The sequence below is a fragment of the Macrotis lagotis genome, chromosome 8 (genome assembly GCF_037893015.1).
Source record: "Macrotis lagotis isolate mMagLag1 chromosome 8, bilby.v1.9.chrom.fasta, whole genome shotgun sequence".
Taxonomy (NCBI): domain Eukaryota; kingdom Metazoa; phylum Chordata; class Mammalia; order Peramelemorphia; family Peramelidae; genus Macrotis; species Macrotis lagotis.
In genome coordinates, this window is record NC_133665.1 from 104,072,261 (window position 1) to 104,140,370 (window position 68,110).

Below are 68,110 nucleotides of genomic sequence, written 5' to 3' on the forward strand. Positions count from 1 at the left end.
CAACTTTGGTGATTTTTGGTGGCACCTCTCACCCAATTCCAAGAAACCATAGCATGTACAGCAGCCATACTTGGCAGATGGGTTCAACCAGGATGAGAGTAACCCATAGGTCTCAGATCTGGCAGAGGATGAGAAATTTGTTCCACTGGCTGTGAAGGCAATTGAAGCAGGTGTGATGGAGTGCTTAGAGCTTGGTCAAACATCAGCTATCCTAAGGTCATTCACTTTATTCCAGGCCATCAGAAGTCTTTTTGTCTTGTCACTGGACATAGAGGACTCTGGACAAGAGAGTAAGGCTGTTAGTTTTGTACAACTCTGCCTCACTTAAATCTAGTTAACCCTGTGATTGTCACTGGTTCTCTTTGAAAATGAGGGATGAACAACATGTAACTTTCTGAAGGGGAAAGGGGGGAGAAAGGCAAGGGAGAGAATGTGGACCTTTGTTTGAAAATATATATATATATATATATATATATAATTTATTTTTTCTTTTTAAAAAAGCCCTGGCACTTCTCCCAGTCCTCCCCTCTACCCTTAATCCCACATCCATCTCCACAAAAATTGCCCTCCTCAAGGATGTTCACCAACTAAACTCGTTCATCCACAGGAGCTTAATGTGTCTGTTATCTTGTGCCCCAATAGGCAACCTCTTAAAGCCTTTGTAGGGGTTTCAGTGACACCAAGCCCAGATAGGTCACATTTGGTGGTGGTAAAAAAACTAAATGATAAGCTTACTGAGTCATTATCACTCATCTTTGGGGAAAAGGAAAGCTGCCAGAACAGGAGATGAACAAATTTCCTGCTTTTCTTTCTTTCTTTTCTTTTTTTTTTCTACAATTTTTATCAATTAACAAACCTGCCTTTTTCCATCCCTCCCAACTCTTCTCTCACCTAAGGAAAAAAACCCTTGTAACAAATATGCATAGTCAAACAAAAAAAAAAATTCCCACATTTATCATGTTCTAAAATGTACTTTTTCTCATTTTTAGTCTATCATCTCTGTAAGGAGATAGGGAATAATTTTCATCATCTTTTCATCCTCTTAAAATTGTCATTCCAGCTACTTTAATCAGTGTGGTTTAGGCTTTCAAAATTGCTTCTTTACAATGTTGTTACTATCAGATAAATTAAGTTCTTATTCTGTTCCTTTCATTCTGCACCAGTTCATATATGTCTTCTCAGATTTCTCTGAATGATTCCTGTCATCATTTCTTATGGCACAGAAGCATTCTATTAAATTAATAGACTCTAATTTTTTCAGTTCCTCAATGGATAAGCATTCCCTTGGTTTCTAATACTTTGCCATTACAAAAAGTTGCTATTATTTTTTGTATACCAGTATCTTTTTTCTTTGATCTCTTTGTGGGAAAGGCCTAATGCAATGATTTTGGCAGGGGTTAAAGAGAATATACAGTGTAGTAAATTGGGGGGAGCATCATTTCCAAAATTACTTTCTCAAAATGGCTGAACCAATTCACAGGTCTATAAACACTAAATTAATATACTTAATTTCCTACAGTACCTCCAACATTTATCAGTCTCCTTTTTTTGTCATATTTGGTGATCTAATGGGTAGGAGTCACTGAGCTGTTTTAATTTGTATTTCTTTAATTATTATTTATTCAAAGCAATTTTTTAGATGTATGTTGACAGCTTGGATTTCTGAACTTAATGAAAACTATTCATATCCTTTGGGAAGTGGCAAATGTCCTGGTTTTCACACATGAAAAAGGGAAGGGGACACAATCCATAATATACATGTCAGTGAAGCTAATTTTGGTTCCTGGCAGCATTGTATAATATATTATGGAAATAGTAGTAAGTAGGCATCATCTAAATAAGGAAACAAATCATAAAGAGCAGCAACAAATGGATGAAGACTTACCAATCAGACATCCTCTCTGTCAGGGTTGATTAGAATGTTTTTGTTCATACTTTTGTCAAAGTCTCTGCCACTCCATCATGAGTTGGTCAAACCTGGGATATTTGTGTTCTTATGGCCAATATGGATGGGTCTTGGTGAGAGCTACTTTCAGGTTACATACAGGCTGAGTTCTCCACCCATAGGTGAAATGCCCCTTGATCTACTCAAGCAGGAAAAGACCCAGATTTCTCCAAGGAGCTCCACTCAGCACTTCACAAGTCAGAAGGATATCGATTATGCCCAGGTAAGAAAATGCTACCACATCTCAATCTCCCTCTAGACTCTGATATCTGTAGTCTCCAGAGGAAGACCCTATGAAGAATCCTATCTCATGAGTGACTTTCCCCAGATACTGTGGTCACCCCGGCCACCCAGCCAGGAATCTCTTGTATTTTAAGTTGGGCGGCTCAAGAATCCTGGTACATAGCAATCCAGAACATTACCCAGATAGATGTGGTGCTTCCTTCCACAATGAGGAAGGAAATCCTAGAGTTCAGAGGAAGGACCCCAACCCTCCTTGAGCCGTCTGACTCCTGCCATCTCCTCTTCCCTTCACAGATAAAACAAAACTCTGAGAACAAGAAGTCGGACTCTCACTTGCAGCTGGGAGTATCTTTCTGGAACCAGACCCCTCAAAGGCCCCCTGGGCCAGCCCAGGTTCACAGCATGCAGTGCTTACAGCCCTTGGAGGCAGGACTCAGTACAGAAACTGAAGAGAGTTCTGGCTGCTCCAGTGGTCAGCTCTTGCCAGACTTGGGGCCCAGAGAGATCCCAGGGCCAGGGGCCTACATCACTCCCAGTCAGATGATCAGACAGCCCCCAAACCAAAGATCATCGGGCTCCTACCCTCCCAAGCGTTCAGCCAAGCTCCATCCCAAGGCCAAGAGAAGACTCAACTTTAACCCTTGATCAACCCCATCCCTGGCCCCTGAGAGGTCTGGTCCAATACTGGCTACCTTTGCCTTCTGACCTTGTGACCTTGACTCAGTTGCTTCCCTTTCCTTAGCCTGAATTTTCTTCTCTCTAAAATGAGAGGCTTCTCCTAAATGATCCTTGAGGTCTCTAACTGTTCACAATGTGTAATCCTTTGTATTCCTACTTTTTAAAATTGGAAAATAAAGGGATGTCCCCACAGCAAATGAATGTTTTTGTTGAACTGAAAAGAGTCATTTGGCTCCCTCCTGAGACCATCTAGTTCTCTGTTTCTCAGTTCCCCTTAGCAGTTGGGGTCCCTCACCTCTTCTCCACATGGAGCAGCCCTCAGCAATCTATCCCTCAGAGTCCCAGGGTATCCTTGGGATCCTTATGGCCCTAATCATGTTACTTTGTGGAGGCAGTTCTGACAATTCCATCCCTTCTCAGTTTACTTGTCTGTAAAACGGGGGAATAATTCTCACCTACCACACTGGTTTCTTGTCACATTCTGTGAAGAATTGAGTTTTTCTGTCAGTGGGAGTCTGTTATCTTTCCAGCTCTCTTATGTATATAAAAAAAAAGTCAACACTTACCTTTAGAGGGTGTCCTTGAATGTCTGTGAGGGCTTCCCTTTCTCTTAGCTCAGACTAAAAAAAAACCTCAGAGAGCTGTGGAAAGTGCCTCCTGCTCCATTACCTCCAATATCCAGACTTAACTTGTTCAGTCCATCTCTCCAATCCATACCCTTCTCCTCAATCTCCTAATAATTCCTAAGCTTCAGGATCTTACTCCTGTTACAAAGACTCTTTCCTGAACTCCCTGCTTCCAGACTCTCCCCTTTGGAATCCAATCTGCACAATCCTTTCTGGACCTGCCCACCCCATGCCTTCCATTTGTTTGTTGAAAACCCCCCAAAGCTTCACTGTCCAACTCAAAGTCACTTCTGGAAAGCAACCCCTGCAGACCTGAGCCCCTCCAGCACCATGGGTGTACATCTTTTAAAACACCTGCTTCAAGTATAAGCCCCTCATTTCCCTACCAGAATGAAGGCGGCACTGGGATACTGACTTCAGGAAGCTCTCAGACTGGGAAGACAAAGGAGAGGCATCTTGAGTCCTAGTGGTTTTCTCTATTCCTTCCCTTTCAATCCTAGAGACCCCCCCCCACTCCTGGATGTTATCAAATATCCTGCCCCCTTCCCTAGTGGAGTCAAACATGTTGCCTTGTTTTACAATGGCCTTCCAAGAAAAGATCAACTCCCTTTGCTCTCCCTTTGTCCCAGCTGGGAGCTGGAGACTGCCAAGTGAGGACCAAATGCTGGAGAGATAAATATTCAGTGGTTCTTATTACCCATATCACCTAAGAGGGGAATCCAAGCTTGATCAGCTGAACTCAATGTCAGAGAGGTGTGTATTCAGAGATTGTCCTTCTGTGGGTTGACTTTATAAAGGATTAACATCTACTAAGTGGCCACTCAGATGGAGTTAGTGTCTATAGGGTAAGTGACAGCCCAGAGGCTGGGGTCCAGCAAAAGACTCTGAGGCTCTATCCCCTAACCCAGGATGTGAAGGACTACCACAGAATTGGTTTCCCAAAGCCAACAAGCCAAAGGTTATCCCAAGCATCTGACAGCTCAGATTGGAGCTCTGACACAGCACTCAGAGATTCCAGATGATCTGCATGCCACTGGGACTGTCTAATACCCACAGTTCATGGAAGTTTGCATAGATCTGAGTCACTGTTCACCACTTTTTGTCCCACTAGTAAACTAAAACTTCAGAACAATGACAATTATCCTTGATCTAGAGGGAAGAGGTTGAATTGAGGGATAAAGGCTATAGACTTGCATGGGGGAAAAAAACCAAACTGTTGACCAGAAATGAATCTAGGAATATGTAACAAACTTTTTACCCCTAGACCTCCAACCCAGGTTCATGCTAGGAGGAAGAGACAAAAACTGAGTATAATAGAAATAAACCTACATTTGGAATTTGAAGATCTCAAACTCCCTGTTTTGCCACTTACAACTACCTATATGACTTTGATCAAGTCACCCCACTTCTCTAAAATGAGAGGATCCCTATGGCCTCTACCAACTTTTAATCCTGAAAAATCTATGTCTCTCTCATTGTCAAATCTGGAGATTAAAAGGATAAGGCCTTTTCAGAAAAGCCTTCAATCCACTTACCTCTTTCTGTCTTCCTTCTCAGCTAAAATGGAATCCAAGGATAAACCCAGAAACTTTAAGTCTCAGAAAGAGCCAGTGATGGAACTCTTTTTCTATTCTAGAGCTGTATATCATTTTCAAACTTCAGGTAAGACAAATCAACTCATCTTCCAAGGGGCCCACCCTGAGCCCTACTTTCCTAACCTGAATATATCTACACCTCAAAGACCCATCCCAAGGGCTAGTCATAGAGTTTTCCTCATTTACACAGCATTAGCTTATTTGTCTACTCTTTTACTCCAAAACATTCAAAGTCTTTGTTGAGGACTTCAAAGATATTTTGCCTTAAAGTGATTAGATTGAAGTTGAGCTGTGTGTCTTAGGATAAACTCCTGATAAGGACTTGACTGTGAGATGAAGAGGAGTCAAATAGAAATATCAAGCTTGTATTAAGAGTCTATGTACAGGGGTGGCTAGGTGGTACAGTGAATAGAGCACCGGCCATGGAGTCAGGAGTACCTGAGTTCAAATCCGGCCTTAGACAATTAATAATTACCTAGCTGTGTGGTGTTGGGCAAGCCATTTAACCCCCATAGCCTTGCAAAAACCTAAAATAAAAAAAAAAGAGTCTATGTACAAGCCCAAGGAGGTGGCGCTGGAAATGGGGCCCTGAAAAACATACTGTATTCATCTAAGACAAAAACCCTGCCCTTATAATGAACATTCATAGAATTCAGCCTACTAACTTTGCCAGAATCCTTTCATATGCTGGATTGTTTTTTTTTTATTAGTTTCCTTTGTCCTCAGTCCATGCTCACACTGCTTGCTGATCTGATGCACAGGAATTGTATTCTTTTGTCTTCTCTAACTAGAAATGCCCACATTCTTCCAAGAAGCCCCTTCCTAGAACCCACTTCATAGCTCAGAAGTACTACTCTTATGTCTAGGTAAGTATATTCCACCCCTATTTACATCACAATCTCTACTCTCCCTGCTCTGACCCTCCCAGTCTCAACAAATTAAGTTCCTATAGGGAAGGAGAGAGGAGTGTGACCTTCTCCACATATTACCACACTACCCCAGAGTAATATATTGATTGGAATCTTTTGTGTCTTAACTTGGAAGGGGCATGGGAAGCAATCAATAACCCAAGGACACAGGGAGATGTCACTTTTCCAGGACAATATCACAATATTGGCATTAAGATGAAAGGCACTGGTTTTCCTCTGTCTGCCTCCTCTCCTTCCCAGGTGACCAAAAAATCTGAAGATAAGAAGCTGGACAACATATCAGAGATTCTGAGTGCCCATCCAGAACTATGTTCCTGCAGGGCTAGCCCAGCCTGACCTTGGGCAATGGTTTAGGTCCTGGGAGACAGGACCAAGGAGAGCAGCTAATGAAGAATTCAGCTGCACCAAGGGTCAGCTTCTGCTTCCTTTGGCAACCATACAGATCCAGAAGGCAAGAACCTATACCCTATCCAAACATACAGTCCAAATCAAAAGATCTGCCTCATCTCTCTTCTGAAGCCTTCAACCAGGACTCACCCCATGGTCAGGCAAAAACACACTTCTGAGTATCACCCACTTACCTGACCCTTCAGCTCTACTTCCAACCCTAATTCAGGGTCTAATCCCTTGCTGGCCTCTTGCCAGCTCTACTACTTTGGATAAATCACTACCACTTGGGGGGGGGGGGGGGTAGGGAGGGTCTCCATTGTCTTCTTTCAAATCAAGATCTTTTATGCAGTCCTCTATGTGGTCCCTTACCCCTTTCTATCTGAAGTTTGATAATAATTATTACTTTTCTAAAGTGATGTCTGGTGGATTTTTGGCAAAGCTGCTGATAAAATATCTCACATTATTCCTGTGGAGAAAATGGATATGGAATAGACGATCATTTTCAGAGCTGGTTGGATGACAAGATACAAAGCATACTTAGTAATGGTTCAGTATCAGCTTTGCAGGAAGTGTTCAGTCAGATGTCTCACTGATCTGTACTGGCCCTCTTTTTCTTTTTAATTTTATTTAGGGGTGGCTAGGTGGTGCAGTGAATAGAGCACCAGCCCTGAAGTCAGGAGGACCTGAGTTCAAATACAGCCTCAGACACTTAATAATTATCTAGCTGTAATGGCCTTGGGCAAGCCACTTAACCCCATTGCCTTGCAAAAACCTAAAAAAAAAAGAAACATTTATTTAAGGCAATGAGATTAAGTGACTTGCCCAAGGTCACACAGCTAGGCAATGATTAAATGTCTAAGGCTGAATTTGAACTCAAGTTCTCCTGACTCTAGGGCTGGAGCTCTATCCACTGTGCCACCTAGGTGCCCCAGCCCTCTTTTAATCAAAATTTTTTTCAAACAAAACCTGCTTTTTCTTCTTCTCACCTCACTTTTCATTGAGAAAGTAAGAAAAATTAATTATGAACATGTATAGAGAAGTGATCACATGTCAAACTCTAAGTCTGGACTGATCTAAACACAGTCTTCCTTCCCTATGTGCTACAGACTAGAGCTGGAGGAAATCATAAACCACTGTGAAGTGGCTATCTCTATGTCAATGGCTTGAGACTACACTCCAGTGAGTTCTACCCACTGTTTGCCCCCAGTGATCATTAACCCATTGACTAGGTTCCCTTCAAATTTGTTATCTAATCTAAATTGAACCCTAAGTGAAGCAGGACAATCATGCTACTTCTCAAAGGATTATCCCACTCTTGCCCCCTCCCCTTTAACTCCTTACCTTAAAATACAATAAATAAAAGAACTGTGACATCAACTGAAGAATAACTTGAACAAGTTGTGGTATATGCTTATAATGGAATATTATAGTGTTATAAGAAATGAAGAGAAGGATAATTTCAGAAAAATCTGGAAAGATTTACAGTTCATGAAGTGAGCAGAACCAGGAGAACATTGTATATAGTAACAGCAGTATTGTATAATGAATGTGAATTACTTAACTATTCTCAGTGATACAATGATCCAAGATAATCCCAAAGGATTCATGGTGAAAAAGGCTATCTACTTCCAAAAAAAAAAATAGCATCTCAATACAGACAGAAGTATATTATTTTTCACTTTATTTTTTTGAGTTTTCCTCCATGAAATATAGAAATATTTTACATGAATGCATATGTAGAATCCATATCACACTGTTTACTTCTTACCCTTTAAGGAAGGGGAAGGGATTAGGGGTTAAGATGGAAAGATAGAATTTGGAATTCAAGACTTAAAAAAAAAAGACAACAAATGCCAAAAATTGTCCTTACATGTAATTGAGGGGAAACAAAATATTATTTAAAAAAGTATATCTACTAGATAAAATGACCATTTCCATACATACAGTGTTAAATAGAGGGACAGTATGTAAAATTGAATTCTATGGATTTTCTTTCTTTTTAAGGATAAAAATAACTGTACTGCTTATCTCAGGATCCTTCTGGCCTTCCTTCTGATCTCTATTTTTGATTAGAAGAAAAGGGAGCTAGTCACAACATACATCTTTCTCTCCAAATCAGAAAAAAAAAAACCTTACTAACAAATGTGTGTGGTCTAGCAAATTTCCTGATTGGCCATACAAAAAAAAAATGTATGTTTTATCCTATAACTTCATTTCATCCCTCTCCATCAAATAGTGGCTTCCTAGTCCTTACCTCATCCACCCTAAAGCTCATGTTTCCTCAAATCTCCACAGCACCCAATGCTTTCAATCTCTCCTTCCCCTTCTTGATCTTTTGACAAATCAATACTATCTTTGACTTCTCTTGGACATCACCTCTTCCTAGATTGCTCCAGGGACACTCTTGGCTCATTCCCTCCCAGATAAACTGATTTTAAAAGATTTTAAAGATTCTCTGAGTATTGATGAGGAGTGGTGCGGTGACTTTCTCTTTAAATCTCTTTAAAGATTTTTAATAAGATTTTAAAGATTGTCAGTATTGTTGAGTGGTGTGGTGACTTTCTCTAAAGTCAGTGGTGTTGGCATCATTTCTGTGTCTTTGATTCAACTGTTAACTATTAATGATTAATGCCTCAGTTCCATTTAACCAATTCATGTCCATTAGATTTTATGAATGGATATTTACTGGGAATATAAAACGAGAAGTAAAGATATTTCTTCCCAATCTCTGGGGCTGAGGGATACTATCTCACAGGATGGGGAGACTGAATCGGTCCCATCCAGCGCTTCCAAAGGTCGGACAGCTGCAGGATGAGACATCAACTCCCGCCAGGCCGAGTCAGACAAGTTGTCCAGGGCTTTGCCGGTGAGAGGCAAGTTCACGGGGAGGAAAACCCGATCAGAGGCAACAGCAGGGCCAGGCAGTGCCGGGCCATCCGCCCTCCCTGGGGAGACGAGGCCGGGCTTGTCCATCTGAACCTACTGGCGGCTGGAACCGGGCCTCATCCTCCGGTTCCAGCCAATCAGCAGTCTCTTGTGGGCAGAGTGGAAGCGGAGCTCTGCGCATGCCCCTCCGCAGGCGCGAGCCCGGCCCTTCTATTAGCCATGACGGCGCTTCCCGGCCGCCCCCCTCCCGAGTGGGGATGACGTCACAGGGCGTTCTGCACACGCTCACCCGGCTCGGCCTCCCCAGCGCTCGCCACTAGGGGCGCTGGTGACCGCCGGCTCCCCCCGCGCCGGGCCAACGGCCCCGAACGTTCCCCGAAGGGCCCCCGGCAGCGCCCCGGGGCCGCCCCGCGTGGGGTCGCCTCCGCACACCGAGCCCCCCCCCCCCGCAGAGCCGCCCCCCGCCCCCGCCGCCCGGAGATGCTCGTGCCCGCCCTCGCGGCCCGGGGCCGGAGCCGGGGAGCCCGCGCGCCCGCGGCCGAGCTGGGGCCGGGGGCCCCGGGGGCCCCGGGGAGCGGCGGTTCGCGCCGCGCGGCGGCCTAGGGTGCGGAGGCCGCGAGCCCGCAGCCCCCCCCCGCGGCGCCCCCCAGCCCGGCCGCGGGCGCGCAGCGGCGGCGCGGCGCAGCCCCCTCCCCTCCCCCTCCCCTCCCCTCGCCTCTTCCTCCTCCCCCGCCCGCGGAGGAGCCGAGCGGAGCCGCGAGCCCGAGCGGCGGCGGCGGCGGCGGCGGCGGCGGCCTCCTCCTCCTCCTCCTCCTCCTCCTCCTCCTCCTCCTCCTCCTCCTTCTCCTCCTCCTCCTCCTCCTCCTCCTCCTCCTCCTCCCCTCCTCCTCCTCCTCCTCCTCCTCCCCTCCTCCTCCTCCTCCTCCTCCTCCTCCCCTCCCCCTCCTCCTCCTCCTCCTCCCCTCCTCCTCCCCTCCTCCCCGGCCGGCCGGCCCGGGCCCTCCGCGGACCGGGGCATGGACCGCCGCGGCCCCGGAGGGGAGCTCCCGGCGGCCCTCGGCGAGCGCGGCCCGGGGCCCGGCGAGGAGGCCCACGCCAAGGCGGCCCCGGGCGGCGGGGAGATGGGCGTGCCGGCCCCCGCGCAGGCCAAGGCCGGCGCCACCCGCTTCTTCCGCAGCAACACGCACAGCTCCGTGGTGCTGCGGGGCTTCGACCAGCTGCGCGGGGAGGGCCTGCTGTGCGACGTGAGCCTGCTGCCCGGCGACGGCGATGACGCGTTCCCCGTGCACCGGGCCATGATGGCCTCGGCCAGCGACTACTTCAAGGCCATGTTCACGGGGGGCATGAAGGAGCAGGAGCTGAAGCGCATCAAGCTGCACGGCGTCAACAAGGTGGGCCTCAAGAAGATCATCGACTTCATCTACACGGCCAAGCTGTCCCTGACCATGGACGACCTGCAGGACACGCTGGAGGCGGCCAGCTTCCTGCAGGTGCTGCCGGCCCTGGACTTCTGCAAGGTCTTCCTCATCTCGGGCGTGTCCCTGGACAACTGCGTGGAGGTGGGCCGCCTGGCCAACACCTACCACCTGACGGAGGTGGACAAGTACGTCAACAACTTCATCCTGCGCAACTTCCCCGCGCTGCTGCGCAGCGGCGAGTTCGAGAAGCTGCCCTTCGAGCGGCTGGCCGCGGCGCTGGCCTCCAACGGCCTGCGCCACTGCGGCGAGCTGGAGCTCTTCGAGGCCGCCTGCCGCTGGCTGCGCCACGAGGAGCCGCGCATGGAGCTGGCGCCCAAGCTCATGAAGAACATCCGCTTCCCGCTCATGTCCCCGCAGGACCTCATCAACTACGTGCAGACCGTGGACTTCATGCGCGCCGACAACACCTGCGTCAACCTGCTGCTGGAGGCCAGCAACTACCAGATGATGCCCTACATGCAGCCCGTCATGCAGTCGGAGCGCACGGCCATCCGCTCCGACAGCACGCACCTGGTCACCCTGGGCGGCGTCCTGCGCCAGCAGCTGGTGGTCAGCAAGGAGCTGCGCATGTACGACGAGAAGGCCCACGCCTGGAAGGCGCTGGCGCCCATGGACGCGCCCCGCTACCAGCACGGCATCGCCGTCATCGGCAACTTCCTCTACGTGGTGGGCGGCCAGAGCAACTACGACACCAAGGGCAAGACGGCCGTGGACACGGTCTTCCGCTTCGACCCGCGCTCCAACAGGTGGATGCTGGTGGCGCCCCTCAACGAGAAGCGCACCTTCTTCCACCTGAGCGCGCTGCGGGGCCACCTGTACGCCGTGGGCGGCCGCAACGCGGCCGGGGAGCTGGCCACCGTGGAGTGCTACAGCCCGCGCCTCAACGAGTGGAGCTACGTGGCCAAGATGAGCGAGCCCCACTACGGCCACGCCGGCACCGTCTACGGGGGGCTGATGTACATCTCGGGGGGCATCACCCACGACACCTTCCAGAAGGAGCTCATGTGCTTCGACCCGGACGCCGACCGCTGGGCGCAGAAGGCGCCCATGACCACGGTGCGCGGCCTGCACTGCATGTGCACCGTGGGGGACAAGCTCTACGTCATCGGCGGCAACCACTTCCGGGGCACCAGCGACTACGACGACGTGCTGAGCTGCGAGTACTACCTGCCGGCCCTGGACCAGTGGACGCCCATCGCCGCCATGCTGCGCGGCCAGAGCGACGTGGGGGTGGCCGTGTTCGAGGACAAGATCTACGTGGTGGGGGGCTACTCGTGGAACAACCGCTGCATGGTGGAGATCGTGCAGAAGTACGACCCCGACAAGGACGAGTGGCACAAGGTCTTCGACCTGCCCGAGTCTCTGGGGGGCATCCGGGCCTGCACCCTCACGGTCTTCCCGCCCGAGGAGAACGCGGGCTCCCCGTCCCGGGAGTCGCCCCTCTCCGCCCCCTGAGCCGCCCTTCCTTCCCGGGGGGGGGTCCCCGGAGGGGAGGGGGAGGGGAGGGGCCTCCCGGTCCGCCCCCGGTGCTTCGGAGCTTGGGGGGGGGCGGACGTGGCGTCGTCGTCGTCGTCGTGATGTTTGTGTGTCGTGGAATGCTCGTGTGTGCTTCCCAGCAGCCCCCCGCTCGCCCCCCGCAGCGCCTGGGGGGCATCTGTGCCCGCGTGGGGGGTGCCCTCTTGTGCGGTGACCGCTCCTCCTCGGCCCACCCAGGCAGCGGGGCATGAGCTGCTTCCTGCGTCCTCTGAGGCTCCTGACCTTGTCTCCCTCTCGGCCCACCTGCCCGGGTGAGTCAGACACATTCCAGGCAGAGGAACTGCCTTTGACAGAAAATGTCACTGCAGAAATAGTAATGCCAGAAAAAATGCATGGCTTCATCTCTGTGCCCAGTTTCTGGACTTTGATTATTGGTGTTTCTGCTTTTGATTGTTTTTTTTCATGTAGGCACATTCATAAAAAAACTGAATTTTTAAAATTCAGTACTTCAATGAATGGTACTTCAATGGAATAAGAAATTTTTTAAGCTTTTCCCAAGAAGCAATTTCTCATAGTAACAGTTATGGAATCTATGGAATTCAGTATAGCTCTACTGAATTTAGGGGAACAAGAACCTGAAGCATGTTCAATGTATCTAGATACCTGGTCCCATTTTTCTGTCCCCACAAATTAACCCTATTTTACTTGGCTGTTGAGATAACTTACACATTCCATGCCTTCTCCATAGTCAATGTTAATCAGGTTACATAGCACAAGATTCACTTTCAGCCTGAGAGCTGCTTTGCTCTGTGAATTCAGAAGTCCATGTTTTATTTTTTTGTTCAATAAAACTTTAAATGTTCAAAAAAAGCATGTATCATTGTGAATCCTGAATCTATTATCTCTTTTCCAGGAGTTGTGTAGTTTATTTCATTCTTGGTACTCTAGAATCATGACTGGTTATTACATTGAACAGAATTCATAAGTCTTTCAAAGTAGTTTGGTTTGCATGTTCTTGGATAAGTAGTTTTTCTTGTTTTGTTCATTTCAGTCTACATTATTTATACAAGTCTTTCCAGATTTTTTGAAACCATCCCTTTTATCATTCATGCTACATTATGCTAATATACCATTTTTCACTCTACCATTATTCATTTGATAAGTCCTGTTTCCCCCCCCCTTTAGATTCCAATTCTTTTCTTCTACAAAAAAGCTACTATAGACATTTTTATAAATGATTTTTGCCCAGTAGGTATATTGGGATGGGTCAGAGGATTTGCGTAATTTCAGTATTTTGAGGTCACAATTTTAGATTGCTTTCCAGAATGGTTGGACCAGTTCACCAATCCATCACCTGAGTATCAATATGCCTTTTCTACCCACAAACCTCTAACTTTTGTATTTTTTTCTGGGCAACTTTGGCAATTTAATACATATGAACTGGAACCTCAGAGATACTTTAATTTTCATTTCTTTTTATATATATATATATGTATATATATATATATATATATATATATATATGTATATACATATATATAGTGCTATTGCTATAGTTTAGACTTTGCCTCTTGAGATTAGCCTTCTAATATTCTTTGAGCATTTAGTAATGGAAGGGTGATTTATTCTAAATTGCAGTCCCTTCCATATATATATATATATATATATATATATATATATATATATATATGTATTTTTATATGTTTATATGTTATAATATGTGTTATATAATATATATTATGTTGATACATTATATATATTTACTTATATATTTTAAGTGAGTCTTATATAATAGAAGTTTGCTGCAAAGAATTTTTCCCCCAGTTAACTTTCTCTTTCTTAGCTCTTTCTTTTGTTTGTGCAATTAAAAAAACATAATTAAAAAATGTCCCTTTTCTGCAGTCCTCCAGTCCTTTGTTTACAGAGTCTCCCCTTGGCCATTTATCAAAAAGAGAAATTCTTCCTTGCTTCTCCAAGATGAATTGTATCCATTTGGAGGTAATCTTGGAATGCCATTTGAGATATTACTCTAAATCTAACTTCTGCCATATTGCTGTCCAGCAGCAATATGGCAGTTTTTCTGCCATCGCAGTCATTACTCTAATAGTTGTGGTCTTTGTGTTTATTGAATACTGTACTAATAGATAATGGACATCATTGATTTATCCTTGATCTTCATCCATTTCCCTCTATTTTTTTTTTTACAAGGCAGATGGGGTTAAGTGGCTTGCCCAAGGCCATACAGCTAGGTAATTATTAAGTGTCTGAGGCCAGATTTGAACTCAGGTACTCCTGACTCCAGGGCCAATGCTCTATCCACTGTGCCACCTAGCTCCCCCCTCTATTTTTTAATGGGCTTTTCATATATGTCAAATATCCATTTAGAGTGTTTTTTACCTAATGTGTTCCACTGATCGACCTTTCAGATTTTAAACAAGTATCATATAATTTGATATTTAGAATAGATGTACTTCTAGACCCCTTATCTTCCCACTTTTCCTCATTATTTCCTTTAAGAATTTTGGCTTTTTGTTCTGGATGAATTTCCTTTTTCCCCCTAGTGTTATAAAATAATCCTCTGGTAGTTTGATTTTTCTGGCACTGAATAACTTGATTCAAGTAGCACTGACATTTTATTCTATTTACTTGTTCTACATGTGAGAAATAAATATTTCTCCTTTTGGATCTGTTTTCATTTCCATAAAGAGTATTTTATAATTGTATTTACATAGTCTTGGCAGGGAGATGTCCCAAGTATTTTATACATTCAGTAGTTATTTTAAATACAATTTCTCTTCTCCTTCCTGTTGAGTTTTGTTGGTAAATGACAGAAATGCTAAGACTTTGAGACCATTTAGTTGATTGCTTTTCTTTGGCCTCTGTTTACCTTCTCTCTGCTAAATCACTTAATTTTTAAAATTTATTCTGTAGTTAAATTGTTTCAATTAAATTTTAGTTAACTTAGATTTTCAAAGTAAATTCTCATGGCACCCATACAAAATTATAACTTTTTTGTCTATGCTCATTCCCTCAATTTCTTTTTCTTTTTATAGTTAGCATTTCCAACAATATGTAAAATAATAGTAGATAATGGACATCCTTGATTTATTCTTGATCTTCATCCATTTCCCTCTAATTTTTTTTAATGGGCCTTTCATATATGTCAAATATCCATTTAGAACTCATTGTGGGTATATGGAATAAGATACTGATTGATATCCTTTCAATGTGAATCAGTTTAATGTGTGTTCTGTTTAGATCTTGTCATATCATGAGGTTTTTTTCAAAGTTGTTTACATTCTCAGGTTATGGGATTCCATTGTTTCCATTTCTTGCTAATGGAGGATTGGTGGAAGGTGGGTTATTTTTGAACTAAGGTGTGAGTACACCTAAAGGTGTTGAAAGAAAGGAGAGGAGTGTATGGTGTTTGCCCAACTGAGAGTTGCAGGGAGTGAAAAAGAAGATATGAAAGTTTCTGAGTATGATAATAGAATAAGAGGGCAAGAAGAGAAGTTTGAAGACTATGTTCCATAAATGTCATGGAAGATCCCACAGCCTTGATCTTCCCAATCTAATTCTCTGCCACATCACCTCAAGAGCATCTGTAAGGGAGAAGGAGGCAAGGTCAGATAGATTTCAAGTGAAGAGAGGCAAAGTGGAGTGAAGATAGGGAAACAAGGAAAATGCCCCCTATTGCTGCTGGACCTGTGCAGGGGGAGGGTAACCAGTTTTCTTTGATGGAGGCACCCAGTCCCTTTCAGAACATGATTCTCTCATAAGAAACCACTGTGGCAGTTTGATGACAATTGTCATCACCCCTACCCTACAAATTAGGAAACTAAAGTTCTGAACGATGATGAGGCTACTGGAGTTACAACATGGAAATAACATCATCAAAGACTTTGAGCAGCCAAGGACACCAGACTTTGGGGATTTGTAGGAGAGGCCCTGTGTGAAATGGAGCATGTGGCCAGCTCTAAAGGGACCATATTGTCATGGGCCTGGATCGTGCCAAGCCAATCTTGCCAATTCACCAAACAAACACAACATTTGCAATGGGAATATCCATTTATTTTACAGTGTTCATATGTGGGTAAGGAAGATGAAGTGGAAGCAAAGGGAAGGGAAAGGAAGAGAAGGAGGCAGAGTAAGAAGAGGTGATTAAGTGAGGGTCACATAGTCATGGGCAAAGGCAGCCAACACTGGGCCTAACTTCAGGGCCAACCGGGGAGGGATGGATGAGGGGTTGAAACTGAGTCTTCTGATAGTGGGTGGGATTGGGTTGAAACACCACCTTTGTCTTCAGATTAAGATGGCAAATACTGGTTGTACTTTCTGGAAGACCTCCTTGGAGTCAAGTTGTTTATTCTCAGAAACCTGCATCATCTATGAAGGGAAGGGGAAGAAAAAGGATTCAGAGGAGCAGGTAAGGACTTGACTCTCTTCCCTCTGAGTCCCATCACTTCCTCTTTGAGGAAGGAAGCACCACATTGATCCTGATAAAGTAAGTTTTCTGTGTTGTGTCTCTTGAGCTCCCAGTTTCAACTTAAAATGTGTGTGTGTGGGGGGGCATTGCTATTACTTTGAGACAGGAGGCACCCAGCCCAATATAGAGAGAGGGTCATCCACATTCTCCTAGAGGAGCCCCACCTTTTTTTTTAATTCATGGACTCATTTGGCAAGCAGGTACAGTATGGTAAAGATTCCTCCAGAAAATAATGTTTTAAATGCACACACACACACACACACACACACACAAAATGTGGGATTAGAAGAAATAAATTATTTTATATGTATATAAATTATATATTAAAATAATTTTTTCATTATTTTTACTATTACACAAAAATTTGCTTTTAAAGTTTGAGATCCATATTTTTCTCTCCTTCATTCCTTTGTCCCCTCCCTTAAATGGAAAGCAGTTTGATATAGGTTTTACCTGTGCAGTCATACAAAACATATTTCCATATTAGTCTTGTGAAAGAAAACAGACAAAACTACACACAAAAAAAATAAAAAAAGAATGCTTCAATCTGCATTCAGACTCCATCAAATCTTCCTTTAGAGTTGGATAGCTTTTTATTACAGGTCCTGCTGTTTTGTCTTGGATCTTTGCATTGCTGAGAATAGCTAAATCATTCACACTTGATCATTAAGCAATATTGCTATTATCGGATACAATGTTCTCCTGGAAAGTGTTTCCAGGTAAAATTATAATATTTTTCAAAAATTCACAAACTCGGGAGTGGCTAGATGGTGCAGTGGATAAAGCACCGGCCCTGGAGTCAGGAGTACCTGGGTTCAAATCTGGTCTCAGACACTTAATAATTACCTAGCTGTGTAGCCTTTGGCAAGCCACTTCACCCCATTTGCCTTGGGAAAAAAAACAAAAAAAAAGTTCACAAACTCCAAGTTAAGAACTTTCACTCTATAGGGTCTTACTCTGGAAACTCCGGAAATCAGAGCTCAGGGAGAAGGTGGGGCATGGAAAAGGGAGGGAGGGATATTTGGTGCTAGATTGTTAAAGAATGTACTTACCAGAGCATGGTGTAAGGGTCCTGGCTGGGAAGGGTCTGGTGTGGTCTGTTGGGGGGAAATCAGCATTATTCTTATGGAATAGCTGAAAGGAGTTTCCACCTGTATTTGGAAAGAGCAGAGTGGATGAACTGAAGGTCTGAGAGAGCAGGGCTTGAAAGACTCCCCTCCCCCACAAAAACTCACTTTATGTAAGGGCCCCAGCAAAGTCCAAAGACTATAAACTGTTTGAGGGCAAGTTGTTTTTTTTTCCATGGTAAAGAGTAGTCACCAGGGCTGTGACAAGTAAAGTTCGTGTTCCTTTGTCAGCCCTGAGTTGGGTTGGGGGTGGCATTCAAAAGTAGTAACTCTTGAAGGGTCCCTATAGGTAGAAGCAACTTTGCAGTGAAGCTCCAATTAGGTGAGAGCTGGGGAACTCAGGATATGCTAAAAGAAGCTCTGCCTAGGGTCCTGAGATACAATCCCAAGGACACAAACATCCCAGACCTTTTTTCAGAGACAGTTCAATCTAGTCTGCTGTCATTGAAGAACTTGAGAGAAAGAAGTAGATCAAATCTTCCTGCAGCATGAATGAGAATTGTGACCTATCTCTGAAATTGTGTACCTGGGCTAGATACAGTATGGGAGTAGGAGGAATCAAGGTGGCATCCCTAGGGAGGGAGAAGGTTTTTTGTTTTTTTGTTTTTACCTGGAGGACATGCCCAGGATATCTGGTAGCCCCTTTCAGCCTACTGACTATAGACAAATCCCATTTCTGACTCTGATTCTACCATCTTCTGACCAGATTGTTGAGTGGGTTCTGGCTGGATCCTGGACTTGTTAGCAGGTTCTGGGGTGGGGCTCTGAGGATGAAGAGTGAGGAAAGGGAGGCTGAGAGTGGATCTCCTGGGCTGAGGGGCTGGGGTTTCCTACCTGATAAGTACATCTGGCCCTAGAGATCTGGGGAATTTTCATCATGATGAATGAAAATTTCTTGCTGGTCTTCAAAGATGAGAACCTCAGAATTCACTGGGGTTTTTTTGTTTGTTTTAGATTTTTCAAGGCAATGGGGTTAAGTGGCTTGCCCAAGGCCACAGGGCTAGGTAATTATTAAGTGTCTGAGGTCGGATTTGAACCCAGGTACTCCTGGGTTCAAAGGCTGACTCCAAGGCCAGTGCTCTATTCACTATGCCACCTAGCCACCCCGAATTTACTGTTTCTGAAGGGAAAGAGAACCAACAAGAGTCAAGTGGTTTGAGTGTGCTTCTGCTGGGCCTTGGGTTTCTCAGCTGTTCCCCTTACTCCCCAACTTGACTGAGAAAAATTTACAAATATTGCCATGGTTAAGAATTATAGAATTAAAAGTGAAAGAATCCTTAGAGATCCTCTGGTCTGGCCCTCTTAGAGATTTTGTAGCTGAGCCCTTGAGAGCTGGGGTGATTTGCCCAAGGTTGAAAATGGCAGAGCAGGGAGGTTCCACCATGCCAGGCTCCCACCTTCCAGACCCCCTTAGGGTCTCCTTTCTCCTTCCTTTGGGTATAAAAAGGATCCTGAGCAGTAACCCAGGAGGGTGCAAACCCAGGGGATACATCAAAGGTCTAATGTCTGCCCAGGTGAAGACCTTTCTCTACAGTCCCAGACTTTTTTTTTAGGTTTTTGCAAGGCAAATGGGGTAGTAGTCATTGAAACTAACTGGTAGCTAGGTGGTGCAGTGGATAGAGCACCAACCTTGGAGTCAGTAGTACCTGAGTTCAAATGTGGCATCAGACACTTAATAGTTACCTAGCGGTGTGACCTTGGGCAAGTCACTTAATCCCATTGCCTTAAATTAAAAAAAAATACAAACTAACTGGTACTGGCTAAGAAATAGGAAAGTGGATCAGTGTAATAAATTAGCTACAAAAGAAAAAGTAGTTAATAATTATGGCAACATACTGTTTGATATATGAAAGACTCTAGCTTTTGGGATAAGAATTCACTATTTGACACAAAAACTGCTGAGAGACTGACCAATATGACCAGAAAGGACAATGATCAATGTTGGAAGGGATGTGGGAAATCTGGGACATTAATACATTGTTGGTGGAGCTGTGAACTCATCCAACCTTTCTAGAGAGCAGTTTGAAACTGCCCAAAGGGCAACAAAAATGTGTATACCTTTTGATCCAGCAATACCACTACTGGGCCTATACCTTGAAGAGATGATGAAAAAGGGTAAAAAATCACTTGTACAAAAATATTCATAGCAGTCCTGTTTGTGGTGGCAAATAGAATTCAAGGGGATGTCCTTCAATTGGGGAATGGCCTAGCAAACTGTGGTATAGGTATGTCATGGAACACTATTGTTCTATTAGAAACCAGGAGGGATGGGAATGCAGGCAAGTCTGGAGGGATTTGCATGAACTGATGCTGAGGGAGATGAGCAGAACCAGAAAAACACTGTATACCCTAACAGCAACATGGGGGTGATGATCAACCTTGATGGACTCGCTCATTCCATCAGGGCAACAATCAGGGACAATTTGGGGCTGTCTGCAATGGAGAATACCATCTGTATCCAGAGTAAGAACCGTGGTGTTTGAACAAAGACCAAGGACTATTACCTTTAATTTGGGGGGGGGGACCTGATATCTTATTGTTTGATCTTGCTATCTCTTTTACTTTATGTTTCTTCCTTAAGGATGTGATTTCTCTCTCATCATTCAATGTGGATCAATGTATATACCATGGAAACAATGTAAAGACTGGCAAATTACCTTCTGGTGGGTGGAGAGGGAAATAAGATTAGGGAAAAAATTGTAAAACTCAAAATAAATAAAATTTTTAAAAAACTGCTGAAAAAACTGGAAAAAGTATGGCAAAAAATTTGATATAGATGAATATCTTACATCCTATACCAAGATAAAGTCAAAATCGATACAAAATTTAGATATAAAGGGAGATAAGTCAATTAGAAGAAAATGAATAATCCATATTCAGATCTATGACATGAGAAGAAGTATATGAACAAAGAAGAGATAGAGAACATAATAAATTGCAAAATGGATAATTTTCATGACATTAAAAAGGTTTTATACAAGCAAAACCAATGTAACCAAGATTAGAAAGAATGCAGAAAGGTGGGAAACAATTTTCACAGCTAGTATTTGTGATAAAGGACTCATTTCTAAAATATTTAGAGGACTGAGTCAAATTTATAAGGGTACAAGTCATTCTCCAATGGATAAAAGATCAAATGATAGCAACAAACTTAACATATGAAGAAATTAAAATCATCTATAGTCATTTGAAAAATCTTCCAAGTCCTTAATTGAATAGAGAAATGCAAATTACAACAACTCTGAGGTACCAGCTCACACATATCAGACAGGCTAAAATGACAAAAAAAAAAAAAAAAAGGAAATGATCAATGTTGGAAAGGATGTGGAAAAACTGGTACACTAAGGCAGTGTTGGTGGAGTTGTGAACTGATCCAACTATTTGGGAGTAATTTAGAACTATGTCCAAAGGGCACTAAAGCTGTGCATACTTTTCGGCCCAGCAATACCACTACTTGGTCTATATCCCAAAGATCAGAAAAAAAGGGGAAAAGAGTCACTTGTTCAAAAATATTTGTTGCAGCTCTTTTTGTAGTGGCAAAGTATTGGAAATTGAGGGGATGCCCATCAATTGGGGAGTGGCTGAACAAATTATGGTATATGAATGTGATGGAACACTATTGTTCTATTAGAAACTATGAGTAGCCTGACTTCAGAAAAACATGGAAAGAAAAACATGCATGAACTAATGATGAGTGAAGTGAGTCAAACCAGAGGAACATTATACACATTAATAGCAGCATTGTGACATGATTAGCTGGGATGGATACAGCTCTTCCCTCCAGTTCAGTGATCAAGGATAATACTGAGTTATCTGCTAAGGAAAATGCCCCCACATCCAGAGAAAAACTATGCAAAGCAAATACTAAATCTTCTATGTTTTCTTTCCATTTTAGTTCTTTTTGCAACATGAATAATATGGAAATATGATAAACAGAATTATACACATATAACCTGTATCAGATTGCTGCCATAGAGAGGGCAAGGGTAGGGGGAGTGGGAAAAAAATGTGCAACTCAAAAGCTTGTAAAAGGATGAATGTTGAAAACTACCTTTGCATGTTATCAGAAAATAAATTAATTTAAAAATTTTTAATAGAAAAGAAAAGAAAGTGTCCAAGTGGGATGGGCAGGACTTCAAGCTGCTGCTGGGGGGAGAAGACGGGGCAGAGTGGCAGGTGGTACATTGGCTCTACCCCAACTAGTGGGTAGGGCTCCCAGCATCAGTGGAATTAGGATCCTAAGATTGATGTCAACAGGTGGCCATCTCTTTGGTTCCTATTGGAAAGAGTACAGGAACCTTCCCACCTTTCACCTCCACCCCTAAGTAGAAATCTTGGTGGGAAATAGACCAGGTATAGCTGAAGAGCCCCTTCCCTGAGGCAGGGTCCTTGGAAGAAGTAGAAGTCAGTGAGGATTCTTCAGGCACTCCTGTAGTCATCTTCCAGGGTGCCAGCCAAATCTCCGGGATGGCTGGTTTATCTAGCATTCTCCCTCTCAGCCACCAGGGGAATGGTTTTCCAGGGTTAGTCAAGGATATAATAGTCAATTCTAAAACTGGAGGTTTGGGGCAGCTAGGTGGCACAGTGGATAGTACACCAGCCCTGGAGTCAGGAGGACCTGAGTTCAAATGTGGTCTCAGACACTTAATAATTACCTAGCTGTGTGGCCCTGGGCAAGTCATTTAAACCATTGCCTTGCAAAAACCTAAAAATAAATAAATAAATGAAACTGGAGGTTGATAATGGGTCTCTGAAGGACCACAAGTCAATCATTGAAGCTCAGAAAAACTGAGACTGCTTTTCTTCTAAGCACTGCACCTGAACAGGAACACATTTGTTCAGATGTAAGGACAGTGCTGAGGAAAATACACAACATAAAAGAAAAATGACTATTTCAAAATTACAAAGAATGAGTTTGACCTTTAAGAAAAAATATGAGAAAGCTGCTTCCTTCCTTTCCGGTTCACAGGTCTAAAAATTTACTTCTATTTTCTCAGATGTTTTTCAATTTTAAAAATCAGTTTTGTTGATTATTTAAAATCTTTGCTACCCTCTTAAAATTATTTGTTATATGGGCTCTCTGGGGCATGGGACAGGGAGCTACCAGGGAAATTAAATCAAAGTAAAAACAAGATATAAATTTTGAATAAAAGAAGACAATTGCAATCGTTCAATCGAGTGGTGAGGGAGTCTTGAACTGGTTGGTGGCTGTAAATAGAGTTCAGGACATGGAATGTGCTGGATGTTTTGAAGGGAGAAAGTACAAGATGTACCAACAGATTGGCTTTGTGGGGGGAGGGACAGTGGAGAATCCAAAATGACAGAGTCTGCTAGTCTAGCTGACTTGAAGGATGATATCTATTAAGCAGTGGATAGCTATTTATTAAGCACCCGCCATGTGCCAGTCACTGAGCCTGGACAGTAATAGAAAAGGAGGTAGAGTTTTCAAGGCTCCTAAGAGGTCCCTGTAAGGTGGAGCATAGAGAAAGACTAGATGGTCTTAAATGTTGGAAACTGGATGGTATCAAGATAGAACCAAGTGTCTCTGATGCAATCAACAATATTTAGCAATGAGGATAACTATTTATTTTATAATTTTCAATTATGGACATACAGAGGATTATAGATTAAGAACAGTTTGGGAATATAAATATCAACTAGTAGAAGCCTCTCATTTTATTTTATTTTTATTGAGAACTTATCTGAATTTTTTTGGTTCCATTTTTGAGTTCCAAGCACTCTCCCTCCTCCCTCCCAGCCCAGCATTAGAGAAGGCCAATATTTTAGTTATATAAGTGAAATGCATACTTCCATTTTTCCAGTGATTTCTCTGGAGCTAACATCTTCCTTCTTAAATCTTTTGTAGTTCATTTGAACATTCACCTTGCTGAGAATAGTTTAGTAATTCACAGTTCAAACAATACTGCTATTATTGAATATATAACATTCTCTTGGTTCTACTCATTTCACTCTCCATTATTTCATGTAAGTCTATATTTTTCTTAATTAACTTGCTTCCACTTTTTGTAATAACAAAGAACTAGAAATTAAAGGGATGTCCATCAATTGGGGAATGGATGAACAAGTTATGATATATAAATGTAATGGAATACTATGATTCTAAAGAAATGATGAACAGATTTCAGAAAAATCCAGAAAGATTTGCATGAACTGAGGCTAAGTGAAGTGAGCAGAACCACATAATAACAGTAGCACTGTATGATCAACTATGATAGACTTAGTTCTTCTTAGCAATATAGTGATCTAAAACACTTCTAAAAGACATGATGGAAAATGACATCCACATCCAGAGAGGGAATTAAGGAATCTGAATACAGATCAAAGAATACTATTTTCACTTTTAAAAATTTATTTCTGGTTTTTTCTTTCTTGTGTTTTTTCCCTTTATTTGATTCTTCTTTTACAACATTAATATGGAAATTTGTGTAACATGATTATACATGTTTAAACCTACACCAGACTTCTTGCTATCTTAAGGAAGGAGAGGGAAGAGAGAACAAAAGAAAATTTTGAAACTCAAATTTTTCAGAAATGTATGTTGATACTACCTATCCATGTAATTAGAAAAAAATAAAATTTTATTTAAAATGGGGGAAATTTTAAAAGCATATTATTTAAAAATTGTGAATAAAGAAAAATTAAATAAAATCAACTGGTTCTTCATTTCCTTCAGCAGAAGAGTATTCCAAATAGTAACTTCCAATGGTTGCCACAGGCCAGGTTTTCTGGGGTTGCCACAGGCCAGGCTTGTGGAGGAGGGGGAGGAGGAAGGAGGCTTCGAGCTGTTAGCCCTGGGAATCCAAGAGCTTTGGAATCCTGAACATGAAACAAAATTGCATATTTTTCACAAATATGTAGGCTCAGGAGAAACATGGTTTGGAGAAGAAAGTATGAACCAATTAAACAAGTGGTTGGAAAAATGCAAGATCCCTTTGGATTATTCAGTGCTTGACATTGGAACTGAAAGTGGGATCTTTTTGGTTGAATTAGCAAAATTGGGATACTCTTAATAGTACTGAAATTGATTACTCTCCTTTGGCAATACAGCTTTCTGAAAGAATAATAGAAAAGGAAGGTTAATCCAACACTAAGCTACATATAAAAGGGTTTTGGAATCCTTTTAGCAAAGATTGGATTTCATGTTTGCATTGACAAAGAAACCTTTGAATCCTGACAATGCATCTGAGAAGAGGAAGCAGTCTCTTCAAGGCATTGCAATATAAAGGCTTTTTTTTCTGATAATGTCTTGTAACTGGACTAAGGATGAACTTGCAAAATGAGTTTAGTGAAGGATTTGAAATTGTGGAAGAACTGCCAACACCCACATTTATCTTTGGAGGGAAATCTGGAAATAGGATAACTGCACTGGTTTTCAAAAAAAGTGAGGTCTGTCTCTGGACACATTCAATTTTCTTTTTCGGAGTGTCAGAATCATCCTGATGGAGATGTGGGCAAATCATACCCAAGTTCATGGCACAACAGAAAGCTGCACACCCCAGATGATTACACTGGGGCAGTGAGAAATCCTAGACCTATAAGGACCTAGTTTGGAGAGATGTACAGAGAATTATGTTGAATATATTTTATATTTGAAATTTACATATTTTCTTTAATTAAACAAATCTTTATAATTGCTGAACAACAGCAACAAATAAGAATAGTATTTCATTACAATCATACAGCACAACTTGTTTAGTCATTCTACATGATGGTTATCCCCAGAATTCCAGTTCTTTACCACTACAAAGAGAACTGCTATAAATCTTTTAGAATATTTAGCTTATTTTCCTTTTTCCATTATCATCTTGGGAAACAGACCTGATAGTGGTTACTGGGTCAAAGATATACATAGTTCCATACCTCTTTGGGCATAATTTCAGATTGCTCTCCAAAATGGTTGATCAATTCACTGTTCCAACAATTAATGTCCCAATTTTTCCACATCACTTCCAACATCTGTCTATTTTCCCTTTATCATTTTATCCAATCAGATAGATGTGGGAATGGTATCTCAAAGTTGTTTTAATTTGCATTTCTCTAATCATTCTGATTTAGAACATTTTTTCATATGACCATATGATTTTATTTTTTTCAAAAAGTACCTGTTCATATCCTTTTATTATTTATCAATCAAGGAATAGTCTACAAATTTTTATAAATTTGACAAAAAATACTCTATATATTTGAGATATGAGACCTTCATTGTCCATAAAAAAATTTCCCCCAAGGATTCTGCTTTGCCCCTCATTTTAAAGAGAAGGAAACAAAGACTAGAAGTGGGACATGACTAAGTCAGGGTCTCATAGTCAGTCATGGGCAGAAGTAACCAGCATTGGACCAGACCTGCCATGGGGCAGCTGGGTGAGGGGTTAGTTTTTTGCCTGCACTTGGGTGGATGACAGGCTGAGTGTCCATATGTCCGGGAGGCAGGTCTTTAAGTTCATTTTGTTGAGAAAGATGTAGGCCTCTGGCCCTTGCATTTGTCTGAGCCCTAAGTCAGACATAGACAGACCTCCTGGGGCAGCCAGAGCTCTTTTGAATTCTTGCTTGAACTCTGTTTTATTTTTGTTTTGTTTTGTTTTGTTTTGTTTTTTCAGCGCTGAGGGTATATAATACAGTAGTTGCCCAAGCTGGTACAGGGACTTCTAGGAATACCAGCTTCCAGAAGGATACTCTCAACCCTAACTAGGGGTCCAGTTTCTTGTTCTTAGAATCTTGCAATATCCCTGAAGAAGAAAGGAGACAGTAATCAGAGAGCATAGGGAGAGACATGGATTCTCCTTCTGAGTCTCAACATTTCATCTTAGAGGAAGGAAGCACCAGACTTATCCTGGCATATTGTCAGATTCTTTTGTGCCTCTGCTCCTGAATTCCCCACCTCAGTTTAAAACTTAGGGATCCTTATCAACAGTCTTGGGGGCAGAAGCCAATTTGTGGCAAAAACTACAGATTATGTACACACTAGAAGGTCTTACTGTGGTGACCTGAGGGAACAGAGCAAGCTTTAGAGGGGGGGATGGTGAAAGGCAAGACTATTTACCTGGGCATAATTTGTGTCTTTTAGGGCTGGGAAGCATGTGATGGATGGGACCAACTGGGGGATTTAGGGCTTCTTCCTTTTTTTCTTTTTTCTTTATTACTACAATTATTACAATAATTTTGTTATGAGTAAACATAAACTCCCCTCACCCCCAAGAAGATGTGAGTGAGAGAGAGAGAGAATAGTGAGTGAGAGAGAGAGAGATAAAATGTACTTCAGTCTGTGTTCAAATTCCAATGGCTCTGTCTCTGGGGTGAGTTGCTTTCTTTATCATAAGTCCACTAGAGGGATGGCTAGGTGGTGCAGTGCATAGAGCATGGGTCTTGGAGTCAGGAGTACCTGGGTTCAAGTCTGACCCCAGGCACTTAATAATTACCTAGCTGTGTGGCCTTGGGCAAGCCACTTAACTCCATTGCCTTGAAAAATCTAACCCCCCCCCCAAAATAAGTCTACCAGAGAAGTTGCTTCAATATTTTCCCCACAGTAGCTATTACTAGCTGTACCTCCATTCTATTCCTCCCCAGTCTCATTTATTCTATTCTCTCTCTCTCCTTTCATCCTGGCCCTGTCCAAAAGTGTGTTGTATATGAGTACCCTTTCCCTCAATTTTCCCTCTCTTCTATCATCTATTCCCCTCTTCCCTCCCCCATTCCCCCTTATCCCATCCCTTTCTTCTCATTTTTCTCTAGGATAAGATAGATTTTTATACCCTATTAGTGTGTATGTTATTTCCTCTCTGAGCCATTTCTGATGAGAATGAAGGCTCACTCATTCCCCCTTGCCTTCCCCCTTTCCACTCCATTGAAAAAGCTTTTTCTTGACTCTTATGTGAAATTTCCTAGCTTCTTCTTCATCTACTTTACCTTTCTCCCAGTACTTTCCTTTATCACCCATTGACTCCATCTTCTTACTATATTATACCATTATATTCCACTCCTTCCTGTGCCCTGTCTATATATGCTCCTTCTAACAGCTCTTATAAATGAGAAAGTTTATATGAGTTATCAATATTTTCTTCCTATGCAGGAATACAAACAGTTCAACATCATCAAGTTCCTCATAGTTAGTCCCTCTCTTCTACTCCCTCTATGGTTCACCAGCATCCTGTACTTGGAGATCAAACTTTCTGTTCAGCTCTGGTTGTTTCAATAGGAAAGTTTGAAAGTCCCCTGTTTTATTGAAAGGCCATCTTTTCCCCTGAAAGAGGATGTTCAGTTTTGCTGGGTAGTTGATTTTTGGTTGTAAACCAAGATCTTTTGCCTTCTGGAATATCATATTCCAATCCCTACAAGCCCTTATTGTAGATCCTGTGTAATCCTGACTATGGAGCCTTGGTGGTTGAATTATTTGTTTCTGGCAGCTTTTAGAATTTTCTCTTTGATTTGGGAGTTTGGAATTTGGCTATAATATTCCTGGACATTTTTCTTTTGGGATCTCTTTCAGGAAGTGATCAGTGAATTCCCTCAATTTCTATTTTACCCTCTGCTTCTAGGATCTCAGGGCAATTTTGCTGTATTATTTCTTGAAAAATGAAGTCTAGGCTCTTGTCCTGGTTGTGACTTTCAGGTATCCCAATAATTTTTAAATTATTTCTTCTGGAATCTGTTTTTGAGGCTGGTTGTTTTTCCAATGAGATATTTCACATTTTCTTCTAATTTGGGGATTTTTCTTCCTGATTTCTCACAAAGTCATCAGCTTCCTTTAGTTCCATTCTTCATTTGGAGGAGTTATTTTCTTCAGAGAGCTTTTTAACTTCCTTTTCCAGCTGGCCAATTCTGCTTTTTAAGGCATTCTTCCCTTCATTTATCTTTCATTTTGTTTTTTTTTCCATTAGGCCTAAACTGATTTTTAACATATTATTTTCTTCAGTATTTTTTTGTATTTCTTTCACCAAGCTGTTGATTTGGTTTTCATGATTTTTCTGCATCACTCTCATTTCTCCTCCCAATTTTCCCCTCACATCTCCCTTAATTGCTTTTCAAAGTCTTTTTTGAGCTCATCCATAGTCTGAGCCCATTTTCTATTTCTCTTGGATGTTTTGGTTATAGAAGCTTAGATTTTGTCATCATCTAAGTATGTGTTTTGATCTTCCATGGCACTAAAGTAATTCTTTATGGTCAGATTCTTCTTTTTCTGTTGTTTACTCATTTCCTCAGCCCAAGACTAATTTACAGCACTTCCAAGGCTTTTGTTTTTTTTTTTTGGGGGGGGGGGATAGCCCACTTGGACCTTTATTCCTCCAAGGTCTTATATTCTCTTGCCTGTGCTTTGATATGTAGATGACTACAGCACTTCCCTTTGCCCTGGAGCTGTGAGGAGGGGTCCTGCTTGTCCATTTTATGGAAGGCCAAACTGCAAGCTGGATCTGAGTGTGGGCAAACAGCAGAGTCCTGTCCCCAGGGAGAGCAGAGGAATTTCTGCAGTCTCCCCTGACCCCCTTCCCATCTGTAGGCTATGCTCTGGGGATGTAGGCTGCTTTCTCCAGATTCTTGCTGCAGATTCTGTGGCCAGTGCTCCCTCAGTCCACACTCATTCTGGTGTAGCAGAATTCTCTCCCCTCCCTTTAAGGTGTTCCAAGGCTGTGCTTCGACCCGGACTTTTTCCAACTCCCCGTCCTGCTGAAACACACCTTTCCTGGAACCTACAGGTTTTCTTGAACTGGGAAAATGTATCACTCAGTCTTTCTGTGGGTTCTGCCCCTCTAAATTTTGGCTAGAGTCATAATTTGTTGGCTTTTGGAGTTTTGGGGGGAAGGAGTTCTCTGGAAAAGCTGCCATCTTGGCTCTGCCCACCTCAGGCTTCTTCTTCCTTGAGTAGATCAAGGGCATTTTACTTGGGGATGGGAAGGGAAACTAATTAGGAAAATCAGAGACTAGCCTAGAAGGAATTTAAAAAAAAATCAACCTATGAAAGAGTCCCATCCAGTTAGACTAGGAGAGTGATAATTCCTCAGGTTTAAGACCTGTTAGCAAATGTTTCTGTTTGCCCCTTTAGTAGACCTAGGAATAGGTTAAATAGGTCAGGCTGGCTCACAATCCAGCTCTTCTATGAATGCACTGGAAACTTAGAAGATGCTCAAAACAGCTGGGAACTCGTCCTGCATGTACCTTGAAGGCAGCTCTTAACCACCCTCCCTTATTGACTGCAGGGATACAGATATCCCACTTTTTTTTTACTTTTGCAAAGTAATAGAGTTAAGTGACTTGCCCAAGGTCACACAGCAAAATAATTATTGTCTGAGACTGGATTTGAACTAAAGTCCTCCTGACTCTATCCACTGCACCACCTAGCTGTCCTTTATCCTACTTCTTTTTCAGACTTCAATCTTTCCTTTCTTCTCCTGTTTTGACCTTGTGAAGATGACTTACATATATAGATGACTATTAAATTTTATCTCATTAGATTTAGCCCATCCCCATCTATTGGAGACCTTTTTGAATCTTGACTTAAAAATGTAAATGGTACTTTTTTTTATCAATTACATGTAAAGAAAATTTTCAGTATTTATTTTTCATAAAAATTTGAATTACAAATTTTTCTCCCTCCCCAAGATGTTAAGTAATATGATATAGGTCATACATGTGAAATCATGTAACACTTATTTCTACATTAATCATGTTGTAAAAGAAGAAACAGAAAAAAGAAAATAGAACATTAAAAAACAAATAAAGGGATAATAGTATGCTTTGATCTGCATAGACTTCCATCACTTCTTTCTTTCTTTTTTTTTTTTTTAGGTTTTTGCAAGGCAAATGGGGTTAAGTGGTTTGCCCAAGGCCACACAGCTAGGTAATTATTAAGTGTCTGAGGTCAGATTTGAACCCAGGTACTCCTGACGCCAGGACCAGTGCTTTATCCACTATGCCACCTAGCCGCCCCATCCATCACTTCTTTCTCTAGAAGTGGACAGCATTTTCAGTCATGAGTGTTTTAGAATTGTCTTGGATCATTGTATTGCTGAAAAGAGCCAAGTCTAGACTAGTTGATCATTGCACAGCTATTGCTGTGCTCATTTCACTGAGCATCAGTTCATGGAAGTCCTTCCAGGTTTTTTCCTGAAATCTTCCTCATTGTTTCTTCTTCTTTTTTTTTTTTTTAGGTTTTTGCAAGGCAGATGGGGTTAAGTGGCTTATCCAAGGCCACACAGCTAGGTAATTATTAAGTGTCTGAGGCCGGATTTAAACCCAGGTACTCCTGACTCCAGAGCCGGTGCTTTATCCACTGCTCCACCTAGCCCCCCCCCCCCCCCATTATTTCTTATAACACAATAGTTGAATCTTTACTCTTTTCAGTCAGTGAATGAACTGACTCTCCTAGTGTTGAATCCTTTGTAAATTGGATAAGGATGCCAGTTGTATCTTTACCTACATCATGGATTTTTTTTTAAAAGATCACAGAGTCAATGGCACCCCCAAAAGAACTTTGTTTGCTTGTCTATTTGGGGGCAATGGGAGCAGATACCTTAGGCCACTGAAATGTTTAGATGGTGATCAGCTCCTAAGAACAGTCATGATGACTAAGTGGATCCAGAATGGGAGAATGGGAGTTTAGAGGAAGGAAGGATTCAGGAAAAGGAGGGTTTTCTTAACTGTACAATCCAGGGAGGTCAGGAGATGACTATACTTTTCCAGATGGAGGTAAACATGGTTAGGGGTTTTCTCCCCATCTAATTTTTACTGATTCTCTTTAGATTCTTGATTTCAATTTTGACTAGGGAGAGGAGTGGGGATAACAGAAACAGAAATTAGTAAGAGGAATAAGAATTTCACCTGTTTCTTTGACAAGTCATTCATCACCTAAGACTTGGACATAATATAGATATAAAGACCCTAAAGAGAGGAATCCTCTTTGCCTTTGGAGACTCATAGGAAGCTCAGAGGAGATGGAGATTATTCCTGGTACGTTCTGAAGACAACATGACCTTCCCACATTGGCCACAAGGACAGAAATTTTCTAGGTCATTTTAAAACCATATTGCAGTCTCTCCTTTTCCCAAGTAATTCTCAGTTTAGAATACTCATTCTTATCCAGAGACCTTCCTTTCCCTCAGTCTCCCATTCTGCTATTCTTGGTCCATCTGCTCATAAATGGTTGTTCTTTGGAATTGGTCACCAACTACACTCATTACCAGTGCAGAGGCTTAAGGTGTTTCCTCTTTTACCTCACTCCCAAATAGGCAGCCCTTTGTGCAGCCTTCTTCTTGCTTTTTAAATAAGTTCTGTATCTTATATTACCTTAGCATTCCATCCCAACCTCGAGAGTCATCCCCATATGACAAATAGTATTTTTAGAGAGGAAAAAAACAGTGGGAAGCACAACTGTTTTATATGTTGAAAAATACACAAATGTAATTTTGTTATATTTAACTTTGACTTTTTTTGAGGTGTCATTGTTCTTTCTATTTACATGCAGAAATTTGTGTAGGTGTAGAAGGAAATAAACATTTATACATGTATATACACACACAAAAATGAAATATATTTCTATATATACAAAAGTTATTTTTGTTCAATTTGTGTGGAGGACGGGCAGGAGGTTGAGAATTAGAATAATATTAAGCTTCTTCTTTCCTCTCTCCCAAATAATAGAGCAGAAAGAAGCCCAGAAGGATCCTGAGAAAAGCAAGAGAGCTATTTGAATATTAACATATTATTATATTTATATATAATAAAAATATATAAATATTATAAAGAAGGACAAGCTCAATAGAATATTGGTTTCATGTAGAGTCTTTTTTAAAAGAGTAAATGGAGGGGCAGCTAGGTGGCACAGTGGAGAAAGCACTGGCCCTGAAGTCAGGAGTACCTGGGTTCAAATCCAGTCTCAGACACTTCATAATTACCTAGCTGTGTGGCCTTGGGCAAGCCACTTAACCCCATTTGCCTTGCAAAAAAGAAAAAAAAAGAGTAAATGGAAATGATCATTTTAACAGGTACTTTAAAAATAAAGCATTTTTAAAAAGTGCAAAATAAGAGTAGGATAGTGAATGAGTTACAAAGTAGAAGCAAGACAGAAATAATGAAATTAAAAACTGGAAGAAAGAACTGAAAGGAAAGCAAATAGCATGGAACTGAAAATGGTACATCTCAATGAATTAATAGTCTTTTTTTTTTTGCAAGGCAATGGGGTTGAGTGGCTTGCCCAAGGCCATACAGCTAGCTAATTATGAAGTGTCTGAGGTTGGATTTGAACTCAGGTACTCCTGAATCCAGGTCCGGTGCTCTCTCCACTGTGCCACCTAGCTGCCCCGAATTAATAGTCTTCTTGAAAAAATAATATAACCAAAGTCTGACACAAGGACCTAGGGTGGGATCTCCCTACCTAGAGGAACTAAGGGGCCTACTAAGCTGGAAAGGAATTTCCTTGGATAGATTGTGGTGTGTGGATAGATATATCACTAGTTCCAGATGGATAACCATATGTTGAATAGAATATTCTTATATGAACTCCATAAGTTTTAGCAATTTATCTTGCCTCAGTCTTTTAGGATGCTCTGTTTTTGATTGTTCTCTTTTTCTCACAATGCCTAGTGATTCCCTGAAGATTAGGAGAGACCATTACAGCGATCTTGGAGTCATTTACCAGGCCAGATTTTATGGATAACCCAGAACTGATGCCCTGAGGAGTAAGAAACCTTAGGGAATGAATTTCTAGAACCAGGAGGATTCATTCAAATATCAGAACCCAGCTGGATATGAACTTGATGACCCTGGTGGTGTGAGTATACTTTGTCCTTGATCTCTCTTGGAAGTAAATATCTCTTTTGTAAGAGCTTATCAATGTTTTAATAGAAATAGGCTTCCAATTGATAGCAATAGAGAAGAACTCAATTCCTCAGGGTTACCCTTGAGAACTCTGAGGAACAGCTATAGCTGACTTGACTCTGGAAGACAGAGCCAGAAGAGTGTGTCTCTCTCTTTCTCTCTTTCTTGGTGTGTATGTTTCTCTCTCTTTTCCTTCTAATTTTCTAGTTATTTAAATTTCTTTAAAATCTTTATTATTGATTTACTTTTAACATTATTTAATTTTTCAATTTTGAGTTCCAAATTATCTTCTTCCCTCTCAACCCTAAACTGTCCACTGAGAAGAAAAGAAAAACGTTAATATTTAACATTTGTTAAATCACACAAAGAATGTTTCTATATTAACCATATCACAAAAAAATAAAGTGGGGGAAAACTTTAATTTGTACTCAGAATTTGTCAGTTTTCTCTTTGCAGATGGATTTCTTCATTATAACTCTTTTGAATCATTGCATTGATCAGAGTAGCAAATTTTTCATAGTTCATCATCATTACAACATTGTTGGTCCTGTGCACAATGATCTCTCAGTTCTCTCTTCACCTTGCATCAGATCATATCATTCTTGCCCTGTTTTTTTTCTGGAACTATCCTCCTCCAGGTAATTTTTTATAGCACACTAATACCCTATCAAGATCAGGTGCCACAAATAGTTTTGTCATTCCCCAATTGATGAGCATCCCTTCAACTTCCAATTCTTTGCACCACAAAAAGAGCTGCTATAAATATTTTTGTACATATTTGTACTTTCCCTTTTTCTTTGGTCTCTTCAGGATACAAATTTAGGATTATTTGTTGTTGTTCATAAATAGCAATTGTTTTCTGTTCTGGTCAGAAATTTTAAGGTCTTCCCCCTCCCAGAATAATATTTTTGAGATGGGCAATTAAGCCATCTTTTGTCTCAATTCTTGCCTCCTAGTGATATTGTTGGGTAAAAGGGTGGGCATAATTTTATCATCTTTTGGGAAAAGTTTCAAATTGTTTTCCAGAATAGATGGATCAGTTCACTAATCTGCCAACAATTCATTAGTGTATCTAATTTCCCTCATTCCCCCCAGCATTTGTCATTTCAGATAAATGTGAGATGGTACCTCAGAGTTGTTTTAATTTGCCTTTCTCTAACCAATAGTGATTGAGAGCATTTTTATTGTTACTATAGATAGCTCTTATTTCTTCTTCTGAAAACTGCTAATTCATAATCTTTAACTATCAATTGGGGAATGGCTTTTATTTATTTAAGAATTTGTAAATCTTATAAATTTGGTTCAGTTCTATACTTAGTATATATTTGAAAAGTGGGGCCTTTATCAAAAAAAATTGCTCTTAAAATTTTTTTATATGGCTTCATTGTCTTTTAGCAAAATGTAATTTCCCTGATTATCTCTTGTAATTAGGTCTGTTTTTGCTTTTGCTTTGTCTAAAATCATAATAGCTACTCCTACTTTTTTTACTTTAATTAAATCATATTAGATTCTGTTCTAGTCCTTTATTATAACTTTATTTCTGTGTCTCATTTCTCTTGTAAACAATATATTGTTGGATTTTGATTTCTAATCCATTCTATCTGCTTCTGTTTTATGGGCAATCAGTTATGATTACTAATTTTGTATTTCCCTCCATACCATTTTCTTCTATTTCTTTCCTATCCCTCCTCAAAAGTATATTTTGCTTCTAATCACTTTCTTCCTTAATTGGACCTCATTTTTATCATTCTCTCCCCACCCTCCACCTTCTCCTATCTTCTTCAATTTTTCTATTGGATAAGTATATTTTTATTCAAAACTGAATGTGAATATGTCCTTTTCTCTCTTTGAACCAATTTCAATGAGAATGAGGTTCAAGTATTGCCTACCAGCCTTCCATTTTCTTCTTCACTGTAAAAAAGGCTTTCTTGAATACTTCTTTTATGAAAATTAATTCTCCCCAGTCTGCCTCTCCATTCTCCCTTCTAATGAATCTCTCTTTCTCACCTTTCATTTTTTGAGGGGGAGAAATCATTCCCCCATAATCAATTAATACCCTTACCCTCTGGCAATGTAAACTCTTTTTATTTATCCTATTAATAACCAGATTGATTGTATACTTTGCAACCAAAGGTGGAAAAGCTTTATATAGTCAGTTAAAACAAGACATGGAGTTGACTGTGGCTTAAATCATGAACTTCTTATTGCAAAATTCAGGCTTTAATTGAAGAAAGTAGAGGACATTTTTAGATCTAAATAGCATCCCTATGAATATGAAGTAGAAATGATAAATATATTTAAAGGATAAGATCTAGTAGAGAGCCTGAAAAATTATGGAGTGAGGTTCATAGTACAGTACAAGAGACAGCCACAAAAATATTCCAAAGAAAAAGATCAAGAAAGAAAAATGGCTGTCTGATGAAGCTTTACAAATAAGCTGGGGAAAGAAGGGAAATGAATGGTAAAGAATGCAGAATTCTGGAGACTAGCAAGGAGAGATTTGAAGGTCTTCTTAAATGACCAAATGGAAAGAAATAGAAAAAATAAAATAGGAAAGAGAAGAGATCTCTTCAAGATAATTAGCTAGATCAAGGGAACATTTCATGAAAAATAGCCATGATAAAAGATAAAATTTAATGGAAGAAGAAGAAATTTAAAAGAGGTAGCAAGAATACACAACAGAACTCTACAAGAAGAATCTTAAAAATCACTAATAACCACAATGTTGGGGTTAGTGATCTGGAGCCAGATATCCTAGAGAATGAAGTCAAATAAATCTAAGGAAGCACTTGTAACAATAAGGGTAGTAGAAGAGAAGGAATTTCAACTGAGCTAGTGGAAATCCTAAAAGATGACTCTGTTGCAATCAATATGCCAGGAAAGTTGGAAAACTCAACAGTGGCCACTGAAATAGAAAAAATCAGTCTAAGTCCCAATCTTAAAGAAGGGCAATGACAAGGAACGCTCACATTACTGAATAATTGTGTTATTTCATATGCCAACAAAGTTATGCTTAATATTCTGCAAGTTAGGTTTCAGCAATATGTGAACATAGAATTACCAGAAGAATAGGTTGATTTTGGAAGAGACAGAGGAAGTAGAAACCTAATTGTCAGTATTTGTTGGATTATAGATTTGTTGGAGTTTCAGAAAACCATCAATTTTTGCTTCATTGACTATGTGAATCACATGAAAAACTTGACAAGTCCTCAAAGAGATGGGAATACCAGATTATCTTACTTGTCTCCTCATAAGTGACAATTAGAAGCAAACATGGAACAACATGAATTCTTCTTTTATGTAAGATCATTCTCCCCAGTCTTAAGATTGGTTTAAGATTGGGAAGGGAGTATGACAAAGCTATATATTGTCACCTTATTTATTTAATTTATATGCTAGAGTATGTGGTGCAAAATGCCAGGCTGGATGAATCAAAAGCTGAACTATTGAGAATCTCAGATCCGAGGACAATAAAACTCTTATGGCAGAAAGTGAAGAGGAATGAAGAATCTTCCAGATGAGGAGAGAGGAGTAAAGTGTAAAAGTTGACTTGAAGCTTAACATTAAAAAACAAAACCCAAGATCATGACAACTTGTCACATCACTTCCTTGAAAATAGAGGAAGAAGAAATGGAAGCAGTATCAGATTATATATTCTTGAGCTCAAAATTGCAACAGATGGTGACTGTAGCCATGAAATTAAAAGATGATTCCTTTTGGAAGGAAAGCTATGGCAAGTTTGGACAGCATCCAAAGAGGCATAAATATTACCTAGCTGACAGAGGTTCATATAGTCAAAGGTATGGTTTTTTCCAAAAGCAAGTATGACTGTGAGAGATGGACTATCAAGAAAGCTGAGCACTACAAAACTAATGTTTTCAAACTGTGGGACTGAAGAATATACTTAAGAGTCACTTAGCAAGGAAATCAAATCAGTCAATATTTAAAGAAATTAATTCAGACTGTTCACTGCAAGGTCAAATACTAAAGATAAAGCTAAAATATTTTGGTCACATAATGAAACGATGGTACTGATTAGAAAAGACCCTGATATTGGGAAAGATTGAAAGCAGACAATGACACAAATGGTTAGTGCCCATGGAAGCAATTAATGAACATTAGCTTAAGGCGGCCTTCAGTTGATAATGGAGAGTAGAAGAGCCTGGTGTGCTATATAGGTCCACGGGATCACGAGGAAGACATGACTGAATTACTGAACAATTCATCATCTTCATTGTTGTCTTATTTTAAGATGTCATATGCCTAGCTCCCCACCCCCACCCCAGCCTTCAGCAACTGATCACCCTGATCCATCAGCCGCCAATAACATCGAGGAAGGCAAAAAGATTACAATTCACTGAAGGCTCAGATGATAGTTAGCATTTTTTTTTTCAGTTAATAGTATTTATTTTTTCAATTTCATTTTGCAAGATTTTGAATTCCAAATTTTTCTCCTCTCCTTCCCTTCTCCCCTTCCCAAGTCATTGGTTTTACATGTACAGTCATATTAAATATGTTTCCATATTAGTCACAGTATTTTTAAAGCAATAAAGTATTTTTAAATTAAGATATATATTTGTTTTAGACTTAATTCTATTAAACATTTAATATACCATAGTATAGTGTACGTATACTTTTTATATGCATTTGGAAACCAAAAAATTTGTGACTCACTTTATTGGGATATTTGCTTTATTGTGGTGGTCTGGAACCAAACCTGCAATTTCTCTGAAGTATACCTGCATATGCTTTAAGAATAAACTTTAGGGTTTCATATGCACATGTTTTGTGTGTTTGTGCTCTTTTTTTGTGTTTAGGTTAAAATAAAAAAAATGGGGGAGAATAGACTTTGTTTCAGTCAAAGAAAATTTCGTTTCATTGAGGAGGGGATGGAAGAGAATCTTTTTTGGCTTCTTGATAAGTAGAAATATTTGAAGAGTAATAAAATGTCTCTGAGGCAGTTAGGTAGCACTGTACCTGGATTCAGGAAGACCCAACCAAAGGAACTAGCTGTGTGACCCTGGGCAAGTCACTCCACAAATATCTGCCTCAGTTTTCCCAACTGGAAAATGGGGACATTTATAGAATCTACCTCAGGGTTTTTGTGAGGATATGAAGAGATCATCTTTATAGAGTGTTTAGCACAACTGCTGGAAGCTAGTAGGTCCCAATGGGTTATTGTATAATCCATCTGCTGTTTGATTTGCATGGAACTTAACCTCTAAAATAATTTAAGTAGCCTTATGGATTGGATAGGCTAGGGAGTGAAGGTTGGGGTGGGGCATGATGAAGCTCTCCATTATCCATCCTCTATCCATTCTATTCAGAGAAGAGAGAGAGAGAGAGAGAGAGAGAGAGAGAGAGAGAGAGAGACAGAGACAGAGACAGATAGAGAGGGGCAGCTAGGTGGCACAGTGAATAGAGAACCGGCCCTGGAGTCAGGAGTACCTGAGTTTAAATCTGGCCTCAGACACTTGATAATTACCTAGCTGTGTGGCCTTGGGCAAGCCACTTAACCCCATTGCATTGCAAAAAAAAAACAACTAAAAAAAACAGACAGAGGGAGAGATGCTAAATGGACTGGGAAGAACTAAGGAGACAATGAGATTACGAAAGAAAGTTCAAGAGTGAAGCAGGAATGCAGCTCTCATTGTCTACCCTCCACCCTCCTGCAATCAGAGAGTGGGACTCATGGGGAAAGGGTATTCTCTATAAATCCTGATTCAAAACAGCAATCACCAAAATTATGTTATATGGTTAAGAAACATAAACCTTCATTCATCAAAGGAACACCTGAGGGACACAATACCCCCAAAAGTTCCATTGGAAACATGCTGGAGTCAAACATGTGACCTGTGCTTTCCACTGGCCTTCCAAGGTCAGATCACTCTGTTCATTCTCCTGATCCAAACTGGGAGCTGGAGGCTGCAAGGTAAGAACTCAGCTGTTGGAGGAATAAGGATTCATAGGTTCTTTTTTTTTTAATTAAAGATATTATTTGAGTTTTACAATTTTCCCCCCAATCTTATTTCCCTCCCCCCACCCCACAACAGAAAGCAATCTGTTCAGTCTTTACTTTGTTTCCATGTTGTACATTGATCTAAATTGAGTGTGATGAGAGAGAAATCATATCCTTAAGGAAGAGACAAAAAAGTCTAAGAGATAACAAGATCAGACAATAAGATATCTGGTTTTTTTTCTAAATTAAAGGGAATAGTCCATTAGCTTTGTTCAAACTCCACAGCTCTTTATCTGGATACAGATGGTATTCTCCTTTGCAGACAATCCAAAATTGTCCCTGGTTGTTGCACTGATGGAATGAGCGAGTCCTTCAAGGTTGATCATCACCCCCATGTTGCTGTTAGGGTATACAGTGTTTTTCTGGTTCTGCTCATCTCACTCAGCATCAGTTCATGCAAATCCCTCCAGGCTTCCCTGAAATCCTGTCCCTCCTGGTTTCTAATAGAACAATAGTGCTCCATGACATACATATACCACAGTTTGCTAAGCCATTCCCCAACTGAAGAACATTTACTTGATTTCCAATTCTTTGCCACCACAAACAGGGCTGCTATGAATATTTTTGTACAAGTGATGTTTTTACCTTTTTTCATCATCTCTTCAGGGTATAGACCCAGTAGTGGTATTGCTGTGTCAAAGGGTATACTCATTTTTGTTGCCCTTTGGGCATAGTTCCAAATTTCTCTCCAGAAAGGTTGGATGAATTCACAGCTCCACCAACAGTGTAGTAGTGTCCCAGATTTCCCATAACCCTTCCAGCAATGATTATTATCCTTTCTGGTCATATTGGCCAGGCTGAGAGGTGTGAGGTGGTACCTCAGAGAAGCTTTATTTCTCTAATATTATAGAATATTTCTCTAATAATTAATGATTTAGAGCAATTTTTCATATGTCTTTAATCTCCTCATCTGTAAATTGCCTTTGCATATCCTTTGACCATTTGTCAATTGGGGAATGGCTTTTTGTTTTAAAAGTATGACTCAGTTCTCTGTATATTTTAGAAATGAATCCTTTGTCAGAAACATTAGTTGTAAAGATTGTTTCCCAATTTACTACATTTCTTTTGATCTTGGTTACAGTGGTTTTATCTGTGCAAAAGCTTTTTAATTTAATGTAATCGAAATCATCTAATTAGTTTTTGGTGATGTTCTCTATCTCTTCCTTAGTCATAAGCTGCTCCCCTTTACATAGATCTAGTTCTTGATCTTCTAATTTGCTTAGTGTATTGTTTTTTATGTCTAAATCCTGTAACCATTTGGATCTTATCTTGGTAAAGGGTGTTAAGTGTTGGTCTAATCTAAGTTTCTTCCATACTAACTTCCAATTTTTCCAGCAGTTTTTATCAAAGAGGGAGTTTTTATCCCCATAGCTGGACTCTTTGGGTTTATTAAACAGCAGATTACTATAATCTTCTCCTGCTTTTGCACCTAGTCTATTCCACTGGATCACCACTTTATTTCTTAGCCAAAACTAAACAGTTTTGATGACTGATGCTTTATAATATAATTTTATATCAGGTAGGGCTAAGCCCCCTTCTTTTGCACTTTTTTTTCCATTAAGCACCTGGAAATTCTTGACTTTTTATTTCTCCATATGAATTTACTTACAATTTTTTCTAACTCATTAAAGTAATTTTTTGAAATTTTGATTGGTAGGGCACTAAACAGGTAGTTTAGTTCTGGTAGAATTGTCATTTTTTTTTATCATATTAGTTCTACCTATCCATGAGCAGTTGATATTTGCCCAGTTATTTAAATCTGATTTAATTTGTGTGAGAAGTGTTTTATAATTTTCAAAAAGTTTCTGAGTCTGTCTTGACAAATAGACTCCCAGGTATTTTATATTGTCTGAGGTTACTTTGAATGGGATTTCTCTTTCTAGCTCTTCCTGCTGTATCTTGCTAGACATATATAGAAAAGTTGAGGGTTTATTTTATAACCTGCAACTTTGATAAAATTGCTAATTGTTTCCAGTAGTTTTTTGGATGATTTCTTGGGATTCTCTAGGTAGACTACCATGTCATCTGCAAAGAGTGAGAGTTTTGTCTCTTCCTTCCCAATTCTAATTCCTTCAATTTCATGGTCCTTAAGGACCTTATCCAAGCACTAGAATCCATTTCCCAAAGCCAACAGGCTGAAGGCAACACCAAGCTCTGACTAGAGCTCTGACATAGCACTGGGAGATCCCTGAAGACACAACAGTTGAAGTGGTTCCTGCAGTATGACAATGTTTTGAATTTGGTGAAGTTTGGACTCATTGCTCCAACCAAGTAAGTCAGGGTTTCAGGGAAATGAGAATATTTGATCTGCAGAGGGAAAAATGATTATTGAGGGATAAAGGTTCTGGATTTGGTTTTAGAAACTGCTGGGCAGAAATGAATCTGGGAGGGTGGGACAACATGGCCTGGGTTATTCCTGTCTTTCACAGGGAAGAGGAGCACAAGGAACACAAGGGGCTCAGAAGGACTAGAAACATGGTGAAATGGAACTTACCCTAATTTGGAATCAGAAGACTCCAAACTCCCTGAGTTGCAGTTTTCAACTTTCTTTGACACCTCTGTCAATCATCTCACTTTTGTTGGCCTCATTTTTTCAACTCTAAATGAGAGCATTGGATGAGATCTCTAAAGTACTTCCCAACTTTCTGCTTTACAATTTGAAACTATTCTCCTATCTGCAGCTTACTATTTCCTTTTTTTTTTAGGGGTTTTTTTGGTAAGGCAAACAGGGTTAAGTGGCTTGCCCTAGGCCACACAGCTAGGTAATTAAGTGTCTGAGACTGGATTTGAACCCAGGTACTCCTGACTCCAAGGCCAGTGCTCTATCCACTGTGCCACCTAGCTGCCCCTTTACTATTTCCTTTTAACAAATTTTTTTATTATTTGTTTTTCCAATGTTATGTAAAGATAATTTTCAACACTCATTTTTATAAACTTTTCTCCCTCCCACTTTTCTTTCCCTCCACCCTAGGAAAGCAAGTAATCTGATATAGGTTATACATCTATAATTGCTGTAACTTATTTTCATAGAAGAAAGTGACAAATCTAAGAACTCATGCATTCAGAACTACCTGTAATCTCTTGTTCTCAGATGGGACCTGAGAATGTATTCAGAAACTGTGAAGTGGAAGAGATGGGTTCCTGCTCCTTCTCCTTTCAAAATGGATCATTCTGTGGTCTCCAACCTTTACTTCTCCCTTCAGGTAAAAACTACCAACCCCCTTCCCAGAGGGAACCCTGAGCCCCATTTTCCCCAACCTGCTTGCTTCTACACCTCAGGCATTCAACCAAGGTACTGATCATCAAGTTTTCTCAATTATAATGCATGAGTAAATTGTGTCTATTTATTCTCCTCAAACAGCCAAATTCCTTGCTGAAGTCTTCAAAGACATTAGGCCTAATAGTAGTTAGATTTATGTTTAGTTGAAAAAAGATCATGATATTAGTTTCCCTGAACTGAGATATATTCTACTTTACCACATCCCTCTGAGCCACAAAGAGGGGTCAAAAAGAAACTGTAAACTTGAATTAGGAGTTTATTCATTGCAGGGAAGGGAGGCAGAAAGGGAAGGAAGGAAGAAAAGAAGGAAAGAAAGAAGGAAGTAGGAGGCAGAATTTAGGAGGTCCAGAAAACATAGTTTTCACTGAACACAAAAGCCTAGCTTTCACAGAATTCCTAGTCTGCTTTCATAGGGGACCCTTTCATAGACATCCTTTTAAGGGAGAGGGGGAAATGACCTTCCCCTCAAACTATATTAATCTCTTTAGTCTAGTCTCACTCTGCTCTATTCATCCACAGAAAAATCGCCTATTTATCCTCTCCAGCAGGAAAACCTTACAAAAAGCTCCACTAGGCATTTCCCAACTCAGGTAAGAACATCCCCCACTCCCCACCTTCTTTGTTCTGATCCATCCAGCCTTTAAGGTGGGGGGGTAGCTTTCTCCACAAATTGCCACTGTAACCCTAGAGTAATTCATAGGAATCCCTGGTGTCTTAAATTGGGAGGGCAGGAGAATACTCAATAATCTTGGGTCTCTCTAATCAGGGAGATGAGATTTTTCAGGACAAATGTGGTGTTTTCTCAACCTAGAAGTCCTGGGATTAAGAGGAAGGGCACTAATGTTCTTATGTCTCTTCTCCCCTTCCCAGGTGACTCAAGATTCTAAATACAAGAAACTGGATACCCATTTGAGATTTGGTGTGTCCATCTGGAACTATGCTTCTGTCGGGCCAATTCAGAGGGACAATGTGGGTGAAGCCCTGGGAGACAGGACCAGCATCAACAGCAGATGAAGAAATCAGCTGGGCCACAGGTCTTCTCCCATGCCCCTCAATAGACAGGGAGCTCTGTCAGGCAATAAGAGGTCAGCTCCGGGAGGGCAGTCGATATCATTAGTGAGATCGAGGAGGCAGGAGGCCAAGTCCCTTCCAGAAAGACTGTTCTAGACCTGGCAAGGCAGAGATGGCTTGCCTCCAGGGGACCCAGGGATTCAATCAGGACAAGCTTGGAGATCAGAAGAAAACTCATCTTTGACTCTTGATTAGCTCCTAATTTAATCATTGGGGCAACTAAGTGCTAAAGTGGTTCTAGAGGCAGGAGGATCATTTACAAGTTGTGTGACCCTGGGCAAGTCACTTAACCTCAATTGCCTGCCCCCATCCACCCCAAAATCATTTGTCCTTGGTTTAGCCTATTGTGACCTCAACTTCACTGCTTTCCTTTCTAGACCTCAGTTTCTTCTTTTTTCCAATGACGGGTTTCTATTATATGATTCTTGAGGTTTTCAACTGCTCTGGATCTATAATCTTCTGGATCCTCTCCTTTGAAATTTTGAAAATAAAGGATTATCCTAATGATAATACTGTGTGTGTGTGTGTGTGTGTGTGTGTGTGTGTGTGTTGAGTGACTTGATCTACATCCCACTGCATCCTTCCTCTGTGATTACCTTAGATTACAAAAGCCACTGTTTTCCCAAAGCCATAGCTTATCCTCTAGCCTTCAAGATGTCTCACCTTCTCTGCTCTCCCACGACCCTTAATTTACTGAACATGTGGTCTCTCATCATTTCTACTGCTTTTGTTCCAAAGCTTATGTGTGGCATGCTGGATGGACCACTGGGTCTGGAATCAGGGAAACCCGAGTTAAATTCTGCCTGAGATATTTACTAACTGTGATCTGGGACAAGGTCCTTAACTTGAGTTTGCCACAGTTTCTTTACCTGTGAAATGGAAATAATAATAGTCCTTAACTCCCAAGATAAAATGAGATCATATTTTTAAAGTGCTTCACAGATCTAAAAGAGTTACAGAAATGCTAGTTATTATCCAGAGAAGTTTCCTAAAGCTGATCAGTAGACTATAAGCTACATGAGAACAGAGGCTACTTTAATTTTATTTTGTATCCTCAGCACATAGTAGAATACTAAACTAGTGTTTATTAAATTAATTTAGAGATTCTAGGATAAATGTATTCAAATTAGAGTTAAGCAGAAAGGGATTTATATGGCTTTTAGACATCTCCAATGTCTTAAACCCAATATGTCCAGAAATGAACACATTGTTTTTCCTCTCAAACTCTCTTCTAGGGTAGGATGTTACAATGATCACAGACAGCTAGGCTTGCCATTTAAGCATCATTCTCTCCTCCCCTCTCCCCATGTCCAGCCAGTGGCCACTACAATACATCTCAGCATAGACCACGTTCTTTCCTCTGACCCTGCAAGCACCCTGGAGCAATAACCTTCTGATTCAAGTCTCTTCCTACTCCAAGTCACCTTCCTCTCAACTATCCAACTGATCTTCCTAAAAAAAGAAGGTCTGGTCATATCACCACCCCAATCCATCAACTCCAGTTACTCCCTATTACCTCTAGGATCAAATAGAAGCTAAATCCTCTGGCTTTTTATTTTGTTTTTTTTTGGGGGGGGTAGTTTGCAAGATAATGGGGTAAAGTGACTTGCCAGGGTCACACAAGCTAATTAAGTTTCAAGTTTCTGAGATCTGATTTGACATGACTTAGTTCTTGAGGGCCAGGTGCTCTATCTACTGCACCTAGTCTTCTATTTGATTTTAAAGACCTTCAAAATTTTGATTCTTCCTCCCCTCCATGGACAAGTGACGCTGGATTTCTTTCTGTTCCTAAGACACACTCTATTTCCTCCCCTTTTTCACTGGTTCTCCCCCAGGCCTGGATTCCTTCCTCTCCTCTTCTCTACCTATTAACTTCCCTGGCCTCCTTCCAGTCTCACCTTCTACAAGAAGCCTTTCCCCCACCTCCTGAAGCTTTGTGCCTACCTCTGGGATCATCCCCAAATGATGCTGTCCAAAACTTCTTTGAACAGACCTGTTTGCACATTGTCTCCCCTGCTAGACTGGAAGATCTTTGACTCCTTTCCCACCTTCTTTTAGTATTCTCAGACCCTGACCCATAGTAGATGGTTTATAACTGAAAGAAGGAGGAAATCATAAGAGGAGACCTAAGCTCTGATATCAGGGAACACACTAGCCCTGGGAGACAGAAGAAGAAGACAGTCCATGCCTCAGGGTTATTACCTCTAGTGTGTATCAGAGATCTCAAAGCCTGGGGAAAAAAGAAAATCAAAAAGTCCTGCCCTCCTGAGCTAGAGAAAAGAAGAAAAAACCTGTATTTCTGCTTCTCTGTGTCCCTCTTTTCCTACATCAACAAAGGACACAATTTTCTGACTCTATAAAATATTCTGCCCATTTTTTGGTTAAAATTTCCCTCACCCCCCTAAATGGAAGATCAGCTTCCCTTCCCCTCTCCCCATTTCTTAGTGTGTCATGTCACCCTGACAAGGAAATTCACACCTGTCAGAATCTTAAGATTCTCTTTGATGAACTTTATAAATGGGTTAGTACCTGATAGGTAAGAACACGGAGCCTATGTCTGGTCCCTGAGATCCTTCTCCAATCATAACATTAAAGGGATAGATTCTTCCATTGAAATCAACATACTGAAAGTGAGAGAGAGATCAGCTAGGAGTTAAGACTGGTTATCTGAGAAGGAACTTGGAGATTCCTGAAGATCTCAAAGTCAGATACAGGAGTCTGGCAAAAAAAAAAAAAAACTAAGACCCCAAACTACAGTGTCATGAAGAGTTAAGACCATAGCTATGGAGAGTTTTGAGGGGGTGAGCCTAAGGGTGGAAGAAAATTGATTGAATGATAAAACTAGGAGTCTAGGATGGGAGGAGAGGAAAAATGGGGGGTGGGGAGGAGAAGCTGGGAGGGCAGAGCAAGAACCTATGCTGGGATGTCTCCCAAGATCTCTCTCTCTGGACTCAGGTTCAACCCCCTCCAAGGGGGCAGCTCAGGAAATAACCTGGTATAGCAGATGTTGTTTTGACACACTTAGGTGATATTGAGAATCTGACCACTCCTAAGGGTTTTGGAATAGAGGTTCTCCCAAATTGCTTTGAGCACTTAATCCTATCATCCTAAACTGCTTTAATATCTATCTATCAGGTGTGGGGAGGACTGGAGTGAGGTGTGGTGGGCTGGGGGGAAGGCAGACAAACAAACCAGAAGCACCTCCACACCTTTTACACCCTTCTGCTCCCTCTCAGCCAAAGACAGCCATCCTTCTCCCTGCCTTTGTGGTCCTCCCCTCCTCCCCTAAAGCTTTCACATATGCTGCAGTAGCCTTGGTAACCTAGAAGTCCCTACATCCTGCTGTCTTTAGGTTCCTAGTGTCACTAATCATGTTATCTTACAGAAGCTGTTCTAACAGTCCCATCCCTGTTCAGAACCTCAATTTTCACATCTATGAGGCAGGGATGATGAAAATTCTCATGCTCCCACCACATTGGTGTCTCAAAAGGATTGAGTGTTTTTATCATTGGGGACCTACTATCTTTCTGGCTCTGGGAGCTCAGTTTCTCCCCTCCTCCTCCTCCTCCTCCTCCTCCTCCTCACCAAGCCCCGAGAAGATACAGAAGCAGGTTGGGCATATCCTGTGCTTCCTGAGATTGCTTTGACAACAAAGTGTCATTGCAAAATAATAATGTCAAAAAAAAATGTGTGATCTCATCCTTATGCCCAATTTCTGGACTTTGATTATTGGTGTTACTGCTTTTGATTTTTTTTATGTAGGAACATTCATAAAAATATTGAATTTTAAAAATTCAATAGTACTTCAATAGAATAAGAAATTTTTTAAATATTTTTTTCCAAGAAGCAATTTCTAATAATACCAGCTGTTAATCTATGGAATTCAGTCTAGTTCTACTGAATTTAGGGGAATAAGAGATAGGAGCATCTTCAATGTTTCTAGATTTTTACCTAGTCCCATTTTTCCCTCTGCTGCCTTAAATTATCCCTCTTTTACTTGGCTATGGAGATAACTTACACATTCCAGGCCTTCTTCATAATAAATAAGGTTACAAAGCACAAGATTCACTTTCAGGCTGAAAGCCACTTTGCTCAGTAAATTCCTAAGTCCATGTTTTATTTTTTGTTCAGTAAAACTTGAAGTGTCAAAAAAGAGTGTATTATTGTGAATCCTGAATCTATTTTATCTTTTCCAAGAGTTGTGTAGATTATTTCATTCTTGGTCCTTTAGAATCCTAATTGGTTATTACATTGAACAGGGAGTTCAAAAGTCTTTCAAAATAGCTTTTTTTTAATCATGTTCTTGGATAAGTTGTTTTCCTGAAAAAAAATTGGAAAGGAAGGTGGCTCAGCTTGTAACAGGTCTAAAACAATATTATTAATCAGTCATCAAAACTATGTGGTACTGGCTAAATAATAGAAAGGTGATGTTTTTCCTTCCTATCCCAAGGTTTTCTTTCTTTTCCCTTAGTCTTAATTCCTCATACAGAAAATAACTAATATGTAAACATGTTAAACACAAATTTAGGCATACAATGTTCACTAGGCTGTTCACCACTGAGGGAAGGAGATGGGAAGGGATGATAGAAGAAAATTATGTAGCATAAATATGCATGAGGATGAATACTGAAAAATTTTCATAACATATAATTGGAAAAATATAATATCAAAAAGAAAAAACAAAGGGAGTGGTCAGCAGAGAAATAAATTTCATTGTTCGAAGCAAAAAGAAAGGAAAGAAAAAAGAAATAGAGAAGTGGATCAGAGGAATAGATTAGGTACAAAAGAAATAGGAGTTAATGACTATGATTACCAAACTTTGATAAATCCAAAGACACTAACTTCTGGGATAAGAACTCATTAGTTGACAAAAACTGCTGGGAAAACTGGAAAAATGTATGACAAAACCTAAGCAGAGATCTGCCCTACATAAGGTCCAAATGGATATAGGATTTAGAAATAAGGGGTAATTCCATAAACCAATTAGGAGAAAAGGAAGAGTCTATCTGTCAGATCTATGGCATGGAGAGAAATTTATGACCAGTGAAGAGATGAAGAACACAATAAATTGCAAAAATGGATAATTTTGTAATATTAGATTTAAAAGGTTTTGCACAAAAGTCAATTTTACAGATGAGGAGATCAAAGTGATCCATAGTCATAAGGAAAATTGCTCTAAATCATTACTTATTAGAGAAATGCAAATTAAATCATCTCTGAGGTACCACCTCACACCTCTCAGACTGGCCAATGTGACTAGAAAGGACAATGATCATTGTTGGAAGGGTTGTGGGAAATCTGGGACACTAATACTTTGTTGGTGGAGCTGTGAACTCATTCAACCTTTCTGGAGAGCATTCTGGAACTATACCCAAAGGGCAACTAAAATGTGTGTATCCTTTGATCCAGTAATACCACTACTGGCCCTATACCCTGAAGTGATGATGAAAAAGAGTAAAAACATCACTTGTATAAAAATATTCATAGCAACCCTGTTTGTGGTGGCAAAAAATTAGAAATCAAGTAAATGTCCTTCAATTGGGGAATGGTTTAGCAAACTGTGGTATATGTATGTCATAGGCCACTATTGTTCTATTAGAAACCAGGAGGGATGGGAATTCAGGGAAGCCTAGAGGGATTTGCATGAGCTGATGCTGAGAGAGATGAGCAGAATCAGAAAAACATTGTACACCCTAACAGCAATAATGGGGGTGATGATCAACCTGAATGGACTCACTCATTCCATCAGAGCAATAATCAGGGACAATTTGGGGCTGTCTGCAATGGAGAATACCATCTGTATCCAGAGAAAGAATTGTGGAGTTCGAACAAAGATCAAAGACTATTACCTTTAATTAAAAAAAAGTTATCTTATTATGTAATTTTGCCATCTCTTATCATTTTTTTCCCTTAAGGATATGATTTCTCTCTCATCACATTCAACTTAGATCAATGTATACCACGAAAACAATGTAAAAACTAACAGACTGCCTTCTGTGGGGGGGGGAGGAGGGAAATGATATTGAGGGAAAATTGTAAAATTAAAAATAAATAAATTAAAAATAAAACCAACCTCTGAGGTATCATCTCACCAGTGCCAGATGGGGTAAAATGATAAAAAAAAAAAGTGCAGTTAGTGGAGTTTTGGAGAACAATATTAGAACCATGTCCAAAGGGCAAAAAAGCTGTGCATTCTCTTTGATCTAGCAATACCACTATTTGGTCTATATCCCAAAGAGATCAGAAAAAAGGGAGAAGTTACATGTGCAAAAATATTTATATCAGCTTTTTTTGTAGTGGCATGGGAATTTGAGAGGATGTCTATCAAATGGGGAATGGCTGAACAAACTATGGTATATGAAAGTTCTGTGAGATATCATGAGCAGCCTGACTTCAGAAATACATGGAAAGGACTGACAAGGACTGATGCTGAGTGAAGAGACCAGAACTAGAAGACTGTACACATTAATAGCAACATTTTGAGATGACCAACTATAACAGACACAACTTCTCTCAGCAGTTCAGTGATCTAGGACAACCCTGAACTACCTATTAGGAGACTGCCATCCACATGAAGAGAAAAAACCATGGAGTCTGAATGCAGAGCAAAGAATACTAGATTCATTTTTAACACTTCTGTTATGTTCCCCAACATTTATTATATATTATATTATACATAATTTTATATATTGCATATAAATATTATATATAATGCATTATATATTATTATATATTCCCCCTAATTCTTTTTTCACAACACAACCAATATGGAAATATGTTAAACAAAATTATACACATATAACCTATATCAGATGGTTTGCTGCCGTGGGGAGGGGAAGGATAAGGGTAGATATTAGAAAAATGTTGAACTCAAAAACTTGTAAAAGGAAGTTTATTGAAATCTATGTTTGCAGGTAATTGGAAAATAAATAATTCATTAAATCTGAGAAAGGTAAAAAAAGTGTCCTATTGGGATGGACATGACTTCAAGCTGCTGCTGGGGAGAGGGAAGGGCAAGGTAATCCTAGCAGGATGCAAGGTGGTAACTCAGCTCTGCCCCAACTGATGGGTAGCACTCCCAGCAACAGAAGGGTCAGGATTCCAGTACTGGTGGCAACAGGTGGGCATCTCTGGTTCCTGTTAGGATATAGGAATCTTCCTACCTTTTGCCTCTAGCCCTCAGTAAAATATCAGTGGGAAATAGGCCAGGTATAACTGAAGAGCTCCTTCCCTGAGGTAGGGCCCATGAAAGGTGGTAGAAGTCAGTGAGGACACTTCAGGCAGATCCTATTGCCATCCCCTAGGGTTGAACCCCAAATCCTCAAGATGGCTGGAGTACCTTAAAACACAAAATTGGCCAAATGGAAATGGAGATACAAAAGCTCAATGAAGAAAATAATTCCTTAAAATATTGAATGGAGTAAAGAGAAGCTGGAGTAAAGAATGGAGTAAAGAGGACCCTAAAGAATGAACAAGTAGAAGAAAAGCAACTAATCTGGAAAGCAGAACCAGGAGATATAATTTTAAAATTATTTGACTACTTGAAAGCCAGGATCAAAAAAAGAACCTAGATTGTCATCTTTCAAGAACTTATCAAAGAAAACTGTCCTGATGTTCAAGAACCTTAGGTAAAATAGAAATTGAAAGAGTATAGCAATCTCCTTCTGAAAGAAATACCAAAATGAAAACTGCTAGGAATGTTACAGTCAAAATTCAGAGCTCCCAGGTCAAGGAAAAATATTGTAAGCAGCCAGAAAGTAACAATTCAAATATTGTAGAATCACAGTCTGAATAACATAATTTAGCAACTTCTACAGGACTTGGAATACGATATTTCAGAAGGCAAAAAAGCTTGCATTACAACCAAGAATCAACCACCCAGCAAACTGAACATCCTTTTTCAGGGGGGAAAAGATGAACATTCAATGAAATAGGGGACTGTTAAACTTTCCTGATTAAATGACCAAAGTTAAACAAATTTTTTTCAATTGCTATTTTATTTTCTGAATTATATGTTAAGAAAGTTTTTCAGCATTCATCCACATGCTTATGCAAATTTTAAGTTACATAATTTCCTTCTGCCATCCTTCCAATCTCCCTCCCCTCAGGGGCAGTCAGATGAATATTGGACATATACATTTGTGTTTAACATGTTTACAAGTAAGTTATTTTTGGTATGAGGAATTAGGATTAAGGGAAACAAAAGAGAACCTTAAGATAGGGAAGAAATACAAAAAAGAAATTTTTAAAAAGTGGATGCAGTGTTCATACAGATTCTGATGGGTTATTTTGTTTTGTTTTGTTTTTCTTCCTCTGAATGGGGATAGCATTGTCCATAGCCGGTCTCCTAGGGTTGTCCTAGTTCTCTGATCTACTAAGAGGAGTGCATCCATCAAGGTTGATCAACTCACAAAGTTGTTGTTAATGCACACAATGTTCTCTTGGTAAGCAGAAAATTTGATCTTCAAATACAAGATTCAAGTAAAACATAAAAAGGTAAACAGGAAAGGCAAATCATCAAAGAACTTGATGCTGCTGCACTGTTTATATTTCTGCATAGGAAAATGATGCTGATAACTCATATGAACTTTCTCATTTATTATGACAGTGAGGAGAATATATAGACAAGACACAGTTGGGAGATGAATTTGAATGGATATTATATTAAAAAGATGGAGTTAATGAGTGAGAGAGGAATGTCCTAGGAGAAAGGGAAAGGGGAAGGTAGAATGAGGTAAATTATTTTGCATAAAAGAGGCAAAAAAAGCTTTGCATTGGAGCAGAAGAGGGGGGAGGTAAGCAAAAAAGGGGGACTAAGTGAGTCTATATCATTGAAATTGGCTCAGAGAAGGAATAAAATACATTTTCAATTGGTTATAGAAATCTGTCTTAATGTAGAGGAAAATAGGAAGGGAAGGAGATGGTGGAAAAGGGAGGGAGAGGTGATAGAAGGGAGGAAAGATTATAGGAGAGGATAATCAGATGCAAAACATTTTTAAGAAGTGACAGGATGAAAGGAAATAGCAAATAAATGGGGATGGGGGGAATAAGATGGAGGGAAATACAATTAGCAATAGTAAGTATGGGAAAAGTATTTTAACAAATTTTTCTAATAAAGATCTCAATTCTCAAACAGAGAGAACTGAGTCAAATATATAAGAAATAAAAGCCATTCCCCAATTGATAAACAAATAAAAGATATGAATAGTTTTCAGATGAGTTTAGCAAATATCTATTTGAATCATTTTTGGGGGCAGCTAGGTGGTATAGTGGATAGAGTACCGGCCCTGGAGTCAGGAGGACCTGAGTTCAAATCTAGCCTCAGATTCTTAATAATTACCTAGCCCAATCATTTAACCCCATTGCCTTGCAAAAAAAAAAAACTAAAAAAAATGTCCCAACTTGCTATTGATAGGAGAATGAGGGTTGGAACAATTCTGGGGTACTACCTTATACCTATTGGATTTGCTGATAGGACAAAAAGAGAAAGTGACAAATGTTGGAGGGATTGAGGGAAAATGAGATTAATGCATTATTGGAGGAGTTGTGAAATTAGGAACTATGGCCAAAAGGCTATAAAATCATGGCAATCCCTGACCTAGCAGTGATACTAACAAGACTAAATATACTAGAAAAGATGAAAAATAGGATGGAAAAGGTCCTATATGTATAAGAATATTTATAGCAGTTCTTTTCTGGTGGCAAGGAGATTGAGGGGATGTTAGGGAATGATTGAATAAATTATGGTATATGATTATGATAACATGTTATTATGTCATAACAAATGATGAACAGGATGCTCTCAGTAAAAATCTTACATAAGCAGATGCAATGGGAAATATATATATATGTGTGTGTGTGTGTGTGTGTGTGTGAAGTAATAGCAATATTATAGGATGATCAGATGTAAATGACTTGACTTTTCTCTGCAATGCTATGACTCAAGACAACTCTGAAGGATTTATGGTAAAGAATACTATTCATACCAAAGACAGAGGTGATGGTGTCTGAATGGAGATTGATGAAAACTTTTTTTAACTGTATTTTTTTGACATTTTTTATTCCTTGGGGAAGAATTATGTTTATTCTTACAAAATGATTTTTGTGGAAGGTTTTTTTGGGGGGTACACATTTCTAACCCATGTCAAATAACTAACTTTCTCAGTGATGGGGTTTGGGGTTGGAGGAAGAGAAAGACTTTGGAATTCAAGGTTTTAAAAGTGAATGTTGGGGCGGCTAGGTGGCATAGTGGGGTGGTTAGGTGGTGTAGTGGATAAAGCACTGGCCTTGGAGTCAGGAGTACCTGGGTTCAAATCTGGTCTCAGACACTTAATAATTACCTAGCTCTGTGGCCTTGGGCAAGCCACTTAACCCCATTTGCCTTACAAAAAACAAAAAAAAAAGTGAATGTTGAAATTTTTTGCATGTAACTGAAGAAAATAAAATAAAATTAAAATTAAATATAAAAAGTTGTTTTAATTTGCATTTCTCTATGCAATAATGATTTATTTTTATATATAGATTTGATTTTTTTCTTTTAAAAGCTGCCTGTTCATATCCTTTGACCATTTATCAATTGGAGTATAACATACTTTTTTGTTTTTTTATTTTATTTTTTTATTTATTTTATATTACTATAAATAATCTTGTGAGAATAATCAAAAATCCCCCACCTCCCCCCCCCAAAAAAGATGAGAAACCTCAAGAATAGTGAGAGAGGAAAAAAAGTGTACTTCAGTCTGTGTTCATATTCTAATGGCTCTGTCTCTGGGATGAGTTGCCTTCCCCATCATAGCCACTAGAGAAGTTGCTTCAATATATTTCTCACAGTTGCTATTACTAGTTGTATTTCCCTCCATTCTATTCCTCCCCACCCTCATCTATTCCATTCTCTCCTTTCTTCCTGTCCCCATTCAGAAATGCATGGTATCTGAGTACCCTATCCCATAATCTACCCTCTCTTCTATCACTTACTCCCCCCTTCTCTCCCCCCATTCCCCCTTATCCCATCCCTTTCTTCTTATTTTTCTCTAGGCTAAGGTAGATTTCTATACCCTATTAAATGTGTATGTTATTTCCTTTCTGAGTCATTTCTGATGAGAATGAAGGCTCACTCATTCCCCTGTTCTAATCCATCGTAAAAGCTTTTTATTGGATTTTATGTGAAATATCTTAGCCCCTTCTTCCTCTCCTTTCTCTTCCTCCCAGTACTTTTCTTTATCACCCATTGACTCCATATTTTTACTATATTATATCATCATATTCAGTTCCTTCTATGCTCTGTCTATATATGCTCCTTTCTAACTGCTCTTATAAGTGAGAAAGTTCAAATGAGTTATCAGTATCTTCTTTCCATGCAGGAATACAAGCAGTTCAACATCAAGTTCCTCATAATTAGTCCTTCTCATCCATCCTCTCTATGCTTCAACAGAGTCCTATACTTGGCGATCAAATTTTGTGTTCAGCTCTGATTGTTTCAATAGGAAAGTTTGAAAGGCCCCGATTTCAGTAAAAGTCAATCTTTTCCCCTGAAAGAGGATGTTCAGTTTTGCTGGTTAGTTGATTTTCAGTTGTAAACAAGATATTTTGCATTCCAGAATATCATATTCCAGGCCCTACAAGCCTTTAATGTAGATGCTGCCAGATCCTGTGCTATAGAGTCACAGTAATTTAATTGTTTGCTTCTGGCAGCTTTTGATATTTTCTCTTTGACTTGGGAGTTTGGGAATTTGGCTATAATATTCCTGGAATATTTTCTTTTGGGATCTCTTTCAGGAGGTGATTGGTGAATTCCCTCAATTTTTATTTTATCCTCTGCTTCTAGGATCTCAGGGCAATTTTGCTGTATTATTTCTTGAAAAATGAAGTCTAGGCTCTTTTTCTGGTCATGACTTTCAGGTATCCCAATGATTTTTAAATTATCTCTCCTGGATCTGTTTTCAAGATCAATTGTTTTTCCCAATGAGATATTTCATATTTTCTTCTAATTTTTTTTGGTATAGTTTTATTTCTTCCTGAGTTCTCACAAAGTCATTAGCTTCCTTTCCATTCTGCATTTGTAGGAGTTATTTTCTTCAGAGAGCTTTTTTATCTCCTTTTCTAGTTGGCCAATTATGCTTTTTAAGGTATTCTTCTCATTTGCCTTTTGTGTTGCTTTTTCCATTTGGCCAAAATTGTTTTTGTTTTTGCAAAACAATGGGTTTAAGTGACTTGCCCAAGTTCACACAGCTAGGCAATTATTAAGTATCTGAGGCCAGATTTGAACTCAGGTACTCCTGACTCCAGGGCTGGTGATCTATCCACTGTGCAACCTAGCTGCCCCTAAACTGGTTTTTAATATGTTTTATTTTCTTCAGTGTTTTTTAGTATTTCTTTCACCAAGTTGCTGACTTGGTTTTCATGATTCATCTACATCACTCTCATTTCTCCTCCCAATTTTTCCTCTACCTCTTAATTGCTTTTCAAAGTCGTTTTTGAGTTCATCCGTAACCTGAACCCATTTTCTATTTCTCTTGGAGATTTCAGGTATAGAAACTTTGATTTTGTCATTTTATGAATCTTCCATGGGACCAAAGTAATTTTCTATAATCTTCTTTTTCTTTTGTTTGCTCATCTCCTCAGCCTATGACTGTTTTACTGCACTTCCAAGGCTTTGGAGGCTTTTTGCAACAACCCACAGGAATCTTAATTCCTCCAAAGTTTTATGAGAGGCTCTGGCTGCTCTCTTGCCTTTGTTCAGGCCCTCCCCTCTGCCCTGGAACTGTGAGAAGGGTCACTGTTTGACTATGGTGATGTGGGGTGGGGCTCCAGACTGCAACCAGGATCTGAGTGTGGGCAAACAGCTGAGTCCTGCCCCACAGAGAGCAGAGAGACCTCTGCAGTATCCCCCAATCCCCTTACCATCTATGGGCTAAGAGCTCTGGATGTGCTAGGTGGCTTCTACTGCAGGTTCTCACTGCAGGTCTGCTCTGAGGCTCTGTACTCACTCTGGTGTGGCAGAGTTCTCTCACCACCCCTTCTGGTTGTCCTTAATGATCCCTGGTCCAAGAGATCTGGAAACTGGCCCCTCTGCCACAGACCCAGGTGCCCGGCCCAGCTGTGATGCACTGCTTTTTTTCCAATCCTCAGTCCAGTAGAATAGACCTTTCCTGTGGAATTTCCAAGTTGTCTTGGACTGGGAAATTGTGTCACTCAGTCTTTCTGTGGGTTCTGCCCCTCTAAATTTTGGCTAGCGCCATAATTAGACAGCTTTTGGAGATTTTTGGAAGGAGTTTCATGGGATTCCTGCCTCCACTCTGACATCTTGGTTCCTCCCATAACATAAATTTTTAAAAAATTTTCCCCTATCTATATACATAAGCAGTTTCAATATTTACTTCAAAAATCTAGAATTCCAAATTCTCTCCCTTCCTCCCATCCTGCTCTCCCCATAGAGAAAGGAAGTTGCTTGGTATAGGTTAAAAACGTGTAGCCACAAAAAGCATTACTACCAAAGTCATGTGGTAAAAGCAAATATACCCCACCTACAAAGAAAATCTCAAGAAAAATAAAGTAAGAAAAAAGTATGCTTCAGTCTGTCTTCAGACACCATCAGCTTTATCTTTGGGATGGATAGCATACTTTATCATAAGTCTATCAAAGAAATTACTTCAACTTTTTTCTCACAGATGTTATTGTTTAGCTGCATTTACCTCAATTCTGTTCTCTAGACCCCATTTATTCTTTTCTCTCTCTCTTTCTCCTTTGACCCTGTCCCCTCCTTAAAAGTGTCGTATACCTACCCTCTTCCCAGATCTTCCCTCTCTTCTATCACCTCCACTCCACCCTTCCCTCCCCCATCCCATTTCTCCCATCCCTTTCCTAATTTTCTCTAGGGTAAAATGGATATCCATACCCAATTGAGTGTGTATGTTATTCCCTTTCTGAGTCACTTCTGATGAGAGTTGGGCTCACTCATTCCCCCCTCACTTTCCCTTTCTTCCACTCCACTGCAAAATCTTTTTCTTGCCTCTTTTATGTGAAATAACTTACCCCACACTACCTCTCCTTTCCTTTTCTTCTACTAAATTCCTTTCTTCCCCATTAACTCCATCTCTTTAATACATTATACTTTCAAATTCAACCCCTTCCTGTGCCTTGTCTATATATGTTCCTTCTATCTGCCCTAATAAATGAGAAGGTTCATATGAGCTATCAGCATATTCTTCCCATGTAGGAATACAAGTAGTTCAACATCATTAAATCCCTCATGATTTGCTCTTCCTGTTTTCCCTATGTTTCACCTGAGTCCTGTACCTGAAAATTAAACTTTCTGTTTAACTCTGGAAAAATCTGAAAGCTTCCTATTTCATTGAATTTCCATCTTTTCCCCTGAAAGAGAATGTTTATTTTTGCTGGGTAATTGATTTTTCTTTGTAATCCAAGCTCTTTTGCTTTCCAGAATATCATATTCCAAGCCCTCTGATCCCTTAAAGTAGAAGCTGCTATTTTTGATGTTATCCTGACTGTAGTTCCCCAATATTTGAATTGTTTCCTTCTGGCTGCTTGTAATATTTTCTCCTTGACTTGGGAGTTCTGAAATTTGGCTATAATATTCCTGGTAATTTTCATTTTGGAATCTCTTTCAGGAGGTGATCAATGGATTTTTTTTTTCGATTTCTATTTCACCTTCTGCTTCTAGGATATCAGGATTTACAAAGGGCTTGCCACCCCGAATCGAACTGGTTCCAGTCATCCAGGAACAGACTAAGGGACAGCAGAGGTAGTTTCTAGACTTCTCAGTTCAGGGATTGCCAAGGACAACTGGGAAGGTCAGTAGGAAGACTTTGCTACACCAGAGTGACCCTTTCCAAGAATCTTCCAAATTGTCTTAGTCTGGAAAATTGTTTCACTCAGTCTTTTTGTGGATTCTGCCACTCTAAAATTTGGTTAGAATCATTATTTAAAGGTATTAGGAGTGGTCTGCGGGAGAGTTGGTGGGAGTCCTTGCCTTTATTCCACCACCTTGGTTCTACCCCAAAACTTTTAAATTTTTACAGATTCAACAAAGTACTCTCTCTCTCTCCCTCTCCACACACACACACACACACACACACACACACACACACACACACACATATATATTTGAGATACGAAGTCTTTATTGTCTATAAAAATTTCTTCCCAGTTTTTTGCTTTATCCATTGTGTTAATGAGAAGGAAACAAAGGTCTGAAGAATGACTAAGTTAGGGTCCCATAGTAAGTAATGGGAAGAAGCAATCAGTATGGACCTAATATAGTACAGGGCAGTTGGATGAGTGGGACTGAGTAGAATTATAGATTAGTCTTTGCCTGCATTTGGGTTGGGGACAGACTGAGTGTGTGTGTATATATATATATATATATATATATATATATATATATATATATATATATAAATATATGTATGTATGTATGTATGTGTATATATCCAGGAGGCAGGTTGCTAAGTCCATCTGGTTCAGAGGGATGTAAGCTCCTGGTCCTTGCATCTGTCTGAGCCCCGAGTCAGGCAAAGACTGGCCTCCAGGCCAGCCAGACCTCCCTTGAGTTCCTTGCTTGAACTTTTTCTTCCAGTGCTGAGGGTATAATTCAGTAGTAGCCTGAGCTGGTACAGAGGGGCCTCTAGAGCACCAGGCTCCAGAAGGATGCCCCCAACCCCAACTAGGAGTCCAGTTTCTTGTTCTTAGAATCTTGCAATATCCATGAAAGAGAAAGGAGACAAGAGTCAGAGGGCACAGGGAGAGACATGGATTCTCCCTCTGAATCACAAAATTTCCTGTTAGTGGAAGAAAGCACCAGGCTTATACTGAAATAGTATCAGATTCTTTTGTACCTCTGCTCCTGAGTTTCTCACCCTGGTTTAAAACTTAGGGTTTCTTATCAATAATTCTGGGGCTCAGGAGCCAATTTGTGACAAAGGCTACAGATTATGCAGCCCCTAGAATCTTTTTGTGGTGACTTGAGGGAATAGAGCAAACCTTAGTGGGGGATGGTGAAAAGAAAGACATTATGTAAAACATATTTCCACATTAGTTATTTCATAAAAAAAGAAACAGAATAAAATGAAAAAACAACAAACAAACAACAAAAGTGAAAATAGTGTGCTTTGATCTTCACAGACTCCTATCAGTTCTTTCTCTGGATGTGGACAGCATTTTCAATCAAGAGTGTTTTTAGAATTGCCTGGGAGCATTGTATCGCTGAAAAGAACCAAGTCTATCATTGAACAATGTTGCTGTTACTGTATACAGTGTTCTGGTTGTGCTCACTTCACTCAACTTCAGTTCAATGAAGTCCTTCCAGATTTTTTTTTTTTAAGAAATCTGTCTGCTTATTATTTCTTTTAACCCAACAGTTGAATCTTGACTCTTCTCAGTCCATATACGAACTGGCTCTCCTAGTGTTGATTCATATGTAAATTGGATAAGGATGTTAGTTCTGTCTTTACCTATATCATGGATTTATTTTAAAGATGTCCCTATACAGGACCAATTGGGGATGTGGGAATTGATTCCTTAGACCCTTGAAATGACAATGAATTTAGATGGTGACCAGTTCCTAAGAACAACCATGACAACCAGGTGGATCCAGAATGGGAGATTGGGAATCTGGAAGGAGGGGTTTAGGAAAAGGAGTGGGTTTTCTTGTCTGTTGTATCCAGGGAGGTCAGGAGGAGACTTTACTTCTCCAGAAGGAGGTAGTCATGATTAGAGTTTTTTATTTCATCTTATTTTCATTGATTCTCCTTAGATTCTTGACTTCTATTTTGACTAGGGAGAGAAGTAGCGACAATAGAAACAGAAATAAGTAATAACGGTAAGAATTCCAAATGTTTCCTTGACAAGTCATTCATTTCCCAAGATTTGACCATACATTAGACTTTAAGAACCTATAGAGAGAAGATTCCTCTTTGACTTTGGAGATTCATAGGAGCAACATAACCCTTCCAATATTGGGACAAGGCTAGAAATCTTCTAGGTCAATTTTTTAACCATATTGCAGTCTCTTCTGTTCTCAAGTCATTCTCATTTTGGAAAATGACTTTTAGAAAACTCAGTCCTCTTCAGAGACCTTCCTTTCTCCCAGTCCTTATGACTCTATTTGGGGTCATCTGCTCATAATTAACTGGTTTATTTATTTATTTTGAATTTTACAATTTCCCCCTAATCTCACTTCCCTCCTCCCACCCCCCACAGAAGGTAGTCTGTTAGTCTTTGCATTGTTTCCATTGTATACATTGATCTAAGTTGAATGTGATGAGAGAGAAATCATATCCTTAGGGGAAAAAAATAAAGTATGAGATAGCAAAATTACATAATGATAAGTTTTTTTTAATTAAAGGTTTTTTTAATTAAAGTCTTTGGTCTTTGTTCAAACTCCACAATTCTTTCTCTGAATACAGATGGCATTCTCCATCGCAGATACCCCAAAGTTGTGCCTGATTGTTGCACTGATGGAATGAGCGAGTTCATTAAGGTTGATCATCTTTCCCATGTTGCTGTTAGGGTGTACAATGTTCTTTTGGTTCTGCTCATCTCACTCAGCATCAGTTCATGCAAATCCTTCCAGAGTTTCCTGAATTCCCATCCCTCCTGGTTTCTAATAGAACCATGGTGTTCCATAATGTACATATACCACAATTTGTTCAACCATTCCCCAATTGATGGACATTCACTCAATTTCCAATTCTTTGCCACCACAAACAGGGCTGCTAAGAATATTTTTGTACAAGTGATGTTTTTACCCTTTTTTCATGATCTCTTCAGGGTTTAGACCCAGTAGTGATATTGCTGGATCAAAGGGTATGCACATTTTTATTGCCCTTTGGGTGTAATAAATAACTGTTTTTAAGGACTAGTCATCAATTACAATCATTACCACTGCAGGAACTTGTTTCTTCTCTTACCTGCCTCCTCTTCCAAATAGGCAAACATCAATAGTTCTTATTTATGATCCCTGTCTGGAGCCTTACTGTTTTTAAATAAGTTTTTATTAATAATTTCTGTATGATATCACTTTAGTATCCCTGTCCAACCTAGTGAGCTATCTCATATGATAAATGGTATTTTTTTAGAGAGGAAAAATTAGCAGCACAACTGATCAATATATTGAAAACTCCACAATGTAATTTTGTTATATTTACCTTTGATTTTTTTTTAGTATGTCATTCTCTTTCTATTTACTTGTAGAAATGTGATATAATCAAGGTGCAAAATGAAATATATGTTTTAGGGTAAAGAAAATTGATGAATTTGCTTTGGTAGATTGAGGTGGATTAGAAAAGATTTACCTTTGGGGCAGCTAGGTGGCACAGTGGAGAGAATGCCAGCCCTGGAGTCAAGAGGTCCTGAGTTCAAATCCGGTCTCAGACATGTAATAATAATAGCTGTGTGACCTTGGATAAGTCGCTTTAACCCTGTTGCATTGCAAAAAAAAAACTAAAAAAAAAAAAGATCCTCTTCCCCAAATAATAGAACAGAATGAAATCCAGAAGGTTCCTGAGAAAAGCAAAGCAGTTATTTAAATACTTATAAAAAATATAATATTTTTACTTTCATAGAGTCTTCTCCCTCTCTTTAATAGAGTATAAGGAAATGCTCATTTTAATTGGCAATTTAAACATTAAGTATTTTTAAAAAGTGTAAAATAAGAGTAGGATAATGAATAAATTACAAAGTAGAAGCAAGACACAAATATTGAAATAAAAACTGGAAGAATTGAAAAGAAAAAAATAGCTTGGAGTTGAAAATGGTACATCTCAAATGAATTTGAAGACTTCCTGAAAAAATAGTGTAACCAAGATTTAAAACAAGGGTGTAAGGGAGTATCTCTCTATCTAGAGAAACTAAAGAACCCATTAATCTGGAATGGAATTACCTTGGATAGATTGTGGAGTGTGAATAGATATTATGTCACTAGTACCAGATGGATAATCATGTGTTGAATAGAATATTCTTATATTGATCCAGAAGCTTCATCAATTTATCTTGCCTCAGGATTTTAGGATGCTCTGATTTTTGGTTTTTCTCTTTTTCTCAATGCCTAGTAATTCCCTGAAGGTTAGGAGAGATCCAGGAATCATTTTCCAGGACAGGTTTTTCAGATGGCCTAGAATTGATTCCCTATGGACTAAGTCACCTTAGAAAATGAATTTCTGGATCTAAGGCTACCAGACATAATAAAAAGATTCATTCAAATATCATTTCCCAACTGGTCATTAATTTGATAGAACCAGTGTTGAAAAGGAAGTGAGCTAATGATGTGTTCTTGAGGTAGTGGGGAGAAAGTTTATACTTTGTCCTTTCTCTGTTCTGGAAGTAAATATAGCTTTTCTAAGAGTTTATCAATGGTTAATAGAATTGGAGCTCCAATTGATGGCAATAGAGAGGAAACTCCTCATCTCTTTAGGTTTACCCTTGAGAACCCTGAGGGACAGGCATAGCTGGCTTGGCTATGGAAGACAGAACCACAATATTCTCTCTCTCTCTGTGTCTCTGTCTCTCTCTCTCTGTGTCTCTGTCTCTGTCTCTGTCTCTGTCTCTGTCTCTCTCTCTCTCTCTCTCTGTGTCTCCCTTATCTCTCTTGTCTGTCTCTGTCTCTCTTTCCTTCTATATTTAAATTTCTTTAAAAATTATATTATTTATTTATTTTAAAGATTCTTTCCATTTTCAACTTAGAGTTCCCATTTATCTACCTCCCTTTTATACCTACCCTACCTATTGAGAAAGCAAGAAAAATGTTAGCAATTACAAATATTAAATCATACAATGCATATTTCTATATTAACTGTATCACAAAATATAAAGAAAGCGAGAAAACTTTACTTCAATTTATACTCAGAATTCATCAGTTCTTTCTTTGGAGGGGAATAGAACTTTCATCAGAACTCCTTTGGAATTTTCTTGGATCACTGTATTGATCAGAATAGCCAAAATTTTCATAGTAGATCATCATTACAACATTGCTGGTACTATGCACAATGATCTCTCAGGTCTTCTCATTTCACCTTGCACCAGTTCATGAAATTCTTACCATGTTTTTTTTTTTCTGAAACCACACTGTAGTTTCATTTCTTATAGTACAATAGTACTCCATCAAAATGAGATGCCACAAATTGTTCATTCATTCCCCAATTGATGAGCATCCCTTCAGTTTTCAATTCTTTGCCGCCACAAAAAGAACTGCTATGTATATTTTTGTACATCTAGGCTCTTTCCTTTTTTTCCCTTTATCTCTTTAGCATACAAACTCAGCAGTGGTTGTTGTTGTTCATAAATAGCCCAATGGTCTTTTTTGTTCCAGTCAGAAAGTTTAAGATCTTCCCTTCCCAGGGTCATTAAGTCATTTTTTGTCTTATTTCTTAGCTAGTGGTGGTATTGCTGGGTCAAAGGGAAGATATGGCTTTATAATCTTTTGGTCAAAGTTTTTAATTGTTCTCCAGAATAGACGGACCAGTTCATTGCTTCACCAACAGATAATTAGTGATTCCATTTTCCCTCTTTCCCTCCAGCATTTGTCATTTCTGATAGGGGTGAGGTGGTACCTCAGAATTTTTTAAATTTGCTCTTCTCTAATCAATAGTGATTTAGAGTATTTTTATATTATTATAAATAGCTTTTATTTCTTCTTCTTAAAACTGCTTATTAATAACCTTTGACTTTTTGTCAATAGGGGAGTGACTTATTTATTTAAAAATTTGTTAATCTTACTACAAATTTGATTCAGTTCTACACAGTATAAATTTGTAAACTGAGAGCTTGATCAGAAAAATTTACTCTTAAAATTTTTTTGATATAACTTCATTATTTATGGTACTTTTGAGCAAAATGTAATTTTCTGATTATCTCTTTGGATTAGGTTTGGTTTTGCTTTTGCTTTGTCTGAGATCATAATTGCTACTCCTGCCTTTTTTACTTTAGCTAAAGCTTTGGTTGAATGCTAATATTTAGCTTAGGTGATCTGTGATCAGTCTAGCACTCTGCATCACATATTAACCTTGTCATTCTCATATCCAATCTGTCTCTTTTCCTTACAATCACATGGTCTATTAGATGCCAATGTTTGACTTTAGGTAAATGGAAGACAGTGTTGGTGATAAAAAGATCATGAGATATACGAGTCTTCAACAGTAGGTGACTATTCCATTCCTCCCAAGAACACCCTGCCATGTTTGATAAGCTGAGCTTACTCTACCATTAAGGTCACCCAGAATTATAAGTTTAGCTTCTTTTGGTACACTGATAAGAGTCTCCAGATCTTCATAAAATTTTTCTTTGTCTTTATCAAGGTTCATCATGGTGGGAGCATAGGCATTGATGATAGTGGCATGGCAATTTCCTGGAAATGTTAATCTCATTGTCATGAGCCCATCATTCACTCTTTTTGGCAGGCATTCAAGTTTGACTGGATTAGTTTTGATTGCAAAACCTACCCCAGCTTCACTGAGTTCCCCTTCATGTCGGGCCACTCAAGAAAAACGTGTATCCAGCTCCTACTTCAATAAGTTGGCCTTTCTTTGCCAGCCTTGTTGCACCTAGGGCTGCTATATGGATATGTTCCCAGTTGGGCTCTCTTGTAACAAGAGCTGTTCTTTTTTTCAGGTCTGTTGGATCTTGTGTTGTGAGTATGTGCATATTCCATACTCTGATGATGAATGGGATCTTCTTTGAAGAAGTTTATGTAGATTTTTTTGTGTCTCAACCACACTATGGGATCCCCGGGGTTGAGTAAGCAGACAAGTTTTAGGGAACCTCTTCTAGCCCCTTTCTCAAACCAGGAGATGAGCAGTGCAGTCCTTAAAAGGGCTGCTCAGTCACCCCAAGGGGCTGCTGAATTCCACTACTATTTTCTGTGGGGAAAGGACCCTATGGCCTGGCCACCTATATGCAGGTTGTGACTATAGCTCCCAGAGTATCTATACCTGCTGCTTCATCACTTGCCGGTCACCACAGGACTTTAAGATAGGAGTGGTAAAATGGTGCCGTTGATCTTACTGTGTGTATAAATTGGATTTAAGTGAGGCAGAGTAGCACTCACTCTTCAAAAGTCATCATGATCCAGTGGCAAGACAGAAAACAAGACAACTGGTGATGGCTCTAGATGCAATGGATGACTTGGAGTCTTTGATGTCTAACCAAGCTCTAAATGCTCCACAGCATCTGCTTCAACTGCCTTCATGACCATTGGAACCAATGAAGTGTTCTCATCCACCCATTCCACCATATGGTTGAGGTTATCCCCCAACTCACTGATGGGTTTGAGACGCCTCAGTTAACCTCAACCTGGTTTAGCCTTTCTGCCAAAACTGTTCACTGGAGTATGACCACTGTGCGTGCTACAGCTTCTTGGAGTCACAGGTGAGAGTAAGGTGTCTCAGGTATACATCAAAGGTGGAAGGTAGCCCTGAAAAGAGCTCAGCAGCCCTCACACCAGAGGTGTGAATACACCTACACCCCTAAAATTCAAGAGAATGCCAAGGAGACATATGAAGGTTTTCTTAAATGATTAATGCAAAGAAACAGAAGAAAAAATAAAATGGTAAAAAAGAAGAGATCTTTTCAAGAGAATTAGCTAGATCAAAGGAACATTTCATGTAAAAATGGGCATGATAAAAGCAAAAAGTTGTAGAATCTTAATGGAAGCAGAAGAAATAGCACCAGCCCTGGGATGGCCTGAGTTCAAATCCTGCTCAGACACTTAATAATTAACCTAGCTGTGTGATCTTGGGTAAGTCACTTAACCACATTGCCTTGCCCCCCAAAAAAGAAGAGGTAGAAAGAATAAACAAAAGAACTGTATAAGAAGGATCATAACATCACTTATAACTACAGTTTTGGGGTTACTGATCATTACCTGGAGAATGAAGTCAAGTGGATCTTATGAAGTATTGCTAACAATAAGAGTAATAGAAGAGAAGGAATTTCAGCTGAGATGACACTGCAACTCAATGTGCTGGAAAGTTTGGAAAATTCAGCAGTGGCCACTGAATTGGAAAAGATCAGTTTACATCTTAATTCTATGGAATTCAGATGATTGAACAATTGTGCTCATTTCACACTCCAAAAGAAGTTATACTTACTATTCTGCAAAATGGGTTCAGTGATATGTGAACAGAGAATTACCAGAGAACAGGCTGTTTTTAAAGAGGCAGAGGAAGTAGAGGCCAAATTGTCAACATTTGTTGGAATTCAGGGAAAGAAAGGAAGTTTCAGAAAACTATATATTTCTACTTCACTGATTACACTAAAGTCTTTGTCTGAGTGTATCACAACAAAACATGGTAAGTCCTCCACCCTACTCCAATCAGAGAGAGGGTAGGACCCTATGGGGGAAGGGTACAGTCTACAGAGGTATGGGTTTCAGGGTTGCTGATACTCCACCTTAAATCCTAAAACAAATCAGAAATTCTCAAAATTATCTGGTAATGGTTAAAAAACACAAAGTTTCCTTTATCAAAGGAACAAATGAGCGACACAATATACCTCAAAAGTGCCATTGGGAACATGCTGAAGTTAAACATGTTGCCTGTGCTCTCCAATGGCCTTCCATGAACAGATTAACTCCTTTTGTCCCCCTCTGGTTCAAATTGGGAGCTGGAGGCTGCCAGGTGAGAACTGTTCAAAGGATAAGGATTCACAGGTTCTTACTACAAGTTCACTTAACGGGGAATTCATGCTTGACAGCTAAGGTCTTAGTCCCTGGGAGGTGGGTGTTCAGAGACTGTCATTCAAATTGGTTGACTTTATGAAGTTAGCACCTACTAAAGTGATAAGTCAGAGAGGCTCCACCCTCCTAACTCAAGGCATTTAAAGACCTTATCCAGGTACCAGTATCCATTTCTTAAAATCAAGCTCTTGCTGGAGTTCTGACAAAGCCCTAGGAGATCCCTGAAGACACAACAGCTGAGGTGGTGACTATACTCTGGCACCATTTTGAAGCTGATGAAGTTGGACCCATTATCTCCACAAGTAAGTGAGGATTTGGGAAATGAGAATACTTGGTCTGGAGAGAGCAAAATAGTCTGGTCTCCAATAAG

At 39.9% G+C, this 68,110-nt stretch overlaps 1 protein-coding gene and 2 pseudogenes across 1 annotated transcript; all 3 read left to right on the forward strand.

The window, feature by feature from the left end:
- Positions 1-10,263: 10,263 nt before the first annotated feature.
- Positions 10,264-12,271, forward strand: LOC141495945 (kelch-like protein 9). Its single transcript, XM_074197867.1, has one exon. It carries the CDS (start codon positions 10,309-10,311, stop codon positions 12,223-12,225), a length of 1,917 nt encoding a protein of 638 aa, XP_074053968.1. The 5' UTR covers positions 10,264-10,308; the 3' UTR covers positions 12,226-12,271.
- Positions 12,272-12,493: 222 nt separating this feature from the next.
- On the forward strand, positions 12,494-43,997 carry LOC141496522 (EEF1A lysine methyltransferase 2-like; annotated as a pseudogene).
- A 23,614-nt stretch (positions 43,998-67,611) lies between these two features.
- LOC141496523 (kallikrein-14 pseudogene) overlaps positions 67,612-68,110 on the forward strand; it is a 4,806-nt pseudogene continuing 4,307 nt past the window's right edge.

Coding starts and splice junctions, on each gene's coding strand:
- LOC141495945 (XM_074197867.1), top strand. CDS start 10,309: ATGGACCGCCGCGGCCCCGGAGGGGAGCTCCCGGCGGCCCTCGGCGAG.